Below are 65057 nucleotides of genomic sequence, written 5' to 3' on the forward strand. Positions count from 1 at the left end.
TACGGTAATACCAAGTCTAGCTGCTACCTTACTGCCCTTTCTGAACCTTCTACCCTTCATGTGCTGCCTTTAATGTGCTAGCTATTTTATCATCAACATTCACTCAGAATGCCAACATACATTCAAACCATGGTTTAAAATCCTGGTCAGTAAGAAAAAAAGGAAGCTGCAGCTGGCTTATGACAGATGTAACAGGAAGTGTTGTTAAAGCTAGCACAGGTTGACATGGAAAGTGAGCACATGAAGGAAGGAGGGGAGGGTACAAGGCAGAACAAAGTGTGTGGCTCCAGTGCTTGGCCAAACTATGGCATGTTGGGAAAAGTGAGTCCAAGCCAGGCCGCCAACAGCTTTTACACTCTGTTTTGACTGGGCACTCTTGTATCTGTACTCTGGCAGATGCTCTTTATTTGCTTTGGGTCCACAGTTCAGGGACCACAGCTCAGGAAGTGGCAGGGGCCAGGTGCAATCCCTAGTGGCTCTTGTATGACAAAGGATTGGGCAACAGGGTTTGGAAACTCAAAAAGAGCCTTTCCTATGTGCTGTAGTTCAGAAATGGCAAACCTTGGTTTGTCCAGCTGTTTTGCAGTAAAATTTCCAGAATTCCTTACCATTGGCAAAGGCTTCTGGGACTTAACGTTTTTTTAAAAAATCCTGAACACAGCTTATTCCAGTTATATTATCTGTAACATTTTGTTTTTTGACATAGTGAGGGGATCATGGTAATATGTGTGTGTGTGTGTGTGTGTGTGTGTGTGTGTGTGTGTGCGTGCGTGTGCGTGTGCGTGTGCGCGTGTGCGTGTGCGTGTACGCTCAATGGGCACAAATTAGAGTCTTAAACCTATTTGGATCCCCCCATGGATGTATTTAAAGTGCATTTCAATAACGATAATAATGAAAGAGGAACTAAAAGAGAATAGATCACCAACAATCTTTAAATAAGGACCTTAACTAATTACCTGTATTTTAAAAAAAGATCTAATGAGTAGCCAATTTGTTTAAAAAATATGGAGAGGCAATGTTTTCCTCCTCCTAGCCCAGACAATACTGAGCTGGACTGATAAATAGTGGTATAATCCTGCTTCCTTTGATATCAGGCACAAACTGATCCTTATTGTTCTCTCACTTATTACCACCTAGCACCCTTTCCTTTTTAAATTTATTACTTATATTTATATCTCATCTTTCCTCCAAAGAAAGGAGCTCAAAGTGGTACAGTATACATTTCCTCCACTTTCTCTTCACAATGACTCCGTGAGGCAAGATATGACAATGTCACTTAGTCACCCAGTGAGTCAGGTGGCACGAGAACCTGGATCTCCTAAGTCCATCTCTAACCACTACACTAGAATGGATCTCTTCATAGCGCCCTCAAACCAAAATATATATTCAGGAATCCATCACCCAGGCCCAATCCTTGAAATGGTCAGCAACAATGGAGAGACATAAAACATGCTTCTAGTGAGAGAGCCCAGGTTATTGCCCCTTGACTTGGCTACCAAGTCAATGAGAGAGAGAGAGAGAGAGAGAGAGAGAGCGCACAGTTCTCAACCTTGGGTCCCCAAATGTTCTTGGACTAAAACTCCCAGAAACCTTCACCAATGATTGTGCTGTCCAGGATTTCTGGGAGTTGTAGTCCAAGAACATCTGGGGACCCAAGTTTGAGAAACACTGTAGCAAAAAGGCAGAGAGAGTGGCTGAGTACATAGTTAGCCATGGTGGCAGAAATAACTTGGCATGATCAATGAATGATATGATACAGGCAAGCACAGCACTAGACTAGGATATGTTTGGTTTTAGACTAAAACAAAGTGAATTAAAAAATCACTCCCCAATAAATGATTCCCATCTTTGGAAGCAAAGCAGTTATTACTGCATTAAGTTTCAGTTGCAGATGTTTAAAAAGTAGCATTTTTTAGGTTTGGGGCATTTGTTGCAGGGTTAAGGACAGCAAGTGCAACCATGCATAAGCAGCAGAAGCTGCAGACCCTGTGCCTTGTCAACCTGCGTTGCTAACCCCCTGGCTGCTCAACTGAACTGGTCAGGGCTTCAGAACTGCAGATCCAAAACCACAACTGGCCTGATCAGACACTAGACTCAACAAACTCATGATCGATGCAAGGCCCTTTTCTGCATACCTGCATAATAGGGTCTGCTAGAAGAGGCTGCGTTTTGTTCCCTTGCATTACCAGATTAAATTCACAATTTGTCAACTTTCATGGTACAGGCATTAATTTGGAATTATTTGCTGGGGAATCTGGATGCTTCACATCTGACCTGTATGTTTATCTTTCAGTATTGATCAGATTCTGCGTATTTTATTGCTTGTCGCCATGAGGTTGAGACAGATACAGAGGGAGAACACCTTGTGTTTTTCTCATTGGGTTTCCTAGGGAAATGGGCCCTTGCGTAGGTCTCCTCCCATGAAAAAGACCACTTGTTCTTCCTACCTGCCGATGTTTTCCAGTTTTCGGAGTGCATTTTTCCAACCCTTGCTGGCAAAGCAGTTCCAATGAAGATGGAAGAAGCAGACAGATAGCCTGCTATAAGGTTACATATATAGATGATGATGTCATGTTGGCAGCCCAGAAAGAAGTGCCACAGAAATGTTTCAGGCTGGGTGTGTAAAGCATGTAAGAACTGGAAAGTGTTAAAAATAACTTAAACGGTTATTGCATGATGAACCTGGAGAAATCACCCATTTGGTAAGAAGTAATATTTATTTCCTACACACAGACACAGACACAGACACAGACACACACACAATGGAATTCCCTCTTGTGGAGGTATGTGCTTTTCATTTGAGTAATAGGTATCTCATGGGTCCAGCTAGTTCCCAGTTTTAATTTCTTTTGTGCGGGTCTGTGACCTGGGGAGCACAACGACACAGCAAGGGTGGGCCTGAAGACCAACATCCTGTCCCAGACCATGCAAAACGTCCAAGCTGCCCCGTGAAACCGAAGCGGCCCCAAAGAGCACTTCCACTTGGGGGTTATTGAACGGTGCAGGAAGCTTCCTATAAGGGATTTAAGAAGTGAACTGCGAACAGCAATTCATTTGTTTTGATGGAAAAAACATGAGGTCAGAGGAGAGCTGGAGGGCAGGAAAGCTACGTTGGCGGGAAGCACTTCGCCTCCCCCCCCCCCCGTCCTACACAGCAGACTCTCCATTTTCTTGCATTGCCTCTTCTGATCCAGTATTTTTATTTATATTTTGTGGAGGGTCGCAACCATACCTCTACTGGGCGGCTGTTCAAAAGCGATGTTCATCTGGCTTATCTTCACAGATCCACACTAGATAATTTTACTACTACTGGGTCCAAGAAAACGCTGATTTTGTAATAGATAGGTTTTAGGTTTATCCGGCGGCTTTATCAATGGTCTTATCTCCGTAGGCAGCTGGACGGTCCTAGCAACACTGTTTTTTATGGTGGGGGGTTGGGGAGGGAGCGGAGACCTTGCCTACAGTCCTCAAAGCCCAAGCTTCGGATTGCTTGGCTCTATACTTTCTTCCGGCGGCGGCGGCGGCGGCGGCGCTGCCTTTCGGGAGAAAAGCAGCCGCCCTGCGAGTCCGCCAGGCAGCCCCCGAAGAGGCGTGGCCGCCCCTGCCCTTCTTTTCCCTCCGGCGGCTGGAATGTTTGTTAGGTAAACACCGCATAGTAGAGTTTTTAGCCACGCCCCACCCTCGTCGCCGGGCCAATCGCGGAGCCGGAGCGGTTTCAAGGCTGCTCGCGGTGTGGAGGGAGAGCGAGCGAGCGAGCGAGCCGCCGGACTGCTCGCGGGGAATAAGGCAGGCGATCGAACGTTGCAACAGTCCCGGGGGCTCCCTCCCCCCCTCGCGCCCCCCCTCCCCGGGGTGCCCCCTTCTGCCGCAGCGCCCGTTTTATATCCGATCCGTGGAAGCTGTCAAAGCGGAGCTGGCGAGGAGGCTCAGAACGGATCTGTGACCGCTTGTTTATCCGGAGGAAGGAAGAGGAGGAGGAGGAGGAGGAGGCGGGGAGACTGGAAACTGCCCGTGTCCCATTTCCTCTCGAGTGTATGTGTATGTGTGTGTGCGTGTGTATCTGTGAGTGTGGGTTTTTTTTCCCTCCCCCCTCTCTGCTCCAGCCCTGGATTCTCCATGTTGGACCCGATCTGAAGAGCAACTACGTTGCTGATCCCTTTGCATGCTGTTTACTTAAGGGTTTTGCAACTGAAGGAGGGCTGGACCGTATCCTTCTCCGTTGCACTCCCCCCCCGCCCCGCTCCTCTTCCTCCTCCTCCTCCCTGGACATTTCCCTCCCCCCTCCTCCCAACCAAAGGATCCCCAGGGGCTGTGGGATTGTTAGATGGAAAGCCGGTCTATCATCACCCAAGTGCAGAGGGACGAAGCCTTGGTGCTTTCAAAACAAGGTAAGGGGACGGCAGAAGTTAGAAACTTTGTATTGTTGTTGTCTCTTCGTGTTCCCCCCTTTTTTTATTTTTCCTTTTTGCGGTAGGGCACAAACAGCGAGCAAGCAGGTTGGCACGCGTACGAGCGCTTCCCGGCGTTACACCCGATCTGTGGGGCGGGGGGGGGGGCGAGGAATATTTGAGTCCCTTGAACCCTGGCGCATGGCGGGGGATGGGAGAGAAGAGAAGCGGGGCAAGAGTGGTTTAAATCACTTTCCTCCCAATTTTTTGGGGGGGAAGTCTCCCTAAAACCACCGTCCCCCCTCTTTCCCCGTAACCGGTCCATCGATTTTCGCTCGTTGTCAGCCTTTCCTTTAATATACATAGGAAAATGTATTTTTCCGTCTCGTGGAAAGGCCGATTTTCTATTTTAAGTCCGTTTCCTTTAGCCCTTCCAAACCATATTGGGTCTCAAATCAAGTGGGCCATGGAGGTGGGGGGGCGAGAGGGGGGATTTCTTCTGGCACCCCCTTTTTTCCTCCATCGAGTGGGTGGGCGGATTTGTTTCTGTAGCTCGCTATCGTGCCCCCCCCCCGGCGCTTTTCGCACCCACTCGCCTGCCCCGTGCTGGAGAGCCTCGGATCGAGGAGAAATTTTCGTCAACACCCCTGTTCGGATCAGGGGAGGGGGGGCAGCGGGGCTTGTTTTTCACGCGACGCCCGCCAGTCGCTTTTGCGCGGACGCGGGGTTGTTGCTCGTAGACCGAGCCGAGCCAGAAGCGCCTTTATCCCGCTCCGCCGCCGCCCTCCGAGCCAGAAACTTTAAATGTCACGTTTAGATAACGCTTGGCTATCTGCCGCGTGTCTGTGTCCCCCCCCCCCCACGCGTGAAAAGCACCACAACGTTTGAATATATTAGGGACGATCGAGGAGGTCGATCGTTGCCTTGCGTCTTCCTAGGCTTGATCGAGGCCCCCCTCCCCCGTTCCCGGTCCTCCCATCTTCACGTTCAGGACATTCCCGGCAAGGCGAGCCATAGTACGATCAGGGCGTTTGAGGTTGACAGTCCCGGGTTTACTGTGTCAAGGGAACTGGGCGGCCTCTGGCAGGCTTTTGCCTGGAGTGCTTGGACGCCACCTTGTATAAATCGCTCTTGCTGGGGCGTTTTCCCCCTCCCCAACCCCTCAAGGATGAGATGCGCCTTCTTTGAGGCATGAAGGCAGCCCTCCCTTTTTTTTTTGCCTTGGGTTTGGCTGTCATTATGGCAAGCGTTTTCCTCCCCAGGGGTGCAAGAGAGGGCTGGAGTGGGATCGCTGGCGCTTTCCCTTTCATGTCGCTCCCCTCCCCCCTCCTGCTTTTATTTGTCCCTCTGTTTATTCAGCTGATGTTTGGTAACCAGCCTTTCTCTCGTCGCTATTGGCCAGCATCTCCCCCCTCCCTCCCCTCATATTCTCGACGGAAAGGGTCCCTTAAAACCCTAAGCATCGAGGGATGAAGGAAAGCCACAAGCCAACCTCTTGTCCTTTACCGGGCATCTCTGTGGGCTGTGTTGTTGATGTTGGGTGATCCGATCTTTTGTGCCAATAACGGGGAGTTCTGTGGAGCTTACTCCCAAGTAAATCCATGTGGGATCATGGTGAGCTTCGGCTGGGGTAAAATTCTCGAGACCATCAGATTGCAAATGGAGGAAAGTTATTGCAATGCTCCCCGGAACTGGATAAGCTCTACAGTACCTGCCAAAACATAAAATAAAATGGAAGTAGGGCTCTATTGAGTATTTTTACTTCTGGGCAGGATCTCCAGTAAACAGCTGCTGCTGGAGATTCCCCCCCCCTCCTTCTCCCCTCCCTGTGAGTCTTGCAAATGGACAGTCACACATGCACACAGGCTTTTCTGAAAGAGGGTTTGGAATGCCATTGCCAAAATTGGCATCCTTCCCTCCCTCTCCTCCCCCCCCTCAAAAAAAATTCTTGGACCCATAGCAGAGAATGCTTGGCTCCTGAATCTTTGTTGTTTGATTTTTATCGTATCAGTCACTTGTGTGTAAGGAGGACTCTATATTAATTGCTATATTGAGTAATAATAAGACTCTCTTTTATGCTACTGGTCTCTTCTTATTTATTTATTTAATTCATTTATTTATTCCAGTCCTATGACGCAGAAAGGGGTTTGCAAGAATTACCATTTTAATAGCGTTGAAGAGGTTGCTGTGTATGTGTTTTATAACGTGTTTTGGGGTCAAGGAGCTCTCAAAGCAGGGCCACCCGTTAAGGTTCTAAGAAGTGTGCTAATATGAAATGAGGGGTGTTTGTGTAGTCAGTCAATCAGCTTCTTTTATGGCCTCTTCTTGATGACCTGATAACTGAAAATTCAGCTTGAGTGAAGTGACTCTGGCCATCACCTGTTCTGAGAAGTGAACATGGTTAGTTTTGATGACTTGGATTGCAATAATCCTGACATATACAGTATACTGGGGAGGAAAATTCATTGAACTGATAAAAATTCTGATTAAATGTGTGCAGGATTAGGCTGGAAAATACAGGTTAAAGTAGCTGGTATTAAGGATATAAATTGGAATCAATGTACTGTACCTAATATTGGTTTGTTTTTGGCTTTCTTTGAAGTTTTTCAATGGGAGGAATCAGAAGTCACTAAAAGTCTTTCTTGGCTTTTCTTTTCTTGCCACCCTAGTTTCTTTCTCTTTCATGTTCTCTCCCCCCATCCACACCCCCATCCCCACCCACCCCAATCTAGGATGTTTGCCTGTATTTCGTTGAAGGGATTCAGCACCTCTTGCCCTATTTCTACAGTGATCCCCTTTCTGGGCAATTTGGCTCATTCCCTTTTCAGGAAAACGGAGGGGTTGACCCTTTCAACCAATACCGAAGGACTTGGATATAGAATCTCCTTGCAGGCAAAGAAGATGCTAAACGATTTGAGGCCTACCAGAGTCTATATACAGGCATGATTTAAAACCATCTCTAGCTGTGGTTGGTTTCTGCTGCCTTTCAGATTTGGATAAAGGCTGTTTTGAGAACCTGTTTGATATGCGTGAAATGGCGGCACAAGGCCTGGTGGTGGGTGGCAGTAGTGGGGTGGGAGAAGGAAGTTTACTGGCCTGATCAGCAAACAGGCAAGGATTTTGAGTGGTTCACTGTCCTCTCCTGTCTTCTGAACACGGCCCAGTGGAGATTGGGCTCCTTTTGGCCGCTACTGGAGGAATGAATAACTGCTCTTTAAACCACCAACCCACCCACCCCCGCCTCACACGGTTGTCTTGAAGATTCACATTGTCATAAAAACACGAGGCGAGTAAAATAGGGAATCCCCAGATGGGAAGGGACTTGGTAGGGATGTGAATGATGTTCTACTGACCGGTGTGAATGGCCTCTCTGTGGAGGCAATGGGGGATAATCTAGCAGCTATCCCAGAACTGAGGGACACGTTAACTGAAGTGGGAAGAATGCTAAAAATAACAGAAATGCTGATAGTCTTCACCTATTTAAATGCCATGTCTAACAGGATAAAGGAGACCCGGTTCATCTCTTAGGCTCAACAGCTGCCTTTCATTGGGAGAATTTGTACAGAGCCGAATGTGTGAGCATGTTCTGTTTTTGAACACTGCTGGACTACCAGTTACTATGTCAGCCTGTGCCCAGCAAGCCTAGGGCAAATTCGTCAGCATAGAAAATGAGGGGGGAGAGTGGCAGGTCCACAGGGGAGGGCTATACTCCCCCCCCCCCCGTACTGTTTAATGGCCTGGCAAAGACCAGTTCAGGAAGCTACCATTGTCTGGTCCGGATTTTATTTTATATGGTGGGGTTCAGGAACAAACAGTTCCATAAGTACCTTTACAAAAAAAATAATCTTTAAATAGATTTCTAGCATATATGTCAACTTTCATGAGCTTGCAGTAACAAATAAGATCTGATGTACGTGAAAAGTACAAGGAAAAATGTAGGTAAGTGTGCAACATAAGCCAGTGTGTTTCATATGGTGGTCAGAGGACCACCCCCACCCCCAAATAGGACCTTAGCCCTTTTTCAGACAAGCCTTAATGCTGCAGCTCACCCAGGATGTCTCCTGCATGACTGCTCTGCCACCACAGGCATATGCAGTAGGAGAGAGCAGGAGAGCGTGAAAGGGCCAGGCTGCAGGCAGGTTACCTCTTTCTCTGGTGGGGGGGGGGGGAAGAATAGACTTAAAGGGAACTTAGAACAGAGGGTAGTAAATTAGTATTTTTTAAGAACAATGGCTTTAATAATTTTCAAAACAGGTTATAAAGAGAAAAAGGGGTGTGAGGGGGAAGGTGTTAGAGGAAGGGGAGAAACTGACAATTGTCAGGGAGAAAGTACGACTTAAAAAGTGTTGAAAAGAAGAGGAGGGGAAATATGATAGGAAATGGATGGAGAGACTTTGAGAGGCAGATGTAGGATTAGGAGGCAGGAATAGTACATGAAAAGAATGTTTTGTGCTTGGAGCCTCTGGATTAGCAAATTCTGCCTGAAGTGAGAAGGCTAATTTGTGAGAATTCCAGAGTCAATGTGTGTGTGTTTTAACTTTAAGAAATGTGAACTGTGGAACTCCTTGCTGTAAGGAAACACTGTGCCAAATAATTTAGCTACGTATTTCTAAAAAAAAGGGATTAATATGAGAAAATCAGTAACTGCCAGGTGGTTATGGCGAACCCCTCTGCCGTCTGCTGCCATTTTGTGACTAGTGCTGGTGGGGAAGGAAAAAACTATAAATTTGGGCACCAATGCTTTTCACGCCCTGAAACCATTATAGTATTTATATTTCTAGTTCTGACTAATCACTCAGAGGAATCAGTCCAGGACAACGTCTCTTTTATATTTTTGCGTTAATTATATTCTTAGCTATGTTTCCCAGTGTGTGTGTGGTCGCCAGCCAAGTGCTGGACTGGACTGGAAACAAATGAGAAGTCAGCCTCGTTCTGATGATCCGTTGTTACACTCTGGCATTTTATTTTAATGCTCAAGTAAAAGGAGTGGCAGAGTATGTGCAGAGGGCCGGCGTGGCATGGCCGGAGTCCTCGATTGAAATCTCTGCTCAGCCACAGAAACTCATGGGGGGTAGTAGCAGTGGCAAGCCACTTTTTGAACATCTCACGTGCCTTTCAAATCCTGTTAGGGTCACTGTAAGTCAGAAGCGACTTGATGGCACATGAACAACAACAGTAGTACATGCTGGAGTTCTGCAGTAGAATGAGCTACGTGGGGAAATCGCCACCTTTCACAGCTTGCTTACATTGGAGCATGGTAGATGGGAGACAAGTAGATGACGTCATGCAAGAGCATTGATTTAGTTGTTTACTTCCTCTGCTGAACCTGTGCTGCATGGTCGAATGCACAGGTCTTACATTTTCTCCCCGGTTCTCAACACCGGCCAAGATGGAGAAGAATCTTCGGAGCCTCCAAACACTCCCCCCCCCCCCCCCCGTGGCTAATAATCAGTCTTGTTGGAATAAAACACAGTGTATTAGCTTTTGCATCTTGCTTTCAGTGGCAGGATGAATTCTCTTTTGTGAATTGGAGAGTTTCTTTCAGTAAATGTGCTTTAGTATGTGGGCATAGCACAACATTCTTTTTAAAAAGCTGCAAGGATGGAAGTCTGCCACTGGGACCTTTTCAGTGTGTTACTGAATGTTAATCTTTGAGTGTGTATAGCTTAGTATGCTATCTTGTTTGCTGTTATATGCCGTCAAATCAAAACCGACTTATAGTGGCCCTCATAGGGCTTTCAAGGAAAATTAGGCATTTAAGAAGTGGTTTTTACCAGTTCCACACTCTCGGTGAGCTTCCATGGCTGAACAGGGATTTGAACCCATTTCTCCCGAATCCTAATCCATCACTCCATCCACTACACCACACTGTGTATCATTCTCCCTTGTTTAGGGGGGAAAAGCAATTTCAATCTAATGTTGCAGCCAAAGTTCTCTCTAAGGTGTGTGGCGACATGAGTGTGCATGACTCCGTCGTCCTCCATGCAGGGCGACTCCACCTCTGCCCACCCACAGCAATGGTTTCTAACCCCTTGGTTCCAGTTGCGATGGAACCCCACGCGGGGTGGTGGTGGAGCTGTATGCATGAGGGGCAGAACCCTGCCCAGGAACACTGAACGTTAGAGGGAATGTTGGCTATAGCGTGGCTTTTTCATATGCAGTTTTTACAGGGATCACCATACTAGAGTCCTTAACTCTGTTATGAGAGATTTCCCACGTAGGTCTTTAGATTGGTATCTAAAATATTTTTTGGCTGATACCAATAAGTCTAATACAGAAGTAGTGGGCATGGTCCTTGTTTCTGTACAAAGAATATGTAAGACCATCCTTGCCAGTATTTTATAATATTGTTTTTCAGTTATGTCCATGCTATTTTAAATTGTTTTTAATGTATTTTATCAGGTCTGTGACTCATCATAGGCATCCTTCAGTCTCAAGAGACCATGGTAACATGCTCTGAATTGAGGAATGCCCTCTCCAGGGCATGAAGCCTATATAATAAAGTTTATTATTATTTTAATCTCGTGATTTTGCAAACTGGAATATACCGTATACTTAGGGATGTATGCACAGGATATTTTGAAATTATATGAGGAACTAAGCAGCTTGATAACCTGCAGATCTTTCGAGCTGAAATTTCCACAAGTTCTTCCCATTGGTCATGCTGGGTGAGGTTAATGGGAATTGTAGTAGAGAAAAAACACAACCCTGTAGGAGAACAGATTGTGGCTTTTTCCCCCTCTTGAGACTGAAGGATGGAGGTTTCCAGTCAGACAGTTTGTTACATTAACCACTGAAGGTGGAGAGATGGAGAATGGAAGGAAACCTATGACCATAGTACTTTAGTCCTCTTCCCCTACCTACAGTACTTAAGTATTTTTGGAAGGGGAGGTCAAGCCATTTTGCAGAGTAAGGCTCCAGTGAGTGCCCCAGTATGCAGACTGAGAATCCTCATAGCACGAGGCAGCAAGAGATGGCTCTGGGTAGGCCAAAGCAGGGGAGGTAGACTGAAAAGACAGAGTGAATTTGGGGAGAACAAGATCCAAATGTTTGAGAGACATTGGTTTAATTTGTGTAGGAATGTTTGGAATGAAATTCCTTTCTGTTTAAGTCATGCCTTACACCAGGGGTCTATAACTTGTGGAATTCCAGATGTTCCTAGAGTGTTAGGCTTAGCCAGCACAACTAATGATCAAACATTATGAGAGTGCAGTCTGGCCACATCTGGAGGGTCAGAGGTTGTCTCCCCATTTTATACATTTTTTTAAAAAAATGCATATTGTGAAACTTGGAAATTCTATATCTGTGTTCCATAGAGATCATATCCTGGAATATATGTTGTGGAGCTTTGCTTGAATTCAGTGAGTTCTGCCGTTGCAGAAACTGAAGTCCTAGTTCTCAGTGTACTTATATGTTTTCCCGATCTTGTTTCTTAAAGAGTAGCTTGCCATGCAACAAACAAAACAGCTCATGCATTTTGCTAGTATGGACTTAAAGGGCAGGAGAAAAATGTTTTCTTGATAAATTTCTGCATTAAGCTGCTTTTAAAATCCAGGCTGGTAATCCTAGGACGTAACTACACTGGTGAATTAAATCCACAGCTGATTCGGCTTTTTAAGAAACGGATATGTCTCATGGTTTTATGTTGGTGCGTGAGTCCTCGTGGAAGCTGGCTTTCTCCAACCATCAGGAACTCTCTGCAGATGAGGGGGAGGGCGCAGTTCCATGTTCTGGAGAGGGGGAGATTCCAGGACATGACGTCAACCTAGGTAGGAGAGCAGAGCAGATTCCCTGCAAGACTCAAAGCCACCTGTGCTCTGTGCTCCAGGGCTCCCTTTACTGGTGTGCCAGAGGAGGTGGGGGGGGGAGTAAGAATCGTGAGTTTTAGCACAGCTGCAGGGGCGATAGCAGCAGCCGCCTGTCTGCAGTCTCTGCACATGTTTTGATATTTAGTTTTTTAAATATAGGTTTTTAACTGGCATAGCGCTAGATTGATGCAGGGTATCTTGCAGACCAAAACCTCTTGTACTTGGCATCCATTTCAGGAAACTCCGCAGACCCCCAAAGACACTATTGACTCAGACACAGGCGTTCACACATGCCAAAACAAGGAGGAAAAAAATGTGGCCAGAATTGATTTAAAACAAACAACCTCCTTGTCGTTGTTTAACAAAACTTATTTTCTGCCCCCGAAATGTGTCCTTAGCGGTATATTATGTACTTGGGTATGTTTAAATTGATTTCAAGCATGGTAAATCCAGTGCTAAAGCAGGTGTACAGTTGGACCCCCGTATCTGTTGGGATCAGTTCCACAATCTACTGTGCATGCCTGAAACCATGGATACAAGAGAACTCTGTATACAACATGCAAGGTGGTGGGGCAGAGGCTGCAAGGGGGCACCCTGGCGTGGTGTCTATAGGCCTGTGTCAAACCATGGATAAGTGAAACCGGAGATGTCCAATCCTTCAGATATATGGGTCCTACTGTATTATGATGTGTATTTAAGACCATAGTTACAGATTCGTATTCTGAATGTTTCCTCATTAGATGACAGGAGCACAATCTCAGCACAGTAGATAGGTAGATTTCTTTGACAATCCTCCATAGGTCTTGAAAATACAGAACAAATATTCTATATAGAAAATACAGAATTCTCAGAACTGTCATAGACATTAAAGATACTATTGCTGCATTTTCTTCCAGACATTGTGTTCCTATAGTTTCTTCACTACTAATGCCTAGCTTATGTAAACAAAATTTGGGGCCAGTAGCTGCGTAAGGAAGGCTCCTCCCCACTCTTAGAAGGATTTGGAAGCTTTAGCAACAGGATGGAGAGCTGCAGTCTTCGGAGCTGGGAGAAAATGGGATAAATATTGGAGGAGAATCTTCAAAAAGAAAGGGTACGCATTCATTCCTCTTAACTTTTTATAGTTTGTTGCAATAAAGTGACAACATGCTGTAGACTATACACCCGACCTCACAATCAGATGCATTTTGTGTTTTGAAGACTCAAAAGATACATGAGGGGGGGTGTGGAAAAATATATTTGATGTCATGGGCCGTATCCAACAGGTATTCTTGATGCCTTCATGAAAAAAGTCAGACATGTACTCCAGTCTTGCTCTAAGAATGTGAACATGGTGAGACCAGCAATTTGCTAAGAAGGACAGTTTACACATTCCTCGCAACATATTTGCAACCCAGAGGAAAGATGCTTGCACCCTTCCATCTGAAGTGTGTGCTCTATTGAAAACTAGGTGTTCTTTAGAAAAGGCTATGGGAAAATATATTCATGTTTTAGAAGCCACTGTTAAATAAATGCTTTAGGAACCTTGCCTATTCAGATTTTGAGGAAATACTCAGAATTTTAGGTATCAGTGTATAGTTGTTTGGAATCTAGACAGAAACGAACCTAAGATTTATCAAGCTGCAGACTTGCTATTGGTGGGTGGGAAAAAGGGTATGCCTATGTATAAAGTGTAAGACTGAATTAAAACAGAATGTCTCCAATACACTTCTGCTCAATTAAAGTGTTTAGTTCATGAATCTATTTCTTAATGTGGAAATTAAGCACATGTCCTCTCCGAGGTGTTTGTCTCTTTCTGTGAGCCGCCCCTAATGGAGCAAGATTTCTGGATGATGCATAGGGACTGGAAAGATGTCTTGGGTCCAGCATGGGACCTTGTGGCTAAGAAGACATGGGTGGAGACTGTAAGATGAATTATTCAGCATTATTATAATGAAATGTCATCATGCTCTGTGTCATGGTTTTACTAAGGGTTACTCTCTTTTCAAACAGGCCATGAAGATTTAACTCAGTGTGCTTATAGCATCTTTCGATCTTTTTGGTAGTGGTGGGGTGCAGTCTGGTATACACTAACAATGATGAGAAAGTACTTCCTCCCCAGAGGGCATTATGTAATAAAAGCAGGTCTGCTGGACTAGCAGTACAGGTTAGCAATGTTTGTATTAAGGCATGAATGGGGCTAGAAATTTAAATGTGAATTCTAGCCTCACTGAAATTGTGTGTCAGTCAATAAATTCTGCTTCCAGAACTTTCACTCCCAGTTTTTTGATGCAAGAAGACATGAGAAAGGCACATATATCCTATCTAGCCTGTGGTTGCCAACACAGATTCCCTCCAGATGTTTTCGACCTGAACACCCAGCTAGCCCCAACCTGCATGGCTAATGGTCAAACATGATGGGAACTGTAGTAAAAAATATATATATATGGGCGATCCAGGGTGGAGATCGTTGATATGTAGTAAGTGGCTGAATCAGGTGTCTAAGACTTCAGGCAAATCTTTCTGAAGATGCTTGGGGTTGAATCTCTGACCTTCTGTATGCAAGACGTGTGCCTCAGTGCTGAACAGCCATTGTTGGAACAAAATTAGATTTTCGTTATTGTGAGAGTAGATTCTGTGAAATCAGCTATTAAGTGACAACATAGCTGGTTCCTCCGGAAGGTAGATTGGAGGCAGCATTTCTTATTCGATGGCTGGAGAAAGATAGCCTAGCATGAGAAAGCAAGGGCTAAATTGTCTGTTATTGCTGTTTCCAACAGTTGTTCACCAGATGTTTCTTTCCAGGAAGCAGAATAGCAACATGTGCAGGATTCTGGGAATTCTAGACCATGGCTTACATGATCATGGGAAAGACAGTCATGCCATTGTTTCTTCTGTTCTAGGAAACTCCCCTTTGTGTGGCTTGTCACACACTGGCTGCAGCTAGAGTTGGCCCATTGGATCAGTGTCATTTTTGGAGGAGTTGGCTCTCCACATCCCCACTAATTCAATGGACCTGCTTTGGTTGCAACGTACGTACTCCTGTAGCCCACGGTGTAAGAAAAAAAATATATTATTAGATTGATCTTCAAAACTCTGATTTTTAAGAATAGACCTTCCCTTCTTCCTCCATGAACTTCCTAGTCTTTTGCCTAGGTTAGCTGCCATTTTCAAACATCTGCACATAGTTGTTGGTATGTGCTGTCAGATCTGACTAATGGTAACACGATGAATTAATGACCTCCAGAAGGTCCTGTCATTGACATCCTTGCTATGGTGTTGCAAATGAAAGGCCATGGCTTCCTTTATTAAATCAGTCCGTCTCATGCTAGGTTTTCCTGGGTGCCTGTTGTGTTCTACTTTTCTAATCATTCCTGTCTTTTCCAATATATCTTGTCTTTTTGTGATATGTCCAAAGTACAAGGGACTCAGTTTAGTAATTTTAGCTTCTAATGAGAATTCAGGTTTGATGTGTTATGGAACTTCTTTAGTTGTCTTCTGTGGTCTTTATTATCCTTAAACAAATTGACATTTTAATAGCAGCCACCACACTGCATGATCTTTCAATTTTTGCACTTCCATATAGCATGATTGAGAGGACCTTTTCCAAAACCCTGATTTCCTTATTCTTGTGGTAAAAATGTCATATGTTTGATTTTTAGTTCCCCCGCTTATCCTGTCGCTTAATTTGAGGGCTTGTAATAGAGTGTATGTATGAGAAAGAGAGACTGAAAATGTTCAACAGAAATAGCCAAATATCCATTCCCTGCGACTAAAAGCATGCTTAACATTTTTTAAAAAAAGAAAAATCCAGTGTTGCTTCTGGAATATGCCTAGGCTCTGACTTTGGCAGACCTCCAAGTTCTCTTCCTAGGAAACGACTAATTGGTGATAGGCTGAGAAGAGTGGAGGAAAGTACTGACTGACTGCCAGGTTTGGGAGAAGGATGCATATGGTCCAAGTATAATAATTTGCACCTTTTAAAAGATCACTGGGGTCCACCTGACAGCCTTTGTTGTTAACCTGCTGTTAGAAAGCCGATCACACCAATCATCTCCTGTCACCGAGAAGAACGACGATGCCATGTATAGAGCGTTGACACTGGAACTGGGATAAGGTCACCCAGTGTAGCAGCAGTACAATGACAACAGTCCTTTGAAAGGCTGCTTGTTTGAAAGTGCAGCTGTCTGTTACTTAAGTACAGCTGGGTGCTTGTGAGATTCTGTAGAATGTCCCCTTGATGGATGGGTTGAACGTCCAAACCAGAGTTCTCTGGACAGGGTTTGAGACATGGAAAACATAACATTTAGAAAAATAATCCGTGATAAAAACAGTACATAAGATAAACCAGAAATTTTAAAGGAGCAAACAAAGCTGTCACAGCATATAAAACTAGGAATACAATCGTAGCAAAACTGGCAGCAGATGAAACCTGAATGAAACGTTACTGAGATCTCAACGCAATACAGACGAAGCATCACAATTCTGGGGTGATGAAATCACAGAATGCAGGTTATGATGTGCCTGCTTTCTGCAAAACCCATACTAAAGACTTTGGCCTTTCTTGCGAATGCAGAATGGACCTAATCTGCCATCTTTAGTGGTTTAAATACAGGGCGTCATGCACAGGCAATGAAAGATGAACAGAAGCAAAACAGTAAATATATGCCTGAGTACTGTCCGTCCTGGTTTCTTTATTTGGCCACTGGTGTATGCCATTGAGGAACTTTGCAGTACCTGAGGAAAAGGAAGGAAGATGTTCTTTGTGTACACAACCCTTCTAGTTCCTATCTTTGTGGCATGCCTGAATGTAGTGTAATCAGTCAGTCTGTCCCTACTTGGAAAACACGTTTATCAACTTTGAAAGATGTCAGAATCCTAAATCAGACCCCAAAAATGTTTTAAGATCCTGGTTTATTCTAGAGTTGCTGTTACTTCTTTTTGGGATGCTTATTTTGAAACCAAGATTTGAGGTGGCTTATAGCTAGAATGTGCTATAATTTAAAATAATCAATATATAACACAACATGATATTCTGCCTCCCCTCAAAAAAATCAGTGTGAATAAGGCCAGTATTTACAAATCGGTCAATCGTGATCCACAAAATGGCTAAGCCGAGACCTAATTTGTGGACCTCAAGATTCCTTTGCATGTAATGCCGTCTACAGTAGTTGCAACACAGTTTGCTTTACCCTTCCAGCTGGGTAGCGCACCCAAGCCTTATAAGAGAAGGTGAGGAACTTATAGCCCATAGCAATTATTAAGAGATTAGGATGATGGAAGTTGCAGTCCAGCAACATATGAAGGGTGAAATAATACTCCACCCCACTCTACAGAATCAAAGGTCGGGAGTTTCCACTTCTGCCCTGCCGTTGTATAAATCTGGCTGCCCATAAAATGGCTTTCCAGTTAGAAGTGAGAGAAGCATGCTATTTTATGTGTTTATCTGCCATCATAAGATACCAGACCAATCCAGTCTCTTCTCACTTAGCTGTTCTCTTGAAAGGTAATCCATCATGCATCCCAGAGGATATCCCATGAAATGCAGTCCTCAGTGCTACGTTTTCAGAGAGCCAAGGAAGGCACGCAACACATCTTTAAGACTGTATTTCTTTGGACCTAGTGAGGATGAGGAAATAGGTATCCACCAGTTCATTCAAATTTAATAGGGGGGAACTAAGCTTTGAAATGGCTGTGTTGCCAGGGATCTTATTTAATTTGTGGCCTTATTGCTGATGTTGTGGATCATATTTGTTTGTTTCTTGTTGGAATTCAGAATAAGGATCTGTTCCGTGTGCTGATGCCCATTACCAATAGCACCCTTCTTAATTTTCATCAGTGTCTCTGGGCACATGCAAGTTACTTCTGATATATTTTTGCTGTTCTACGCATGTTTTATTTGTTTGCTGATTTGGAACCTTTTATTCTGCCTTCCCACATTCTCCTTCAGAGACTGTGTGACCATGTGGGGTATACAGTGGTGCCTCGCTTGACGAGGATAATCCATTCCACCAAAATCGCTGTAGAACGAAATCCTCGTCAAGTGAAATGAAAAAGCCCATTGAAATGCATTGAAAAACGGTTCAATGCGTTCCAATGGGCGAAATACCTCCGCGTCCAGCGAAGATCCTCTAGAGGGCGGCCATTTTCCGGTGCCTGTCTTGCGAAAAAGCCTTCCTAAACACAGTGGGGAGCCATTTTAAACAGCGGGCAGCCATTTTGAAACCCAACGATCAACTGTTTTCTGATCGTCGTAAAGCGAAAAATTGGTTCCCGAAGCAGGGAACCAATCATTGTAAAGCGAATTTTCCCTATCTAAACATCATTTTGCGATCACAAAAGCGATTGCAAAAACACATAGTTAAGCAATTTCCTCGTCTAATGAGGTAATCGTCAAGCGGGGCACCACTGCATTTCAGGTACTTTCTTAATGCAACAAAGAAGGAGGCTAGTAAGCTTTATATGGTGCAGCACTATCCGTTAGCTATTCAGGCTGAGGCTTATGGTAATGGAAGCGCAAAATATATGGGACTACTATGATGCCCACCTCCGGAGGAGTCTATAAAGTAGAGGTGCGAGACATGGGGCCCCCCAGATGTTAGACTGAGCTTCCACCAAATCAGCATGTTGGCCATACTGGCTGCAGCTGATGGATCTCGGCGTCGGGAGGACCAATAGCTTGCTTTCCATTTCTTGATTTCTTGTACAAGGGAATTATAAAGACAGAGAGACAAGTTTATGACAGCAAAAGCAGACCCAATTCATGCAATCTCAAAGGCAGATAAGCCCAAGGAGGGATTTGGTACATTGTTAAGGCTGCATTTCAGAGATGAATACTGTAGTGGTGTAGGTGTATTTGTTGCAATAATAATGAAAAAAAGCATATTGTGGCACTTTATAGCAAGTTTGTTGTGGCAAGCCGCCCACCTGCATCTTATTGGTGATAGGAATGTAGGAGACTATCTCTGTTTCTTCTTAGCCTCTCTGTGTAGCTTCTTTGAGGAACTATGAGTTGAGAACATAAGGAGCAATTAAATACTGGATCATACTAATGCTTTTGCATTGGGTGTTGGGAACACTCAGAACAAGTTTTACTTGCTAAGCAATAAGGATAGAATCACGCCTGTATAGTTTCGTTCATAATTTTTTCAAGTACAAACTCGAGAGACTTGGGCTGAAACAATTAATTTTTGTAAATGCCATATTTTGTTAAAGGTTTGCCATTTTTTAAAAATCCAGAACATCTAATGTGTAAACACAAGAATGATGTACATAGAGAGAGAGAAACTCTTGAATGATTTGTTTGTTCGCTTATTGGGCTAAAGATACACGGTTCTGAAAAAAAAATATTTTCCCTCACGTCCACTGTGGTGGGGATTGTGGTCCAACACAATGGCTGAAATCCAGTAGCAAGTCACAACTAGAGTAGACCCATAAAATCTGTGGGGATTTGTTGAGTCAATTCTTCTGTAAGTTCCATTGATTCAGTGGACCTATTCTAGCTGTGACTTGCTGCTGGATTCTCACCATCTAGATAGGTAACAGGTTATGGAAAGGCTACCCCTCATAGTACTGAGTGTGCGAATGTATGCATATCTTGTTAAAGAAGCAATTGGTTCAGGATGCTGATGCTGGATTTGAAAGAATGTATGTATAGACCGTGAATGGTCATGGCTGAAGCTCAGTGGTAATGGGTTATCATTGCATCTTTGTACAGTATACTAGAGTCAATACATTTCTTCTCCAATTACATTGGTTTTGGTTTTATTGTGCAAAGATGACTTGAGCAAGTTTATTGAAGGCCTACAAGCTGATTTTAAGACCAAACCAGAGTAGAAAGGCTGGCTTTGTGTTAAAGTACAATGCTTTTCTATCAGAAATATCCAAACTTGCTTAGAACAAAATGCCATTCAGTTGGAAAATAATAAAAACATGAAAAGAAAAATCACCATTACAGTGGTGCCTCGCTTAACAATTACCTTGTTAAATGATGACTCTGCTTGATGATGAAGTTTTTGCAATCGCTTTTGCGATCGCAAAACGATGTTTTAATGGGCAAAATTCGCTTCCCGATTATCGGTTCCCTGCTTTGGGAACTGATTCTTCACATTACGACGATCAAAACAGCTGATCGTCAGGTTTCAAAATGGCCACCCGCTGTGGTAAAATGGCTCCCTGCTGTGCTTTAGGATGGATTTTTCGCTGCACAGGCATCAGAAAATGGCTGCCCTATGGAGGATCTTTGCTGGACGGTGAGGTATTTAGCCCATTGGAATGCATTGAGTGGTTTTCAATGCGTTTCAATCGGCTTTTTTATTTCGCTTGACGAGGATTTCGCTCTACAGTGATTTCGCTGGAATGGATTATCCTCGTCAAGCGAGGCACCACTGTAATTGTAGAGCTGTGTGGGTGGCAGTGTCAAAGCAATCTCTAGGCATTTCACATACGTCAGAGATCCTGTCAGGGCTCTGTAAGTGGGATGGGACTTTCTAGCACATAAAGACAGCAACGTGCCCTGTCAAAGAAGCAGCAGTCTGTCCATTAACTCCGGAGATTGTTCCCTGAGTGGCACACCATTAAGAGAAAAGGACCTGCTCCCCTGCCACCACTGACTTTCTGGGCAGGCCAATTATCCCCAAAATAGCCTGAAACATGCCTTTGTGCGGTGAAAGAAATTAGTAGAGAATGTAATTAGAATTTTATTTTAATCCCTAAACAAATTGCATTTTTTCTGAGAGTCAGCTGTTCTGGCACACCCCTGCCCTCAGTGTGATTGCATGCATGCATGCAGTAGAGTTTCCTGCCCTCGAGGAGATTCCTTGTTGCATTTCCCCATAAAGTTACTGTTCTGATTTTGCCTTGGTTCTGAGCTCAGAACAGCAGTCCAGGCAGGGACCACAAGGCAGCCAGTTTGTACTCACCTCTTCAGTTGTAGACTTCTCCAAACAGAAGGGAGTTGGATTGCCCAGAAGGAAGTTGTATGGGATGTTTCCAACCATGTGCCCCTTTCGTACAGGCTTGCTCTTGAATGCAGGGATGGAGCACATGCAGCTGTCCAGATGTTGGGCTGCAGTTCTCTTCAGCCTGGCCAACGTAGCCACTATTGAGGGATGGTGGGAGCTCCAGTCATCCGTTACCTGGAGGGCATCCTACCCCTGTCCCTCATCTACTGTGCTGCATTTCTATGGAGAGAGGGAGCAGCATCTCATAGCAGCAAGCAAAAGCATTCCTCCCCCCCCCCTCCAAAAGGTAGCATTTCTCCAGTGGTCTGGCGGATCCAGTTGTAGCACATTTCTCTAGCACGGCACAATGTTATTGGTCTAGTGCATATTTTGTAAGAAAATGGTTGCATAATTAGGTACAGTTCTAAATAATAGATCACACACGATGTGTAGAACCATTGCAGAGGATTCTGTAGTCACTGTAATCTCCTCCTTTCCCTTCAGCAGAAGATTATTTAAAAGTATGAAAAAACACTCAGCATCCTGCTCAATCTAAGCCCATAATTAGAGGCAAAGCTCTGTGCCTTTAGTAGTTTCACCATGGAGAGGGATTGGGTGCAGCATCCGGATGTTATTTTTAAAGACACCCCCCCCTCGCTCCCTTCAAAAAACCACCTCAAGTTGGTAGCCCTTAGGATTGTAAAGCTATGTCTGACAGCATGGTGGGCAAGCCAACCCCAGAAGTCATAGCAGGGATTTGGAAGGGTTTTTAGAGCAAGATGGTAATAATAGCCCAGTAGGTTCTGGAAGGCAAAAGGAAGTCAGGTGGTTTAGTTTTTTAATAGGTGCATCTACAGGCTCAGGGGCTGTGATGGTTGGCTGCAGCCTTCCCTAACCTGGTTGTACACTCATGCTGTCTGGGGACGATGGAGGTTGTAGTCCAGCTTATTTTTTTTGGGGGGGGAAACACCAGGTTGGGGAAGTTTGGGTGGGCGGGCTGTAAGTTATCCAGGCCTGATCTGGGAAGTACTTTTATGCGGGGAGCAAAGAACACCCAGCAAAGAACAGCTAGTGAACATGTGTGTTTGCAACCTGCAATAATAACTCTGATATCAGGTAGCTGTGGTGCAGTGTACCCAATGCACATCCGTAGTAAAACAGGCATTCCTGATCCGCCAGCAGTTTTCCCTAACAGGTTTTAGATACTTGAAGAGGAATATTCCTGCAAAATCATATTTTAATGTGCCCCATCCAGAGCTTGTGAATGCTGTTTCTTGGGATGACTGCAGCCCCCCCACAGTTGTGATGGCAGTGGACGCTGCTGGCTGGGGGATTCTGGGAATTCTCTTCCAAAAGGCGCAGGAGCTGCCTATTGGCTTTTTATTGGGCCATGGTGGCTTTGTGTGTGTGTGTTTTAAACAATTTTACGGTTTGCTCAACTCTTAGAAAATGTGTCTTACATTATTGCCTAGTAAAGATCTTTAGATCCTTAAAGGAAAGGTGGGATAGAAGTGTAATAAATAAGTTAATACGATAACATAAGTACATTGGGAATCAGTTTAAATGCTGATTGTCCAGGAACGTGTTCTTAGTAGCTATCCGTATGTTAATCCTTTTATCAGGAGCACAGACTGTCCCAGGTAAAATCTCTTGCTATATGTGCTGGGCCGTCATCCTTTCTATCTCTTTAGCATGCCTGTGGCCTGCCAGCGGAGGCCAAAGATTCCTTGCATGGGCAATTCAAGGGCTACATGGGACGCTTCAGCCGGGCAAGCGGCTTTCCTGGGGCCACTGCCCCACATGTACTCGAGATGCTGCCTGGCTTCTGGACAGTCTTTGTAAACCAGCAAAGAATATCCTGATCATAATGTGAGATGGCCTCATAATGTGAGATTGTTCTCAGCTGTATTCCAGCTTGCTCTATGACTGTCAGGATTCATGAAGGAACATTGAGATAGCCAGCCCCTATTAGAGGCACTCATGCTTGTATGATGCGGCTTCTGAGTGTGTATACCCTACATGCATCATGCCACTTTTGTAGGTTAGAACTCTAAATTTCTGAAAAAAACACTTTCCTACTCCTCGTGGTCACATTTGTGCAGCCTTCTAAAATCTGGAGGAAACAGAAGATTGAGGGATCTAGTTGTTTGACTGTCTGCAGAAGGAGCAAACGTTTGGAATTTCTGCCTGCCTTGCTATGGCTCCTTTCCCTCTACAATCCAGCTGTGTGTAGATTGCATTGGATGTACTGTATGTTCAGCTAATCCATGTGTGGGGAGATCCTGTGTTGGTATGCATGTAGTCTAGGTTCATTCCTCTGCAAGGGAGCTGTCTGCCCACGTCTGCTGTCTGTCACAATTTGGGGGCATAACCATTTCAAGAGAGAGGGTTGTTGGTCGGTTGATATTTGTTTGCCATGTGAACTGTGTTCATGGTTAATTCTACAACTGTTTGTTGGGACTTCAGATTTAAAAGTTTGTTTTATCTGAAAAGACTCTGGTTCTGCATACCTATTTTTAAATTAATTAGTAAGTGGTGAGTAAACCAGTGTTCTGTGGTTGAAGAATAATAGAAAAAAGAATTAACAAACTGCTGATTCAACAATAAATTATAATAAAATGAAATGACAATAGAATAAAATGCAGTGCAAGGAAACAATTCCAAACTAACATCCTTTTGAAAGGCCTGGAAAAAATAAAAAGGTCTTTGGAAAGAAAACATATTTGTTGCTTCCTTTAATACTCACAAATGTCAATTTCACTGTAGATCTTTAGATCTATATTGTGTGGGTCACCAGGTGTACTGCTGCTCTGTCAGGAAAATGGCCAAGTCTTTGGATCCAACAACTGTTGTTAATCCCTTTCAGAATCATGAGGAATTACTGTTTTTGTTTCACTTGCCCGTTCCCTCAAATTTCACTATTCATTTTGAGCTTCATGGCAGTTCTCATAGAAGCCAGTGTTTAGATGGGGGTGGAATATATTGGTGTGAACTATCCTTGTTGCAAACTCTGGTATAGCTCACTGGATTAGAGCAACTGAGCCAGGAGTTTGAATCCCCTTTTTTGTGCCTTCCTGGAAAGGGATAGCCAAGGCTTACCTAGAGTGCATAGGGCTAATGGGGTCACATGCCCTGCCAGTTGGGCAGCCTTAAACATGCTACGTGGTTCCAGAGCAATTCTGGGATCGTTATGCCTAAAAAAATCCTGGGAAAGTTGCCATAATTGGGAATCGACTTGACCTTGCATAATTATTAATTATCTTTGTAGTAATGAAAAAATATTTTAAAGTAACTTGATGTTGAATGAGCAAGTGAGACCCATTAAGCCTTACAAAAGACCAGCTTCTGCTGGAGATGAAAGCTGCTAAGACTGGTTTATTGGTATGATCAACAGCTACCAGCATTTGGGTGGTCTGCTTAGTGGTGTAATTATGGTGCATAAAAAACATCCGCATGTTAACATTTGCTGCAGTACTACTGTAGAAGAACTAGATTAGGAAAGAGCGGAAGTTAGATGAAGGCGACAAAGCTCTTGCAGTGAAGGAAAAGACCATTGATTATCCATTCAAACCAACAAAAGTCCAAAACGGTGGATCCTGGCCTTACGTATGCTTCTGTTCCATTGTGTTCAAGGTGGCCAGCGTTGCATGATGCATAAATAGCTTTTTGCTGCAAAAGCAACTCTTCTTCATGACAAACCTCCAGAAATAAATCCTTTGATAGATTCAAGAATGTGGAATTAGTAAGGCTGTATTCATAGTGTTCTCTTTCTCACTCACTGCCTCCCAGGGAAGTTACATGTGCATGCAAGCACATAGCATATCCATATATGTAAACCCACACTCTCTTGTCTTGCCTGATCGGGAAATGAGAGGAATTCAGAGTTTCTTCTGGAGAGCGAGCGAGAAATATACATAGCTGTGAAAAAGGCTGCTAGCAATGAATCAAATTTGGCTCTCTGTAGCTCTGGATCCAGCTTGGCAGGTCCATGAAGAAAACTTATCAGATGTATATATGATAAGGACTGGAGGTGAGGGTTCACAAATGGTGCCTTGGCTTAATAACCAGCCATTATCTTTTAGAAGAGGTAGCCATGTTAATCTATGCTAGCCTATCAGGCAAAAAACAAAATAAAAATAAGAAATAAGACAAAAACATTGTGGCATCTGCTATATTTTAATGTGAGCTTTCGTGGACAAGTTCACTTCCTCAGGCATAAGAGAAGTCAACTTATATCCACAAAAGCTCACATTAACACATAGAAATTAGTTTTTAAGTGCCACAGCGCAAATGGGCTCCCTTCGTACAGAATGTTGACCCTTCTCCCCACCCGCCAGAAACATAATAGATATATATAGGTTTCAGAATAACTACAGTGGGGAGGGAAGTCTTGAGCACGTGAGCCTTTAAGACAGGTAGTTGATTAGAGTTCTTTAGGAACAGGTATTTTATTCTGTGTTCCATGTTCTGCATAAAAACATCCACTGTCAGCATGTCATCATTATGCCTCAAAGTGACAGAAATTGCAAGAGATGCAAAGTTTTTCCCTCCCACCAAGACAAGAGTCTGCATCAAAGCTCCGGTTTTGCAGGGCAATCAGCTGAGGTACAAAACTGTGCCATTAAAACCAAGGCTGGCATGAGATGAAGACCCAGCATGAGCACCTCTTAGAAATCACAACCATGCTGATCTCTCCTTGGCAGCTTGTTTACTAAACTAATCCAGGTTCTGTGTCAGGATGTGACATCTAACAAATGACAATCGGTGGCTGCATTCCAGTGATCACATCTATGATCCTTCAAATCATGATGTCAAGAACTAGAGAGAAGTCCTGACCAGTCTCTGTAGCTCCTGTCCAGTTGTGCTGAGGGCTTAGTAAATTACATCCTGGTTTGTTCAGCTGTGGTTAGCTGTTACATTCAAATAGGCTACAAACTGTTAGCAAGTTAATAATAGGCAGAGCTAGAAGGGACCCTATGGCTCTTTTGAGTCCAGCCCTTGTCAAGGAGGCACAGTGGGGAATTGAACTCCCAACATCTGGCTTTGCAGTCAGATGCCTAAACCACTGAGTTATCTAGCAGTTGCTTAAAATGTTTTGAGTCTATGAGACTCACTCAGCCCATGGTTTGATGGTCTGAATATAAGAACAAATTATATTCACTTTGATACAATGACAGCAATGCATTAAGGCTTGGGCACAGGAAGTGCAAACAGAACAAGGAGCATCCAAACGCTGGACACATTCCTGGTTCTCCAATCTAGCTCAGTTTGTCACCTTGCAGAAGTAGTTGATGTGCAGATAACTGTTTCTACAAAAATTATCAGCCATCCAGTTGAATAAAGAGCAAGACTGGGGAGCTTTCAGCCATTCAGCTATAGCTGTCAGTTGCCCAGGCAACATAGCTAATACGGGAGAATGCTTGAAGCTACAATGCATCAGCCTCTGGAGGGCTACAAATTGCCTGCTCCTGCCCCAAGCCATGGGAGAATCCAGAATATGGTACCTAAAAGTAGCTAGGGAACAGTTTATTTACTACATTTGTAGCTTTTCCTGCAGAAGAGCTCTAAGAGAGTCAAGAATGATCCACTGGAACAGAAGGTGCCATAAGGATGATATGAGTAGTGCAGGACTGGGCAACCTTTGGTCCTCCAGATCAGTGGTCCCCAACCCTGGGCCTCCAGATGTTCTTGGACTTCAACTCCCAGAAATCCTGGCCAGCAGAGGTGGTGGTGAAGGCTTCTGGGAGTTATAGTCCAAGAACATCTGGAGGCCCATGGTTGGGGACCACTGCTCCAGATGATTTGCCTTTCAAATCTTGGAAGCCCAAATCCAACATGGCTAACAGTAAGGTTATGGGAGTCATAGTCCGAAATATCTGGTAGGCCAGAGATCCCCCTTCCTAGTATATGGTCTTATCTTGGTGCCTACCGTGCCAATTGTGAGCTGTTGCTTGCATTCTGACTCAGAAGACAGGGGAAGGAAAACACCACAGATGTACTATACGTACTTCTAGGGATAGAAGACTGTGGGCGAGAGTACTTTGGATTCTGAATGTTGACCCATTTGTCCAGAAGGATCGGCTGCCACTGCCCATACAGTACATGAGGGGATGCTTGATTACTTGTCCCTTGATTCAGCTCATAGCTGAATTTGTCTGAATCACTGGAAGGGCACAGATGTCATTTTGCAGAGGTAAATGTTTGGCTTTTGACAGCTGTGCCAGATTTGGAGACATCTGAGTCTGTCTGTGGAATTGAAAGATGAAAGAAATTATATGATATAATATTTATTTTATTAGCTTTTTACCTGGCCCTGCCACTTTCCTATACATTAAGAGGAAGAAATAGCACTATATTAGTTTTTAAAAACAATGCATTTGTAATTTTTAAAAGATACAAATAGTGCAATAAAATAATATATGGTACTCACGGTAATTAAATTGTACCAAAGAAATTCTGCATAGATATGGAATATCATTTAACATCCAAGGATAAGAGCTCATGTCCTTGACACTTGTTCCCTACATGCAAAATTCTCTAGAGAATGGGGTTCGGGGTTCAGTCAAGGGAAAAAGAGAGAAAATGTTTGTAAGTGTATGTCTATGTGGACAGCAGATTGTTTGGACTTATTCAGACATTTTATTTATTATTTTTACCCCAACTTTCTGTTTAAAAAGGGCCCAAGGGAGCTTATATCATTAAGAGATAGTATTAAAAGCCGAAAACAGCAAGTATACAAATATATATAAAAAATCAAATACCACTCTAAAAATGGTAAATGGAATCAACATTAAAAACAGATTCAAAGCAACAAGGCACTACACTGCATTTAACACACACACATGATAGTCACTAACTAAGGGAAAGAGATACAAGTTCATAACCTGACTAATTTATGACTAGAACAGTTGAATGAGCTATCAGAAGTCATAGATAGAGCATCCCCATCACTTCTCATTCCTTCAGACGCAATATTTTTCAGTAGTATTGATTCACACAATAAACTGCAATAAATCAGGTGGTGATGGGAGGTGCTGGTGGATGAGTCTTCCTTTTCAAAAACTCCACCCTTTGTAGTTACATGAATGTGTCCGATAAAGGAACAACTCTTCAAAAAGCTTCTGATGATCAGACAGCTGGAGTTTCTGCACCCTGCATAATCTGTTTTCCCCTACATTCATAGTCAGCTAGCAAACCTTTCTTTATCCATATCTTGCCTTCCCTTTACCAGCTTTTTCCCCCTTCCAAACTCCTGCCCATCTTTTCCATCCAAATTCTGTCTTTACTTATGTATGTCCTAAGAGTAATGTGTTCAAACTGAGCATAGCTATATGAAAGAAGTTAATTAGCATATGTTTACATTTGCATAAGTTAATTTGAGTATGAAGAGACAGTGTGGTGCAGTGGTTATAGGGTCTGACTGGAACTTGAACCACAGACAGACAGAGACAGACAGACAGACAGACAGACAGACAGACAGATAGATAGATAGATAGATAGATAGATAGATAGATAGATAGATAGATAGATAGATAGATAGATAGATAGATAGATAGATAGATAGATAGATAGATAAGGATTCGTTTGAAAGAGGCTTGCCAAAGACCTTCTGTCCTTTTCCATGTTATTTCCTGTATTCTCTGTTTGAAAACTGAGTTGCCATGAAGAACATCTGGATATTTTTGGAACTTCCCAAGTCTTTTCCTGTATCTGTCAGATCTTGGCTCTGTGTGTGTTTGTCTGAATTCTGGCAGTTGCTAAACTTTCCTGCTCGGTGGAGCTTGGGCGGCAGAAAGGCCTGCAGCCATGAGAGAGGCCTTTTCGTAGGTAGGAGCCATTTTGCAATGAACTCCTGAGCAGCCTCTGGCTCTGCCGTTGCTCTTGTGAGGCGTAATGGCCGTTGTGTCGGGAGAAGACTTCACTCTCCCAGCCTTGAGGGGGGGGAAAGGGAGGTTGCAGGGATAAAAGACGGGCCCTTGTTTTCTTGCCCACATAGTTTTCTGTCTCTCCGGTGAGCTTGTGGTGGAGGCCTGAACATGGGTCTGTTGGGGCCAAAAACAAAATTCATATAAATATGAGTTGGAGAAGAATCAGATGCTGAGGTTGCTCTGCGGCCTCTGTTTTAAATGGCTGTTCTGTCATAGAGCCGAGAGTGAGCAGCGGGGAGCTCCTGCCTGTCCATGTGGGCAAAACCATGGCTGGTTGAACCCAGTCTTCTGACTCAGTATAAACCCCTGGGCTCCTGTCTGAGCTTGCAAGGAACTAGCTGCGGATGACTAGTTTGTTGTTGTTTTGTGCCATCAGGCTCAAACCAACCTATAGCATCCCTAATAGGGCTTTCAAGGTAAGTGGTTGTAAGGAGTGGCTTTATCCGTTCCACTCTCTCAGTGGGTTTCCATGGCTGAGTGGGGATTTGAACCCAGGTCTTCTGAATCCTAATCCATTACTTTATACACTGCACCACACTGGGTATCCTAATGACTTAGTTTTTGCCTGTCGTGAATTCAGTTTTAAAAAAATAATTAAAGTGTACCTGCATTTTATAGCGATTGTAACTTAGTAGTAATTAGTTACATGTCATTAAGTCAGAACCAATTTATAGCAACCCTAATAGGGGCTTTCAAGGTAAGTGAGATATTCAAAGAGTGGTTTTACCAGTTCCACACCCTCAGTGAGTTTCTGTGGCCGATTGGGCATTTGCACCCAGGTCCTAGTTCATCACTTTATCCACTAGTACAGCACTCTGAGAATTCCAAGTACAGCTTCTCAGTTAGCCTTGGTTTACAGGGGTGTAGCTTCACTACATGATAGATGAGGAAGGACCGCAGCTGGCTTAGGGTGTGTTGTAGGAGCTGAGCTGAGGACAAAATGGATGGGAAGAGAGTGGTCTTTGTATTACAGGGCTGTGCCTTTTCATATTCACATTTGTTTTTAAAAGTAACTAAAAAAACAAGGTAGTTAACATGGGAAATAATTCCTTTTTTTTAAAAAAAAAATCAGAATTACAGTGAACGTCTTTGAGGGACCTAGGAACAAGCGTTTGCAATAACTGCTGTATAACTTCCCAGCCCTGATCCCTTGCAAACTCAGGTTGGGAAGAAAATGGCCACTCAGAGAAGAGCCTAGAAAGAGGGCCATGTGCCTCCCATTCAGGAAATCTGGCCACCTACCAAGTTCATTAAATTGATATGTTAATTACAAGGAAGCAAAACTGTATTTCCAAGCTGGCTACTGATATTGAACAGATTGCTCATCCTACAACAAAAATGTAAACACAATTTATGATTCCCCTTCCATCTTTTCATACTGTAATTGCTGTCACTTCTTGAGGTGGGTTGCTAATGATGCGGGGCATTTCCCATCCCTGCTGCCTTAAGTTAATGCTTTCATCTTGCTCAGCTTCCTAATGGTGCAAATTCAGGAGACACTCAGGATAGATTTTAGATGCTCTTCCAGTCAGCCTTCCTCAACTTGGTGCTCTCCAGATGCCATAGACTGCAAAATCCGACATCCCTGGTAGCATGGCAGGATGCTTACGTTGGCCATGGGGTGAAAGGAGTTGTTGTGAACCACACGGAGGATGGCAAAGGGTAGTGATAAAGATTGCTTTGAGGTAGCTTAGGTGGCGAAAACAGTAAGAAACTATTTGTTAAAGCCATTTTTTAAAAAAAAATGCTAATGTTGATTTAGCTGGGATAAATAATTTCCATTGAGAGCTTATTTTAAATCTTGCCCTGCTTTTGTTTCGTTCCTATTATGCTATTTCTATCATTGCTAATTACTGAGATAATAAAATAAAGCAAGTACTGTAATAATAATAGTTGTATGTGTATTTTGCCTTGTAAATCCAGGGATGATCAGGGTAGCTAAAAGAATCAAGAGTGCCACTAAGTAAAAGAAAAAAAATGTTTTTCTTGTTGTTTCTTAATTTAGGCAGCCTTTTGCTTTTGCCAACTCTCATTGAGCTACCTCTCAGGACATAAAGCCAATCAATCAATTAATCAAGAATGATGGTCCTGCCTGGGTAGTGTTGGCAACAGCACAGGCATTGATGACTGGTGGTGTGAATGAAGAATAAAAATATGTGGGCAGTATGACAGCTCAGAAACAGAACTTCCGTTGTTAAGAGAGGGAATTGGGGGGGGGGGGGGCTGCAATTCAAAATAAGCAGACCAATTTGACTATAGATATGGTTGGCTGGATAGCTCAGTAGTTTAAGTATCTGGCTGAGGATCCAGAGGTTGGAAGTTCGATTCCCCCCTGTGCCGCCTGTGAGAAGATCCAGCTGGTGTGGCCTTGGGCAAGTTGCACAGTTCCAGCGCCCCCACCCCAGAAGAAGGAATGGTAACCCACTTCTGAGTATCTCTACTGGGAAAACCCTGGGAAAGGGTTACCATAGGTCAGAATTGACTTGATTGCACATGATTATTATTATATTATGACTCATACTATATGGAGAATTTACCCTTTTGTTTTGTTTGCAGTGAGTAGTAGAACTTGTGTTGTTTTAATGTTGAATCTCCACCTTCTTTGACCCGCGGACACACCGTTTTGCTGCCGAGTGTCTCCTGCATAATGTGAACGAATCCTTTAGGGCCATCTCTGAGAGGTGTGGTGGCTGGAATTACACCGTGGGCTCAAACCCACTTGATACACGAGATCTCTAGAGCCAGTCCCAGTCTCCAAGACAGTCCTCCTTCACTGTGTGGTTGTGACAAGGAAGGAAAGAAGAAAGAAAAGTGCCTTGAGCTCCCTAGAAAAGACATAAATACAACAAAACAAAATTTGCTAATTACTTTGAAGAACCTGCTGGGGTTGAGGAGGAGCAGAATAATATTTTAATTAGAACATCGTCCGAGGAGGAAGGAAACAAGTGTTTTAAAAATCCTTCCCCATGCTGTTTCTAGCAGCTGAATTGCTCCTAAAGCTGCTGTCTGTCTCCTGTAATGGGGGTACGGGGGTGGATGTGTGGCAAGTGCTTGCCCACCGCCAAATAGGGGCTTTGATGGTGAATGGGGAGTTGTTTTAAATCAGGAGAACAATAGAGGGAGAATCAGTGAAATGTCTGCTCCCCAGATTGTGGGTGGTGTTTGGAAAGAAACCTGGGCTGAAGGAGTAGATCAACGGACACAAGACAGTGATGGGGAAGCAAGAAAGATGGCAAACCAGCACCATCCCTTGGGTGTGTGTGTGTCCCAGTATTAACCTTAGACAGGTGGAACAAGCATGTAATGTTTCCCAGTTCAGTTGAATGCTTGTCCAGGTTGCAGAATTGGTTGCACTTTGCCCAGGCAGTCCAGAGCCCCAGTTACCAGACTGAGGAGGTCTAGTAGAGCACATGGGTTCTAGTCTGAGCTGGGTTCCAGGCTACTAATGAACTATATAGCCTGTTGCTATAAATCCTCTCGCTGAGTGCTAAGGAGATGAGATGCCAGCAGCCTTTGGGTTCGCCCTCTTCCTGCTTCCGCCCCACTCTGAATCTAGCAGGGCTGGTGTCTCAAGTCAGGCTGGGAGGGGAGGAGGGCCCAGAGCTCAGAATGGGGCCGGGAAGTCTGTCCGTGTCTAGCCTTCGGTTTGAACTTGGCTGAGAGATTCCTGCTCTCTCTGCCAGTTCTGATCTCCTCAGCAGATGTCACTCAGCTGTTCTTGACAGCTGGGGAGGAGAGGCAAGGGCGTGGGGCAGGAGCAGAGGCCCAGGGAACTGGGAATGGAGGGAGGCAAGGGAAGGGAAGGTATACAGTACTTTCTCCCAACTCCAGCTCGGCACCAGAGTTTGCAGAATCAACCATCGTAGCTTTTCCTTTTTAAAATCTAGGTTTATGGGGAGATCGCCATAAATGTTGAATGAAAACATGTCGCTGGTGGGAATGAGAGGCAAAAATACATGGTTGAGCACAATCATCATCCAACCTGCAGCTTTCCAGAGGGCTTGAATCAACTGCTCAACATTAGGTCCATTAGGTAAGCTGGCTGGGGATAATGGGAGCTGTAGTAGAACATGCCTGGAGAGTTTTGGATTTCAGCAAAAGATTGTTTTATGTCACTGGTATTATAAAAGGAAATAATTGCATGGAGTCCTGATCCAGAAAGGGTGGTGGGTGGATCTGTAAGCATATCCTTATCTGAAAGGGGGGCAGGTCTTTTCAGTTACTCTTGAGATCACAGGGCTGGATGCCTTCACTCCTTTCTATATTAGGATGGGAGATATCCTTGCCGTGGTCATTCTGGGTGGGTTTTAAAACTTGCACAGATCCCGATTCTGTCACTACCACCATCATCAGGGTGTTTTAAATTTACACAGCAAGAGTGCTAGTCAAGTCAATTTGCAATTGGGGACTACCTCATTTCTCTTATGTTCATAGGGCATATCTAGTCTTACTTAAGAACAAACTCAGAGCATGGCATGAGCAGAGCAGGGATGTCCATGCCTTGCCTCTCTCATCCTTGCATGGGAGGAGGAGCTGCAAAATTACTGTCCTTGCTTACAAGAGGGCAAGGGCTTTTGTGGAGCTCCTAACAAGAGAGGAGCATAAGAGAAGCCCCAACAGAGGATTGTGTCTGGGGTTGTTTGTTTTTAACAGTGATCCCGTCTTTTTGTCCTTGCTGGGTCTGTATGTTTTGCTTCGCCGAGGAAAAGGAGTTTTGCACAAAGATAATTGCACCCCTTGTCTCACTCTTGTCTGGAGGTGACAAAATCTTGTTGGACTTGACCTCCTTGTGGAAATTGAGACACTTTAAATGAATGAGAATTTTAACAAAAAATTAGCAAGTATTTGTTAACATCTCTTGGCTGTGTTCTTTGCAAGAAGGGTGGGCAACCTAGCACGCTCCAGATTTTTACAACACCTTTCGGCCCTGAGCCATCAGAAACTGGCTGAGGGTCTACAGTACCTGCCATTTCTGGTTTCCTTCTTCATAACACTCTTCCTCCCCCCACCCTCAACTACACCATGCAAAAACTTTTGATTCCCAGCAAAGCAAACTGAAAGTTTATCATTAATGGCACCTAGGATCAGGAGAGGAATCCCTTTGCCCTCCAACGAGTAGCGTGTGTTCCTCCTCCTGCTGCTCCTCCTTCTCCTCCTCCCATGTTTGTGTTTGCCTGGTTTGTGTGTTTCGGAATGTTCTGCGATGGCCTTGGGCAGCTGGGGCGTGACCCTCTGGACAAGTTGTTCTGGTTTTGAGCACAAGTGCAGGGCTGGGGTGGAGGATGTGTAAGAGCAAGATGATTTGGAAGGAGGGCTTTTCTCTCTGCGGTATGGAACCTTGCTGTCAATCCCTCATTTCTCGTTAACAAACAGAGAGCTTGCACCTCTTGCCTGTAGTGCTTTTCCATTTGTGGGGAGTTGGTAATGCAGGAGAGCGTTCAACACAGTGACCAACGTCTGCCTCTGGTCAGTGACAGCAGGCTGGAGGACAGGGCTGAAGGTGGAGGGCAGGGCTGAAGGCCCAGAGCATCTGAGGGTGAGCGGAGCCAAAGAAGAGAACCAGCTGCTTCTCCCTTCCCCCTCCCTCTCCCCACTGAGGAAGGCTCTCAGGCTGGAGGGGAATGCAAATAGGCCTTGATCCTCCACACACTGATAAGAAGCAGAGGAGAGTGATCTGGCTAGCCAAAGCCTCTGGTTGCAGTGGATCTGCACCCTGTTTGCCTTAATGGACCAGACACACCGCTGCCTGCAGCCTTAAACAGTTGGATGCATTCTGACATGTATATAAATCTATGGCAGGGGGCATGGCTTAAAATCTGGATTTGCTGGTCCACAAGCTTGTTTTCCTCCATGGATGCTCCACATGGAGAAAGAAGCACAAGTGCATGTTCATCTATACTAGTTCTACCACGAACTTGCTCTGACAATCCCGCTACAACCTGACCTGATCTGCACCGCCCAGGTTGCTGTGTGGATCAGAACTTACGTTATGTACCCTTTGCTCTTATCCAAATTTGGGGATGCAGTGCACAAATAGATTTCTTGTAATTACAAGTAAATGTTTCAAGGTGTAGGGAGGACTAGAAATACATGTTTTGTGTAAGAATAGATTCAGAAACATATTTGAATGTGATTTTTATCTGCAGATTTTAATGAAAGGATACAGAATTATTAAGCAAATCAGTTGCAGATGAACAGCGGAAAAAAGGCATGCTAAAGTGGCGTATCTCAGGCATAAACTAATCCTCCCACCTCTAATAATGAGACTGGGTCATCCCCACAACCAAACACAAAAGAGAGCCCCCAATGTGTTGTGCCTGGGTAGGCCTAAGGTGCAGAACTGTCTTCTGTCTAGTTTACACAGATGATTTATTCTGACAAAATCTGTCTATGAGGGTGATGCAAGAGGATCATTCCAGAGCTCTTTAGACAGAAGCAAAAGATTTAAGTCAAGGGCTATCCCCTGGAAACCCAGAAACCAAAGATACAAATGCAATGTGCAGCCTTCAGAGTCTTGGTGAGATTCTTTCTGCATCATAGTTTATTTTCTTATCCATTGCATATATCTCCCACTTTTTCTTTTATGGGCTCAAGACAGGTGCACTGGCTTTCCTCTTCTTCATCCTTGCGATAACCTGGTGAAGAACACCAAGCAGAAAATAGTAATCAGCCTATGGTCACCTATGTCCAGACCAACCCTAAACCATGAACACCACACAGACTCCTGTTGTTCCTTGTTTTCTCACAACTCTAAATTCCTGAGTGATGGATGATTGAATGAAAAAAATAATCTCAGTTCTGTAAATCCAGCCTGAAGGCGGGGAAGAGAGAAGTATAACCAGTGTTAATTACTTGATTTTAAAAAATAATTGCAAACTGACATTATTTTACTCTAGCTGTAGACATCTAATTGTGGATGTCATAGAATAAGATTGATTGATTGATTGATTGATTGATTGATTGATTGATTGATTGATTGATTGATTGATTGATTTCTATACCTCCCATCTGGCAACCCAGGCCACTCTGGACGATTGACACAGTACAATAAAACAAAAATATAAAGGCCAAATAATACAATATAGTGGTGCCTCGCAAGACTAGTGCTTCGTTTTATGACGAAATCACATAACGCTGGACGGTGAGTTTCAAGCCCATAGGAACGCATTAATCGGGTTTTAATGCATTTCTATGGGCTTTTTAAAATCGCTTTACGATGTTTTCGTTCTACAGCGATTTCGCTGGAACGAATTAATATTGTAATGCGAGGCACCACTGTATCAGGACAATAATATAAAATAGTTAATACAATATAGACAAATGAAAACAATATCAATAAGAGATTAAAATAAAATAATGAAAGAATGCAGGGGAATTGAAGATTAGCCTATATCTGGTTAAGTGCTATTGTATCAGAGCATAATAGAGTCTTGGAAGGCCTGTCTAAATAACAGTGTTTTTAGTAATCGCTTAAAAATTTCCAGTGCATATTTCGGGTGGGAAACCATTCCACAATTGTGGGGCAACTCCTGAGTAGGCCTGGTTTCTGGTCACTGTTTTCCAAGCCTCTCTCTGGGTCAAAACTCTCAACTGCCCAGCCTGGGAAGATCTTACACACCAGGCAGATCTGCTCAGAAGGAGGCGTTCTGGCACAGATAATGAGGTCCCAAACAGTTTAGGGCTTTGTATGTTAACACCATTACCTTGAAGCTGGTATGGAAATGAACAGGTAGCCAGTGCAGGCTAGCCAGGGTGGGGGAGATATGTTGATGTCTTCTCACCCCACTCAGTAATCTGGTGGCCGAATTCTGGACCTGCTGAAGTCTCCGTGATGACAGCAAGTGCAGCCCCATGTAGAGAGCGTTACAGTAGTCTAATCTCAAGACTACCAGCGCATGAACCAGCATGGTGAGGGACCCAGTGTCAAGGTAGGGACGCAGCTGAGCGATCCGCCTTAGATGGAAACAGGCAGAGTGGACCACAAATGCTATCTGCGATTCATTGGGTCCAAGAGTATGCCTAAGCTGCGCACCTCATCCTTCGCGGAAGGAGTGACTCCACATCCCCAGAATAGACTGGGGAAGGCAGAACTAGAGAAACATACAGGTGAAGTACAATGCCTATGTAGCTCTGTGAATTGGGTACCAGGCTGCAGTGACAGAGATTGGGAGTTTGATTCCCTACTGTGCTCCCCAGGTCAAGAGCCAGTGCATCTAGCCTAGGCCAAGCTGCATAGTCCCAGAGCCCCCCCCCCAGAAGAAGGCATTGGAAAACCACTTCTGAGTACTGTACTCTGTATCTATAAAACCCTGAAAAAGAGTAGTTTATTGGTGCCAATGGGAGCACTTCTGATTATTAAATCTGTAGTCCGTGTGGCTGCTTAATTTGCTTCCAGATAGAGTTGTGGGCAGTATTAGTTTCAGTGGCAGCCCTGGGACATATGCACTGGGTTGTGACAGCAGAGAAACTCTTCTATTTTCCTTTCCCCACAATTAAAAATATATATTTTATTAAGTGACACAACACTATTTCAGATATAAGAGAGTATTAATACTAGGTTGCTGTAGCGCTATGCCACTTTACTAAACTAAATAGAAGAGAGGGAAGTTGCTGCAGCCTGCAGAATGACAGCCACAGCAAAGGCTGGGGAATGGGCAGGGGTGTCAGTAATTAAAAGGAGTAGAAATTGAAGCGATCTGAAGTGTTCCCTGAATCCTTCTCACAGGAGTAGAAATGTCTTCTGTGTGAATGGAAGGATTGCTCAAATGTGAGATAAACTAGATTACTCTGAAAATAAGAGCCTTTTAAACGTGACCCAGATCACTCCAAACTCCCTGTCTAGTTGCGTCCTCTCAGTCATTGAACGAGAGCAGCGCCGAGGTGACTCTTACATCATAAATTACATTGCTGCAATGAAAAAGCATGGGATAAACAGCAATATGTTTTTGCCTAGCAGGAATCGGATACTCAAAACAAATGCTGGGGCTCAGACATCTTTAATTTTACCTGTATGTCTCCTGCACCAGGTTCCTGTTGAAGGATCCTCACGTTCTTTAAAACAAACAAACCACTAAGTACATCCTGCAAGCCTGAAGTCTGTTCGTCCTTGATGTACTTGGGAATGTTGGGGCATTCCTGTCATGACCCTCAGGCCATCTAGCACAGTATTGTTGATGTTGATGGGCAGTGGCTATAGAGGGTTTAACTCAGGATTCTTGGCCAGCCCTGCCAAGAAATTATGCCAAGGATTGAATCTCAGATGTTCTACATGCAAAACCTGTGCTCTTCCACTGAGCTACTACTGCCTTATACTGGCTGCATGTTGCAATCTAAACAAGAAGCGAAATAGAAGCCAAAATCCGTGCTTTCAAGATCTTGATATGACAAAACAGAGCAATGAGGTTTGTCAAGAACATTTTAAGCAACTATTATATGTTCATTATGCAAGAACCATATATTTTGTAATGCCTTCACTTGGCTGAAATACAAAATTAAGGCAAAATCCATGGTGTTTTTCACATTTTAAAAATTTCTGTGATGGGTGGATGGATCCCTAATAAGGGATCTCTTGCCGCCCAGAGTTGACCATTGGTCTAGATGGGCGGGGTACAAATATAAATAAATAAATAAATAAATAAATAAATAAATAAATCTGTTCGACTTTTTTTTTTTTTTAGCAGGGGTTATCAGTAACTGGACTTTTCTATACTAGATACATAAGATGCAGCCTTTTGTATCTTATGTCTCACTAATCTGTCAAAGAACCTGGAGAAAAAAAAGCACTTTTATGTGTTTCCAAGAAATATTCTTGCGATATTTTTTTCATTTCTGGTGGGTTGGGGAAGAGAGGATTAGAAGAAAAATGGAGTGTCCAGAAAATGGTCCATTTTCTTTACATGATTGAGGAGGTCTCCCTCATTTCCCCTCTTCCCCCAAAGATGTGCCGTTGGTTGAAAACATCTGCTCTGGAGCATATGATATTGAGGGGATCTTGGGACTCATCTCATTCGTTATTGATATTACACTTGGCACATTGTCCTCAAAGCCCTGCTGATGTTCAGATCATGGCAAATGGGACAGATGCTGGTGGAATGAATGGGTGAAGTCTGCAACAACACATTGCAGCATGAAATGCTGCAGAATTGAGATTCCAGCCAGCATATTCCCTTTCCTTTCCCGCCACATTCCGGATTCCATTTTCAGTGAATATGCTTCGTCTTCAAAGGCCTCTGTGTGTGAGGGAGAGGGAAAGAGAGATCCAGGAAAAAAAATATCCCCCCCCCCCTAAAGATTTTTGTATTTCTGCAACTTTGGAGATCAGCTCTCCCCAGCCTGCTGATAACCTTTGCTGCGGTTTCGGAGTGCCATCATGGCTACATATATAACAGTGCTCTCTGCCTGACCATCCTAATGATTAAAAAAAGAGAGGCCGAACACCTGATAAATACTACTGGGCCTTTGTTGAAGATACTACAAGGCCTTTGTTGGGCCTTGTGCTTAAAAAAACTCTAGCTTGCCATTGCTACATTATTATTTGTATCCTCAATTGGGTTTGTTGCTCTTTTGTTGTCTTGTTCCTGGGTTGTATTGCTGTGTCCGTGTTTGACTGTGCTTAAGTGCCCTGGCTTAGGGACTCCCAAGTGGAACAGTGTGGAGAGTCCTGTTCCTGCCTCCCATGGCTCAGTTCTGTCCCTTGTACCTTGCTAAATTTCTCTCCTCTACTTGAGCCCAACAGTTTGCATTTCACAGTAGCTGAGACTACTTGGTCCTAAGTTGTTTTCAGGGATTTCCTTCCAGCTTCTCCCCTCCCCCCCCAAAAAAACCCTCTTTCGTTTAATACTTGTGTCAGTTTGCAGACTCCCCCAGATTAACTGATGCCTCCCATTGGTGAAGTTGTTTAAGTTATGAAAGCAATGCCACTTGACTAGAGGGAACAAATCTCCATGGATGGTAAGTGCTTCTGTCTAGTTTTCAGGCTACCTTTGGTTTGTTGGCCAAAGGTCTCCCACGTGCCCACCCTATGTCTTCTGTGGGTTGCAGAGGTTTGAGGCAGGTTGTCTAGGACACACCCAGTTGGTGCAGGGTGCTTCCAGGCCTGTTTGAGCTTCATAACCCTGTGGGTAGACCAGGATCTGTTGGTAGACATCGAGAGGATTTGTAGCAGATTCCAATTGTTTGTCAAAAGCAAACAAGTGGACTCACACCCCTGCAAATTTTATTGCTGAAGTGAAAAAAGAGTTGGGGTAGCCAGGAGTGGATCATGGTATAGAAGGACTATAACTTTATTCAGTTGTATTATTCAAAACAAAGTGCCAGAATGTGAAAATCTAACTGTAATAGGTAGCGTATAGAGATGGCCACGAATCAATTTGGCCTACTTTGTCGAAATTCATGTATGTGGCACCACAGGTGCCACGCGTTCCGTCCCCCCACCCCCAGCTGACTGCCTCACCAGCAATCCAGCATGCACCTCCTGGGTCCTCCTCCTTGGGTGGCTGTCCTGTCCTGACAGGAGCTTGGGCTTCCTTTCCCCGCCTTCTCCAGCAGCCAACCACTCAGACCAGAAGGCAGGGCAAAGATTCTTGCTGAGCAGCTGTTGAGTGGTCAGCTGCTAGAGGAGGCAGAAAAGGCAAGCCCGAGCTTCTGCCCAGACTGGACAGTCACCCGAGGAGGACGCGGGCAGCATGTGCTGGATTGTGAGTGGGGCAGCTGGCTGGGCGGTGGGGGGGCATCTGTATTACTGCATGTACAAATTACAACAAAGTGGACCAAATTAATGTGTGCCCATCTCTAGTAGATGGCGAACGTAAAATTATTCATTTGTGACACCGTCCTTTTTAATTGTTTTTTAATCACTTAAAAATACAAAGATTCAACAACTCCCCTTCCCCCTCATAATACTTTGGGAGTACAGTGGACCCTCTACTTACGGTATTAATCCGTATTGTAACGGTGGCTGCAGGTTGAAAAGTCTGTAGGTCAAGTTTCCATTGACCTACAATGCATTGAAAACCGATTACCGTATTTTTCGCATCATAAGACACACTTTTTCCCCACAAAACAGCGGTGGAAAGTCTGTGCGTGTTATGGAGCGAAGAAAACAGATTATATTTTCCTGTTTTCTTCTCCTAAAAAATTGGTGCGTCTTATGGAAAGGTGCATCTTATGGAGCGAAAAATACAGTAACCCCGTAACTGGCCGTTTTTGTTCCGTTTTTGCTCCATTTTTTTTTCCCCTGGTCTTTAGGTCGATTCTCTGGCTGTAAGTTGAACCTAAATTTTGCAGCCAGAGAAGTCTGTAACTCGAAAAGTCTGTAAGTCGAGCCATCTGTAAGTCGAGGGTCCACTGTATTTGAACACTTGTGTTTTGTTGTGTACTGTCAAGTTGGAACCAACATATAGCAACTCCAGTAGGACTTTCAATGCAAGTAAGATATTTAAGGAATGGTTTTATCAGTTCCACCCACTCCCACAAACTTCTGTGTGGTTGAGCTGGAATTCAAACCTTGGATTCTTGAATCTTAGTCCGTCAATCTACTCACTACAATACTCTGGGTATCAAGCATTGCTACTTATTCCAAAGTATTAGTAAATATCATGGTGTTAGCTTTTCCTTACCTCTCCCTCTCTCCCCCATCCTCCTTTCTTTCCGCATTTTATAATTACTATGGTTACTGGCGACTTTCATTCCCAGCTTTGCCAACTCCTTGACAAGGACTCCTTCATTTGAAGAGTGTGCACCTTTTGCCCTAAGGTTCTCCCACAGGTCTAGTTTGCTCACCATTGCAGGGCGACACATTCTCCCGTCAGATATGGTTGGTTACAATCCCTCCCCAGTTATCACATCTAGGAGCTGCTGATCAGCCAGGGTTCCCTGTTCCTTTACTGTGCCCGAGGGTAATTTGGTGGACAGATGGCAAAAAGCCTTCCAAGTGAATGCTGCGGAAAATATGCCATGTGCCAACCCCTGCTGTGAAGGTTGGGAGGTTCTCTGGTGCCTTGTATAACTCCCCAGCTTCCTTTCATCAGAGGCCTTCTGGTTTCGTGCCTCATCATCTTTGCTGTTTATCCTCTCCGAGTGTTCAGTCCACAGTGAAATCGAATAGGCTGCAGTGGCCTCTGCCAAAGGCATGTCAAATCGGTGTCTCTCCCCCCCTTCTGGGCCCCCTCTTCCTCCGCAGTGGCAGATCCCTGCGGGGTGAGTGTGTCTTTGTATTTAACCCAATTCTAACCTTCTCTTCCTGGCGGTGGCAGAAAAACATGACATTCACTGACCTGCATTGCCTCCTGCTGGTCATTTGGTAGTACTACAACACATGGGCAGGAGAGTTTCCTCGCCCTGGCTTTGCTGTTGATTTCATGCTCTCCGAAAGAGGCTGCTTTCTCTGCAGTTTGAGTGGAATGCGATGTAATAATAGAGGGAGGGAAATGGTTTGGCCGTCTTCATGGGCGATGGATCTAGGAAAGGAAGGAGGGCGTGGCTTCATTTTCAGAATGTTGTAACCGCCCAGCTGTTCATCTCACACAGAGTCTAGGGGGGGAAAAAGAGTTTTGTGGATATTGAAGCTGTCCTTTTTCAAAACAGTCGCTAGCCCACAAGATGGTGGGATTTTTTGTATGTGTCTGTTTTTAGTGCGCTAGCTTGAGCCTGCTCAAAGCCTCTGACAAAAGCAGGACTTTAGCGGATTGACCACTCAGTCACTGGATGACTGTGTAGTGTACCTTGTCATCTGAGATAGGGAAGGGCACCTTTTGCCAAAATATGGGAGCAAGGTGTCTCCCCCATCCAGACCAAAGGCTGCTTTTGTGCCTTAGTCCACACAGCCACCCCTTTTACTACATCAGTGCTTCCCAACCTTGAATAACCCAGATGTTCTTGAACTGCAACTCCCAGAAATCTTGGCCAGCAATATTGTATCTGGTGGTGGAAATTTCTGGGTGTTTTCGTCCAAGAACACTTGGGCTATCCACGGTTGGGAGCCACTGATCTACATGATTCTGAATGTCTTCCCACCTGATATCTGCAGTTTTGGGTTCAGGCTATATTGTTGGAAGCAAACAGAAAGAAGCAGTCCCAAGACAGAACATGGAAAAGTTGCTTTTTGAACTTCCTTCCTTCCCTCCCTCCCACTCCTGCCTTTTCTCACTTTTGTTTCACCTCCCCCGCTGTCTTCCCTAGATTGTCCTTCAACCTGACCCCTTCCTCAGTGGGTTTTCCCACCTCTGCCAGTGGGCTTGTCCGATGTTTCTCTATTGCTCTTCTAGTTCCGCCTCACCTCTTTATCCCATAGGGGTGGTCCCTTTCCACTTGATCTGGGGCTTTCCCTTCTGAGCATCTAAGGGTCTCTCCTGTTTCTCTGTAGGGGAGGATGGCACTCCAGCCGGCATGGTATCGGACCGGCTATTCTCCTCACAACAGCTCATACCTTGGAAGACAGAAACAAAATTCAAAAAGATCTTGATAGGCTTAAATACTGGGCTGAAAGCAAAAGAAAGAAATTTAACAGGAATACTGTACGTACAAAGTTCTACAAAAAATAACTCACATGCACATTTACAAGATGAGGGATACTTGGCTCAGTAATATCAGTTCTGAGAAGGATCTTGGAATTGTTGTAGCTCACAAGTTGAATCTAGGCCAATAGTACAATGTTGCTGTATAAAAGGGAAATGCTATTTTAGGCCACATTAAAAGAAATATAGTTTCCAAATCACAAGCAGTACTAGTTCCCCTCTACATTTTGGCACTGGTTAGGCCTCACCTTGAGTATTGTGTCCAGTTCTGGACACCACGCTTCAAGAAGGATGCCAACAAATTGGAACAAGTTCAGAGAAGGGCAACAAGGATGATCAGGGGGCTGGAAACCAAGCCTTTAAGAGGAAAGATTGAAAGAACTGGGCTTGTTTAGCCTTGGGAAAAGAAGACTGAGGGGAGAGATGATAGCCCTTTTCAAATACTTGAAGGGTAGTCAGATAGAGAAGGGGCAGAATCTGTTCTCCATCATCCCAGAGTGCAGGACACACAACAGTGGGCTCAAGTTAAAGGAAGCCAGATTTACAGTGAACGGATAAGTTTATAATCAAGAAATACACAAGAAACATACTTAGTATCCAAGTAATAAAAATAAAATACCCATTTAGTGCCCCATAAACTTGAACAAAATGTTATGTATTATAATTGCCATTATCATTAGATGCAAGTAAAGAGAGGAAATCCAGAGCTGTGGATGCCACCCTGGCTCTGAAGGTGGGGGCACCTAGAAGAAGGTCTCAGCAAACAGGATTTCAGATGGACTGCTATTTGGCATTAAACCAGAAATGACCTCTTCTGGATAAAAGCTAACAGCCATTGAAACTATCAGCTGAGTATGTTTCTTCCGCACAAACTTATTCTTTCACTGTAATAGATTGTATTATGTATTATTAGGTCCAGTGTGACAGCCTTAGAGATCTAGATTTGATGAAACTATCAGCTTTATACAATGAGTACTACCAGTCAGGGCAGGGAGAGAAGCAAAGCTCACAAGAGTGTTTAAAACTGTTCCCTTTCAGTCTGTTATGAATCTCACACTCGGCCCCATCTGACAACAAATAACATCATCAACAACAATAAATACCCCTTTTTGATGCTGCAAAGCACTTTCTGAAACTGTGCCTCCTCTGTGGTAGGTCTTGGTACTGAAACTAATCTCCTCAAGGATAGCAGGCAGCCCAGTCTTAGAGGAAGATACATGTTAGTGGCCATTGGTAACCTTATTCTCTCAGGACTAGCATTGCCTGCAAAATGCTGATCAGGCAAGCATGATCTTTCTATACAGACTGAGTTCAGGCATCGCAACAAGCCATGATATGCTCGGTCTAGATCTGGTTTGTTCTGTTCAAACATACTGCTGATAATGGGCCCTAGTTTGTTTCTTTGCCACAGAGCTCAGTCTTGTTGGTTTATAAACTTTGTCTTGTTGCTTTAGAACATGACTTACTGTGGTGTCTGTACCTAAAATTGTAGTTTGTTTCCCCAGCCACCCGGGTAAAATTAGAGTTGACAAAAGAGTTGAGTGAGGAAGACGTCAGAAATGTGGAGGGCCATCCCTGGTTTATTTGGTTGTCTGCCAAGCAATTTGTGGCTTAAGCCAAAAAAACAAAACAAACCCACCATGAATAAAAAGTATAAAAAGGCACACTGTAGCACATGAATACACCTATAATGTATTTACATTTCTTTATATTATTTATATGCCACCTTTCTCCCCATAGGGGACCTGGCAGTTTACAACAGGTAAAACAAATTTAAAAGGGCTATATAAAAACATAGTTAAAAAACAAACAAATGGTAATATTTTAAAAATCAAGCTTAAAAGCAATTTTTTAAAATTTACAAATCTGTAAGTTAAGAACCAGCATTCCTGAGACACCTTACTGCTTAAACGTCTGCCTGAAGAGGAAGGGGTTCGCCTGAGGATGGAAGGACCAGAGGGAGAGGACCAACTAAAGCCTCGGGAGCAGCCACTGAGAAGGTCCTCTCTCATGTCCTCACCAAACAAGCTAGGGAAGGTGGTGGGACCGAGAGAAGGGCCTTCCTGGAAGATCTTAGAAGACTAATGGAGTCATATGGGGAGATACAATCCTTCAGATAACCCCCAAGATGAGGCTGGTTGGTTATGCTGGCCCGCTCAAAGGACCTATTGCCAGCTGCTCGACCTAGAGCAGAGGAGAAGGTGGCAGCACCAGAAGTGCAGTGGGCAGAATATACTGCTTGGCTTTCATTAAGAAATAGCAGGTTAAAATCTCTCATCTAGATTTCAGAAGCTTGCCTAATAATATTGCTCCCTGCCAGTTCCTGAGGAACATGCACCCTAGGGTAGGGGATCATTCTGGAGAATGCCAGCAATGAACAAAAGCCTATGGTGGCAGCCATTTTCAGTTCGGCAAATGTAGTGGCAGATAGCTTTCTGTTCTGTACCATCACTTTACAAAGTTTGCTGTAGTAAATTGTGCAAATATTGCACACAGAGTTCTGGAGAGCTTACTTTGGTAAATTGTAACCACAGTCCAAGAGGCTCCTGGTTTAATGACCAGAAAGGTCTATGAAAGGAAAGATGTTTGCCTGAGAGTTGCTGATAATGCTGGACCCTGGGTGTTATACATGGTATAAGATAGCCCCTTGTCCGGATGGGGCAATAGTAGAGGGGGGCATGTCAACATATGTGTTCATAAACACATTTGCCTTAAACCCCCCCCCCAAAAAAAGTTTATTCCATAACAAATGTGATAACTAGAAGTAAAAATACCACAAGGTCAAGTTTCAACTGACTCCCCCAGTAATTTAGCAGCCTTGCTTAGCTCTCATCTACCCACTGCTGGTGTTTTTTTTAAAAAATGGAATATGCACGTCCCTATATGCCTATGGTTTGGAAAGGGTGAATTTGTGTGCAACTTCCTGATCAGCCAACATTTGCTCCAGAAAGGATCTGTGAAGGTGTTTGTTTGTTTCTTTGTTTTTTATTTTATTGTATTAGATTTATACCCCGCCCATCTAGACAGATAGTCTACTCTGGGCGGCATAACAAAATTTAAAAACAATAAATTGTTTTGTTTACATTTCTTAAATTTATATACTGCCCTATTTGTGCCGTGCACTATTCCGGGTGATTTACAGAAGTGAAAGCATGTAATAATCAAATATTAAATGAGCAAAACTCCAGGGGCATAAATTGTAAAAAAATACCCCAACTTGTGCCCTAAGCAGCTACCTGCAGCGCCTCAGAAAAGATTGCTGTAGCCCAGTTGCCTTAGATTCCACTTACTGTGTGGTACATAAAATCTCACTCCAGGCTTCCCCCCTTCCTTTGTGTGAGTACTGTATAACAAATTCTTAATAAATTTTCCTTCCTGTGTTTTTGTTGCTTTTTCAGTCTTCGTGTCCAAATCCTCCCCAAAGAAGCCTCGTGGCCGGAATATCTTCAAGGCTCTTTTCTGTTGCCTTCGTGCGCAGGATGTCCGGCAACCAGCCTTGGGTGGAGAGCATGGTCCTCATAAGGAAGAGACCAGCACCATTGCCAAGGTAAACAACTGCTGATGTCCAGAGAATTATCACCAGGGAGACCTGGAACAGTCGGAGTGTCTGGTCTGCAGATCCTTTCTCCGTTCGATCAGCCTGTACTTGTAACCCATAAGATATAAATTCTGAGGCCTCCAGCCACTAAATTGTCTGTTACCGTGTGCATCAAGTGTTCCCTCTTGCTTGTGATGTTTCTCTCACTTGCATCTAACCCCCTTAACATTAAACAACCAATCCCCTTGTGGATCTGATTGTTTCTAATAACCTCCATCAGTCCCTTTTTTAAAACCACTTAATTGGCCCTCTCTCAATCAATTAAAAATGGTCCAGCAAACTGATAGTGCTTTAAATTAGGAATATAACTTCTAGAGCTGTTTCACACATTATTGTTTTTTGTCAGGACAGGAGGAAGCAGTAGAAAACTCATGTTTAGAGCATAAAGATATGTATATTGTATATTTCACTGTTTGTATTTGAACTGGGTGGCTGTGATCAATCTGCATATTTATTTATTTTATTTATTTAACTTATATGCTGCCCACACTACCCGAAGGTCTCTTTTGTATTTAGAATACAATAAAAGGGCAAAATAAAAGGGCATTGTAGAACCTATCTTTTTTTCTATGTGAATATGTTAGTAGAAGAAAATATTTTGCATCTATTGTTGGGATTTATACATCAAACTTTTAAACACATCTATTTAGCCAAGCACTTTCCCTCAAAAAGTATACCCCTTAATCTTTTAAGACATGACCAGGGGAGAGGAGGTTGAAAATAGACCTAACATTGTATAATAAAGAAAAGTGGCCACATACAGAGCACCCTTCCCTGCAGTGCCAAAGTAGGTAGGCACAGAGCTCCTATGCAGAGCTGCACCAGGGAACCTCTCTAACGTTATGTACCATCCCCACTTCTCTCCATTGCATCCCAAACCCAGTGCAGCCTCTATGTACCTGAACATGGTCATTTGCACTCGCCATTCTTTGTACACAGTAGTACTCTTTGGACAGAAAATGTGTAATGTGTGAAACAGCCCCTAGAATTCTGTTCCTCAAAATTTGGTGGGTACATCCAGAGATTCACTGAGTTCCCTGATTGGCAGTATTACAGTATCATCTTTTTCATAATGTCTACATCTTTGCTTTCCTCTTTTTTCCCCCTTTTAGTCTGATCTGTTGCAGTGTCTTCAATACCAGTTTTATCAGGTATGTTTTTCCTCTGAAACTGAGGAAGATCTGTGTCTTCATATTTAGCCGGGTCTGTGTTTACCTTCTGTCTGCATGTTTGTGCATATACCATTCTCCACTGAGGCCAACTTACATTTGTATCCTTCCACCAGAACAAGCAGAATCATATGTGCTCATTATTTGATTATTTTGTCTATATTACATGATATTGTCATGGTCTTTTGTTGCCATGAAAAATAGACAAGGATTTCTGCAAGTAGATCCCCACCCTGGTTGTGGAGGATGTTTGCACAAATAATTCAATCTTTGCAAATACATTATCTTGAACTCAGAGCACTACCCCACTTCCTTTAATCTCTCTTTTATGACTAGTGACCACCAGACGTCAGCTACATGATAGCCCATGTCAACATCCATGTCTGTTGGATGTCCATACTGGAAAATGTTCATATACAGTAAGGCATCTTGCCTTCTACATATTTTTATCTGTGGTACCCACCAATTTCCCTTCTGTATCAGAAATGTCTGTTCAGCTGACGTTGATCTTCAGTGTTTGTACAGGAGCAATCTCTGGCCTATATCTAACGCTTAGTCCCAGTGGAAGTAGACCGTCTGAATCAATAGAAGGTAGGTTAATTTCTGTTGATTTAGTGGGCCTACATGAGTTGAGACTAACGGTTGAAATTAGGCATGTGGAAGGAAGACTTACAGGGAGAAATGGAGGCAGTAAAGGCTCAGCATTGAAGACAGGAGGGCCTGGCGTGCTCTGGTCCATGGGACCACGAAGACTCGGACACGACTAAACGACTAAACAACAACAAAGGCTCAGCATTAGGGTTTTTACTATGTACAAATGGAAAGAGAGTTTGTACTGAGGAATTTGTTAAGCATAGCAGTGTGATATGGGAATCCCAGAACAATGTTTGCTATCCCCTGTTTTTTTATCTTTCCATCTGTTAAAGTTCTGACATGCATTACCATCAAATGGTGCAAGAGACAATTGATAATAATAGCACAACTCCAATAAAATCTAGTATGCAATAAAGTACAGTGAAATGCAGTATGTCAGCAGTACAATTCAAAGTTGAAAAAGCGTTAAAGGAAGGCAGGTGCCCACCTTGATCTTAGAATGTCCTGCCACAAGACTTTGTGATGGATGCTAGCACAGACGCCTTTTAAATGGTTAGCGTTGGATAGCTCAGTGAATTAGGTTTCTACTGCAGAGCCAAATGTTGGGAGTTCAATTCCCCACTGTGCATCCCAGAAGAGCCAGCCTGTGTAGCTGTGGGCAAGTTGTACAGTCCCAGGGTGCCCCTGGAATAAGGGAATGACAAACCATTTCTGAGTCCTCTCTACCTAGAAAGCCCTGAGAAGGATTGCCATAAGTCAGATGGAACTCGACAACACACAAATACTGTTATTAGCAGGTGCTACAATACTGGAATCAAGTCAGGTTTAAAATAACATTTCCATATAGTTGCGGCCCTGCATTATAAACGATAAGCGATTACTATTTAAAATCAACCCCTCTAAATTACAGTTAAACCTTATTTGCCAGCCCAAAAACCCCACACCACAAGACCTGCACCAATCCTAGATTTATAATGAACATTTTTTCCCATGGAAGTTGTACAACTTTTGTGCCATTTTCAAAGATACAGGAATCCTCCCAGGATCCAGCTCATTCATCTCCTATTGTGGAGGGAAAGATCCATAAGGACTGGATTCTTAGGCCTTGTGGATGGACATGTAGACAGGTTTTCTGTTCTTGGTCATTTTACCTGTGCTGTCCTTGTCTGCACACAATAGTTGACTTACTAAAAGTAAGCCCATTGTGAAGGATAGAGTGCTGTGTTTCCTTGGCACTTGAAGCTTATCTCATAAGGTTCTAGCAGTGCAGTTCATGGTGCATTGGTAGCTAAGTCTGCCTGTTGTCTTCTTCTAGATTCCTGGGACGTGCCTTCTCCCTGAGGTGACTCAGCAAGACCAGGGCCGAATCTGTGTGGTGATTGATCTGGATGAGACCTTAGTGCACAGCTCCTTCAAGGTGAAGCAAGAGGGGATGCTCTGTATTTTATTTGGTGACAGGGAGTGGAGGGGCAGGACACGTCAGCCATGGATGCACAGCATGCAGGCTGGTTGGGGGAAACGTGGCGATGCTGTGCCTTCCCTCAGAACTAGCTTTCTAAGGCATTAAATCCACATTCTGTGACAAGCCCTGGATCTTTAAGGAAATGAAGGATGATATCCAACTGGTGTTCTTCCATCGATGGAAAGCATCCATCAGTAGATCATGGAGATTTTTCTCTGACTTCCTTTTTCCCCTGGAGCAATCTTAGGCAACTCAAATTTGAAATGGATATTTTTCAGTGTTGGTATATACTCCAAGACAGATCTAAGGTTCTCTCACTCTCTCACTCTCCCCCCCCCCGGTGTAAGATGGGCTGCAGGGCAAAGAAGAAATAGTTAAAATTGTCCCACTTTGCTGATGGATGCCTTCCATCAGCAGGGATTCTTAACTGGATCCCACCTGGAGCTTTAAATGGTGACAGAGGTGTTGGATCAGATCTTGTGAAATGACAGAGTGAGACCAAGGGGAGGCATGGTCTGCCTGTTTATTTTGTCAAAGATACAAAGAGGGTGTGTTGTGTTTACTTTGGTGGCTGAATAAAGTGGCCTGTTTCTTTGTGGCTTTTTCCATTTCTGTTTTTACACGAAATCTTCTGTACTTGAAAGATGGTTCTGAGGCTTACTCAGCTCCATCCTGCTCACTTTGTACAGTTTCTGCCACTAGAAGAAATGGTGGGTGTAGTGTTTTTGTCTCACTGTATTTGAACAGCAAATGTCAAGAAAGAGTAAGCAATTTGAATAGGAAAGAGAAGCAAGAGCAGAGTTGGGAATTGTGACTTTTTGGTGGCCTACTGCTTTCAGAACCAGAGGCCGTGATAGCTGTGTGGTTTTGAAAGCTGTATCCCAGAGTATGAGTGACTAAATGTTTATTTCTCTACTCAGTGGCTCACAACCTCAGGTAAGCCAGGTGTTCCCAAAAGTCTTCACCACCCACTGTGCTGGCCAGGGTTTCTGGGAATTACAGTCTAAGAACACCTGGGTTGCTTAAATAAATCACTGTTTCACTGGTTAGATTTATTTGTTGTCATTTAAAAATTGGACCAAATATATGGTTCTGCTGTAGAAACAGTTCTTCATCAACTGTAGGCATCCTTCAGTCTCGAGAGACTATGGTAACATGCTCTGAATTGAGGTCTTGGAACAGCATCTAGTGTGGCTCAGAAGGCCACTTCAAGAGTGACAGTCCCTTCCACACTGAAGACAAATACAATTTGTCTCCTGTCCAGCTCCCTGACCTTGCTGGTTTCAGGACTACCTCTTGGCCTTGGCCTGCTGAACAAGGGTCTCTTCAAATTGGGAGAGGCCATGATGCACTGCCTGCCTCCAGGCTATAGAAAGAGAAGAAAACCCCAATATATGCATTAGTACATACAGGCACATAGATTCTGAAGAAACGTAGGGGGCAGATTTTGCAATTGCAGAAGTTAGCATTTGGGGGAAATAGATTAAAATGGCATAGAAAAATGCTTCTGAAATGTAACTGGTCAATTTTATAACTTTTTTCAGCCCATCAACAATGCTGACTTCATAGTGCCTGTTGAAATAGAGGGGACAACCCATCAGGTAAGCCTGTTGTTCTTACCGCAGGAGTTCTTATTTGCTGACTTGCAGGTTAGGAGGTCTCCTCGGCACCTATTGTGAAAATGGTTGATTTGGCCTTCTTTGTGTCCCAAGAGGACATCTTCTGTTGAGCTCTCTGCAAAGAAGGGAAAGAAGACCACTCTGTGAAGGCTTCGGCCTGGTTCAAGTAATCCAGGATAGGCTGTTACTAGTCAGCGCGGCCTATTCTTGATTACTTGTTTCAGGAGGTGGCCCCTTGTCATGGAGGGAACATGGAGCAATTGGACGGCCAGCAGGAGCCTCCGAAGACAGAAATGCAGCCCAAAGGAAGAAGATAGTGGAGATCTCCGAGGAATGTCGAAGTCCACTGAATTGTTTGGCTCGGCTGCCTTGTTTGTGGGATGCCTGTGGCTGCTCTGGATCTGCTGCCTTTAAAATGCTTTAGGATTCATTAAGCTGCTCTAAAGGGGAGCCGTTTCTTTCACTGTCACACAGGGCATTATTCTTCTATTGGGCCTTGTCATATTTCTCTTCACTCCGGCTAAAAAGAACCATGGCTGTGGTGAGAAAGCTGTGTAAAAGGCCAAACAACAGAAACATTTACTTTAATGTTCAAAATGCTGGTCCTGAAGGGGCTGCCATCTTAAATTCTCAGGAAGCAGCTATTTGGTACAGCTTTCTCCATCATAAAAACCCTACCCATGTGTCTAGTCCTCTGGAATGGATAGCTAACGGCAATGGAAAGTGGAATACTGAGGCCCCCCCGCCCCCCAAAAAAGGATTAAGTCCAATAGGACCCACAATCTGATTACTCAGCAACCTATCCCTCCTTTCTTCCCTTTTGAGTCTCCTTCACAAGTGATACAGAATAGATTCTGAAATCATTGCTTGGATTCCCCCACACATCCGAGTCTGGTGGTACCATATTTACTCGGTGTATAGAGTAGTATTTCTCCAAATGAATAAAATTCTGCCATTTATCCTGAGCTGTTAGCTGGGGTAACATGCTCCATTCACAAATATAGGCCTCCAGCTTCCTGTTGATGTCTTTGTACATCCTTCTATTTATAATATTCAGATGTCTCTTCCACTGAGGTGGAGAAACCACAGCCCTCCAGAGGGGGTGCGTAACTGAAACTCCAGTCAGATCTGACCGTTTTACTGTCCTCCTGGGAGATGATGGGAGTTGGAGTTCTCCAAAGCCATGGGTTGTCTCCTCAAAGCTGCTGTAATAATAATAATACCAATGCAGGCCAGAATTGCTGACCTCACACTCCAGCCCAATCGGAGGCACAAAGGAAGCCCTTACGGCTTGGTTAAGGGAAAGCAGCCTGGCCAGAGGGTTAATGGGAGAAAAACAATGGGCCAGGGGAAGCATCCCCTTTCCCTGTCCTGGCCGCTCCCTTGTCAGTGCCTGAGTCTAGTTGTTTGCTTGAGCAGCCAATTCAGCCCGACTATAAGTTGGGTTCTCAGTACGAGTCAAGCTTCTCTGCCGGATTCTTCCTCACCTCTGCTGCTCACCCCGCAGGTGTATGTGCTGAAGAGGCCGTTTGTAGATGAGTTCCTGAGGCGGATGGGGGAACTGTTTGAGTGTGTCCTCTTCACTGCCAGCCTGGCTAAGGTGAGAAGGAGAAGGTTGGCCATGGACTCAAGGGTGGGGAGGGAGGAGGTCTTCTGGTCACTCACAATGTCGGAGGCAAATAAAGGGTTGTTTCAGACTAACTTTAAGCTCTTAGGGATTGCTAGATCTTTTCAGTCTAGGTGCTCTTCATGCATGAAAAAGAAGGTAGCGTTCAACACCGAGAAATGCCAGATGTTGTTTGAGGATTAAATTAAGCAAAATATTTTTACTTAAATTTGCTGCTGTTGTACAGCTTATTTTGCTTTTCCCGGCCACGAAAAGGAGCGAAGGAACCATGCAGAAAACTAAAATTCCCATCACCTGTCTGCTAGGCGTTCTGCCCAAGCCTGGTTTGGTTCCTGAGAAAGTGAGATAGCAAAGTGCAACTTGGCAGCTATGTTTTATTTCCCTCTCCCCCGGTTGGATCCATGCAGTTCAGCAGCTTCTGCTGGAATCTGATGACATCCACCAAGCTTCCGATTGCCAATTGTGGTGGTTCACTAGGGTGAAGTAAAATGCAGAAGTATTGCTTGCTTTGCCCTGCTCCACCCAGATACACTTGGAGACTGCTGAGCGAAACATCTCTAGAAGGAGATGTATCCTTTCTAGAAGGAGAGGACAAAAACTGGGTTTTGTCCTGCTGCTGAATTTCAGAGATTTACTTTTGCTGGCTGTGGCAGCCATGTTATAGAGTGGTATTGACCTGTAAAAACAGCTAAGGGGTTACATGCAGACTTGTGAACCTGGCCATTGCCCACTTGACTGTAAGAAATCATTAGCCCCTTTTCAGCTTTCTTTCCATATCTATAAAATCTCCCAACTTTGTTTGAAGAGGATAGTAGTAGAGTCTACGGCAGATGTATACGTTGGTAGGATATAGCCATGGATGGCTATAATTCATAGACTTGGTTTTCTGATTTTCCTCATTAGATTGGGGGGGGGGGCTTGTATGCTGAAGCCTAATTTAATAGCCTTGCATAATACTATCATATGTCATTCGGTCCAGTATGCTGACCCAGTTACTGACCTGCTGGATAAGTGTGGTGTCTTCCGAGCCCGTCTCTTCCGGGAGTCATGTGTGTTCCACCAAGGCTGTTACGTTAAGGATCTCAGTCGCTTGGGTCGTGATTTGCGGAAAACCCTGATCCTGGACAATTCTCCTGCCTCCTACATCTTCCATCCGGAGAATGCGGTGAGCATTACTTTGGGGCTCTACAAGTGATTTGGGAGATGGATTTATCTGTTGATGTACCTAACAGTTGAGCTGTATTTATGTCTGTATTTAGGCCTTGCTGTGTTGCTGGAAAGAATCACAGAATGCTTTATATATTAGTGAAGAAGACAAGACAGTCCCTGCCCTCTGGCTTATAATCTTAAAAAGAAGCAACCTCAAAGGAGAGGGGAGGGGAGCCTTTTTTTAAAAAATCATAAAGATTTTAACCTTTGGAAGATAGAAAAGCCTTTTTCACCTAGCTTTAGTGAGAGATTGGGAACAACAACAGGTGACTGGCACTTTCTTGAAAGCATGTGCCAGGTAGTCACCTTAGAAAAAGAAATGTTTTCTCCTTGTGCCAACAGACCATGGGTCTTCTAATAAGTGATAGGCTCCTAGGAAGAATGTGCTACATGGGTGGTAAACGTGGGACTCTCCAGCTGTTGCTGAACTGGCAGATGCTGTGATTTCTTCCCATTAGCTGGCTAGGGCTGCATTGCACTCCCAGCATCTGGAGAACCACGTGCATTTCCACCTCGGCTGTACCTTCTCTTCTTCTCACAACTTCAGGCCCATATAGTTCTCAGTCCTCTCAAGCTCCTTCTTTAGTTTCGAAAGACTTCTCTAATCTTTCCAGGTAGAGTGTATCTCTTCGGGGTTGGGGTGACTAAAGCTATACTTATAAAATAGTGATGGGACTTAGTGGTGGCAATTGAAATAATAAGTACTTAACAAACTGAATCTTTGCTAATACACTCTACAATTTAGATGTTGCACATTGGGTTTGAAAATGAAATCTGGTATTCGGACTCTCTTTTGGCTATATTCCTGGAAACATTCATTTCCCAACAGCTCCTTTAGACACCCAGGTTGCTTTCTAGTGGATGTATGAGGGCCAATCTGTCTCGTATTACAGTATTTTTAAGGTGTGTGTTGGGGGGGTGGTACATCACAAAGTCAAGACATTTGTACAACTAGGGCTAGTACTGTTCTTAACCTCAGACATAACATTGTGAGCATGAAATTGCTTGTTATTTGTTAAGGAGGTAATTTTACTGCAAGGAAGCAGAACAGACACGTTTTTCCCGGCTCAGGTGTCAAAGTAACTTGATTAGTCTATGGTACTAAGTCCTTTGAATCGTGGGAAGGGGCCATGATTTGCTCATGCGCCTCAGGCAGAGAAATGCCCTGGGCCAGCTCTGACTGCAGTGGTTTTCAATTCACACGCAAGTCCCTAGCTTAAAGTGTTCCGTCCTCGTTTCGCATCTGCATGCCTCCCCGGGGGCTTCTGATTGACTTCCTTTTGTCCTTCTATCCTCCCTGCAGGTACCTGTCCAATCTTGGTTTGACGACATGGCAGATACCGAGCTGCTGAACCTGATTCCGATCTTTGAGGAGCTGAGCGAAGCAGAGGATGTTTATACCAGCCTTGGTCAGCTGAGGGCGCCCTAAAGGGTCCTCCTAGCACTATGCCTACACGGGAACTTTTTCACTCAGTGCCTTCAGTATTGGCCAAGAGGAAGGGAGAGGAACAGTTCAGTTGTTCCTTCCAACCTTACTCCTAGGCAGATGCAAGCACTTTGGAGGCAATAACCTGCCTGGCCCCCCACCCGCTGCCCCGCCACTGGGCAGTGCCAGAGCAGTTTACAAGCAGGGTATGTGGCTGGATGCCAGATCCTCTGGCTTTTCTGCCAAATGCAGGGACATCCAAGAACAGACACCCCATCCCCAATAGCGCTCGTACCTATGCACTACAGGGACCCAGGTGGCATGAAGAGGGCAGCACCATTTCCCCACAGGCCTGTTTCCTCCAGCCGCTTCCATTTGCTGCAGGGAAATTAGCCCTCTGGGTCCTGTCTTGGCAGTTCACGCTGCCTCCCTCCTTTTTGCAACCTAAAGCAATGCCAAATGATTTGGCGGAATTCAGAAGAAGTTGAATGAGGGGGAAAAAACAATCATCACCACGACATATGCTTCCCATTCCCACCCCCCTTTTTTTTTGGATGGCCATGGGACCTAGCAGGTTTGGGCTGGGTTCTGAAGGGAGGACAGGGATTCACTCAAAAGTACCTCCGCTTGGCTCATGTGTTCCTACGTGTCTTTTCACAAGTGTCTTGAAGTGAGACCCTGTCCTTAAACTGTTCAAAAGACCAGGGACTTTTTTTTTGGTAGAAGAGGCTCTTCTTTGCCTTTGACACAGAACGATAACAACACCTGGCTAGAAAGAGATAAAAGCACTCCATTTTGTGAGGCCTCCTGTGTTCTCCTGCCTTTAGCATTTCCCCATTAGAGCAATCCAGCCTATGCTTTCAAAGGTCTTTCATGCTTGTTTTTCCTGTTGGCTTTTGGGAAGCCGTTAACATCCTTTCATGCCCTGTCTTGTGACTAGAATGTGCCTGTAGGTGAACTATATGGCTCAAAGGGAAACATGCCCTAGCAGACCCGCACCCCCCCCCCGCACCTAATATATGTGACATACTGTAGGCAAGGACTAGGTCAGCCAGCCCATCCAAACTTCAAGACTCCATATTGGTTTAAGACCAGCATTGCAGATGTTTCTGTATTTCTCCACTCAGGCCTAATATTCTTTTTGGGGGGATGGGGAAGGAAAACTTTTGCTTTACTTTTTTAGCCAGTTGGGAAGCCACATTTATAGGGAAGCCTTAGGACTATTGATTTTTCCACCTTTTTTCAAAAGGATGTGACGGTTGCCCACCTCCCTGTCTTCACTGCCTTTGAGGGTATCCAGGCCACCCAAGACATAACTTGGTTTTCCACTCGGGGCTCATACTAGGCCCTCATAACGTCATAACTTGAAAGCCTGGCCCTGCAGGTGGCCTCAAGGTATGGTAGACTAACAGACTAGGAGGAGAAAGAGGGTGCTCCACACATGCACACATGGCCTGCTCCTTGTCCATTGACTTGTGTTCTTGTGTAACAAAGGGGTCTCCTTAGTCCTGCCTTCACTCTTCTGTACCCTGCCAGCTGCTTATGACCACCAGGGACTGTGCGCCCACCCTCGGTGCAGTCTCTGGGCCAGCCTACATCCATCATCATATCAGGTGGCTTCAGCCAGCTCTGAGAAACCAAAACTTAGACCGAGGGTTTTGTTGCTTTTTCTATTTCATGGAGCTGTAACAGCCATTGTTTTTTCCCTCCCCCTCCTCCTCGGCCACTTCCTTTCCCCCTCCTGAGCAGTCTGGTACGCTGGCCTTCCTCGTTGTGTCTGAACATGCTGTGAACAAGTGCTCACCCAGCCCCCGTTGGGGCACAATCAAAGGGAATTAACGAAGCCACCTTTCTTTTCTCCCTTTCCTTCCCCTAACCAGTGAAGTGACTTCATGTTTTTTTTCTGTTAGAGTTGGGAGGGATAGAGAGACTCTTCAAAATGCTCTTTTGGCATTTTTATTTCTGGTGCTACTGCCGTGACCCTGGATTCAGGGTGTGAGTTTTCGGTCATCTCATCATCTCAGGTGTGGGAAGCCCCCAAAGGACCAAAGTTTCCAAGCCTTGCTGTTGGTTGGGTGAATGGGCAGCTCTGAACCAGACTGAAGTGTGGGTTGAAATGCCGCCATTCTTTGAAGTGTGTCGGAGAGGTAATAGTTGACCCGAGTGAATCATTGTCTTGTGTGTCTTTGTGGACTAGGCTTCAACCAGATACTCCAGAGGTATCTGCTTCTCTCCTCATTGCCCTCCCTTCCCATAGGAGCCCTCTTTGCCTCAGCTGCTGAGGGTCTACACCTCTGTAGTGGCAGAGAGCAGATCTTCAGCTTTGTAGAGAGGAGAGTTGGGATGTTTTTTCCATACAGCTGTTGTTTCTCTCCAGCACAAAAAGCAACCAGAGCCTTAAATGTTGCAAAGTTAATGGAGGCTAGAAAAAAAACCAAAACCTCTTTGTTTCTCCTTCCTGGAAGGAAGACCGCTTTGTCTTTGGCTTTTATCCACTGAGAAATCACCCACCACCCACCCTCACAGATTATGCCAGCAGCTTTCTAGGTCCTTTCTTCAAAATGAAACTAGCTCCATTTTTTTACATTGATTTGTTACATTTATATCCCACTTTTTTTCCAACACGCTGAAGACTGTGTAGAGAGCACTTTTCTCCATGTTGTGTCATCCCAACAGCCTTGTGAAGTTGGTCAGTCTCAGTATAATTGCTCCTAGTTACTCAGCTGTTCTCCATTTCAGAATCCTCCACCTAATGGGAAAACATTTTTTAAAGTAACAATGACACTCCTTTTTTCTACACTTTCTCGAGGCTGGCAAAAAATGTGCTCTACACACAGTTATTCCAGAATTTCTCTTTAGCTCAAAAGTTGGGACTAAGGGAAGAGTCAGAGATCAATCTCATTTCGCTTGAAGGAGCCCAGCACATATGCTCCCCGGTTTTAACACACCATGGAAATTTGTTCAAAGTAATGTGGAACTGGACTCCGTTGAATGAGATAATTCCATTCTGGTGAGGGATAGTAAGGAAATTGGTTAGGTGAACTCCCTTTCATAGAATATCTGCTATATTGCCCAGGAATGCACACTCCACTCTGAGGTCAGACTTAGCTAATTCTTGTTTACTAGCCATAAATGATACCTGGGTCCCTTTGCCAATGTTGGGATTGTGCCTTGATCAAACCCAACTGACGGTGAGTTTAAAATGCCAGCCAAGAGGCAATCCTTGCTCTTAACCAGGTTATGCCTTTTTGGGGTGCCCTACATACCTCTTACATTAAAATCATTATCCAGAGAGACTTTTTTGTGCCTCTTGCATTAAGTTCCGTTCTGCTTCCCTTTCATGTAGGGAGTGGTGGCTCATATTTTTCAAGTAATGAGAGCCTTGTTTTCCCCCTTTCTCTCATCCCCCCTCCCCATGAATTGTAAAACATTGGTTGCCTTTGTCACATGTCTGCACGTGCTGGGTTTTTCTGTCTTTGTTTCAATTTTGTTTTAATAGGAAAAAAAAAAACAAATCCCAAAACTTGAAGCCGGCATTGTTGCCGTTTCGATCTTGTTCTATTTTTGAAATCTTTGTATTAACTGCAATTAAAGGAATAAAAAAAGCGAGTGAACGGAATAGCTGTCTTTTGGCCTCATTAGATTTTTGGAGAGTGGACTGGGCTCTGAATGCAGGACAGAGACTTTTGTAACTGAGCAAAAGTCATTGTTGTCTATGCAATAAAATGTCTCCCCTTGCAGTGAAGAGACACACAGTTCACAACTCCTGCCTACTTGTTCGAACATGATCGACATCAGGGTCAACCAAGACTTGTGTATGGAAATACAGTGGTGCCTCGCAAGATGATTGCCTCACGGGACGATTAATCTGCAAGACAATTGGTTTTTGCGATCGCTGTGGCGCTTCGCGAGACGATGTTTTCTATGGATGATTTTCGCAAGATGACAATTTTTCCCCATTGGAACGCATTAAATAGATTTCAATGCATTCCAATGGGGAACCGCGTTTCACAAGACAATGTTTTCTATGGAAGATTTTCTCAAGACGATTTTTTCCCCATTGGAACGCATTAAATAGATTTCAATGCATTCCAGTGGGGAACCGCATTTCACAAGATGATGTTTTCACAAGACGACGTTTTTCACCGAACGAATTAACATCATCTTGCGAGGCACCACTGTAAGTTATTTTAGAGGGAGCTTGGGATGTCACTGAGGAGAACTGCAGACATGAATATCTTCTTGGCTTGATTTGGTCATTAATCCGTCAGTTTTTATGATTGGTAAGCAAGTGCTTGATCAAGTGAAACCCTGTCACTAGAAGAAAAATTAATCAATGGAGCCTATCCTACTATGCACATATAATAGAAATACAGAAGTGACCAAAATAAACTATATTGCCAGGACAAGTGGGGCAGACTATTTGTTGACAACGCCAATCACAGCTGTCAGGATGGTCTAAAATGGAAGTAGTTTCCAAACATGTTCAACTCATGGTTCCCTTGATTTACTGGCAACTGGCTGTAGGTCCCCAATAGGATACTTCGGGTAAAGAGGAGAGAAGGGGGGGGTGAAGCCTGAGTAGTACATTTTTAATCCCTGAAAATAATTTAGAATTAAAGGATGCAATAAATAACATTAAGAGCCTTGAAGGCACATTAGCACTGGAATTGGTTAATTACACGCAGGTAATTGTGTATTACACAGACATTATGCACTTTACTCCCCAGCAAGGAGCTGTAATCAATAGATGGGAGAGAGAAGAACGCTAAAGGAATCCAAGAAAGGAAAAAGAATCTTAAGACCAAACAAGTCTCTTAGCAGATTTAGGATTCCCATGATTAAACTTTAGACTATTTGAGTTGGCCAACGGGGAGGAGAAGGATGGAGGGGAAATGGGGAAGACAATATTACTGAAGTCCCCGATCCAGACATTTTTCTTTCCCCTTGCATCAACTCCAATCCCCGACTCCCAAGGAGCTGGAAAAGAAAGGCACCTACCAACAGTCTGATCATCTATGAAGTCACACTGCAAGGCAAACAGAACCAGAAAGGAAACCGGCTACCTGGGAGAGATGTACACTTCACATAGCAATTCCCCTGCCCTCTATTCCTCTTCTATCACATATTATCTTTTCCTCCAGCTACTGGTTCTCCTCACCCTTCAAGGTAACTGGGGTCTTGCTAATAAAGAGATGAACCTATATATTTAAGCCCTTTGCTTGCTGGTTACTAACATCCTACCATACACATCCTAAGCCGCCTCTGGACCCTCAGAAAGTTTGCACCCCAGACCTATTGCAAGGCACCCACCAGGACTGCTGCAGCAGTGGCAGCTGTAATTCCTCCTGGATAGCAACGGCAATGATTTATTCTTTCCATCTGAATGTGTGTAAGCGATTGCTGCGGGATGGCTCTGAGGTCACTAAGCAGGCATCCACACTGGATTGGCTGGTGCAAGAATGGAGAAGCAGAGATAGAAGGAGCTGGCGAGTGATGTCATGCCAGACTCTCTCCTGGAGTGAAAAATGGGAGGACCTTCATGTACTCTTGGCAGGTAGAGGTGGAAAGAAAAGTCCGTATATGCCCTTAACTAAAGAAGGCCTATGGAGTATGAGAGGATTTCGCGGTGCCCCTGGCTGAGTCTGGCAGTACTCCAGGATGTCACAGCACACAGTTTGGGAACCACCAGGATACCCTCTTCTGCTCACTACCATTCATATTTGTTGAAAAACAGCCCTGAATATTGTGTTATGTTTGGGTAGGAAGTGGTTAAGTGATGAAAAAGAGAGTCAGCTTCTGAGATTTTTCTCTTGTATGGTGTCGCTTTGTGAACTGTAATGAGCAGAATATTCAGAATAGTCAACATTCAGGCTGCCCTTTACTGTGTAAAGCTTGGCATTCATTTTCCTGCTGGCAATGTGTGCATGATATTGTGCAGCAATACTGGGCCATTTCTTGGCTTTTTGAACCATGGACACAGAAGCACCATATCCCACATTCAAAAACTGGAGGTTTTTGGAGAAGTTAATAAATCTTATAGTGCTCTGAGAACTTGGTGTGTCATACACTTAACCTTGACAAATTAATTTCATTGAGAGCATTAAGATTTCAGCTGCTAATTAAATTCTTGTGTTGATCCATCTACCTCAAACATTTAGATGCCACACAGTTGCTCTGGAATTACCCAGCCCACATGAACAACACATGCCCCACACATCTGGAAAGCACCAGGTAGGGGAGGGCTGCCATAAGCAATTTTGGGCAGAAAAGGTGGAGATGCAAGAAAACTTCGATTACACTGCTTGACGACGAATTCAGTTCATGACGATGTTTTTGCGATTGCTATTGCGATGGCAAAGCAATGTTTTAATGGGCAAAATCCACTTTGCAACGATCAGTTCCCTGCTTTGGGAACCGATTCTTTGCATTATGACGATCAAAACAGCTGATCATCGGGTTTTCACAATGGCCACCGGCTGTTCAAAATGGCTCCCCGCTGTGTTCAGGATGGATTTTTCACTGCACAGGCATCGGAAAATGCCTGCCCTATGGAGGATCTTTGCTGGACGCTGAGGTATTTCGCCCATTGGAACACATTGAACCGGTTTTCAATGCATTTCAATGGGCTTTATTATTTTGCTTGATGAGGATTTTGCTCTACCGCGATTTCGCTGGAACAGATTATCCTTGTCAAGCGAGGCACCACTGTATTTGGAATTGAGGTGATGGTGGTAGGATTCAGTGATGTGATATTGAACTGTGAAAGACAGATAAAAGATGTTGTTTACAAATTATGTCTGTGCAGGTACAAAGTAGCCAAGTCAGCAACTGCATAAATTAAATGTAACAAGATTTGCTTCATTTAGTTGTGTTTGTATTTGTTTGCTTATTTCGGTTGCAGTGGTGAACTAAACCAGAACAGCCACCTTAGAAGAAGCAGGCCATACAAACTATGCGTTCTCACCTACTTGCAGTTTCTCGGGTGCACTATTTAGTGCTATAATGGTGGAGTGCGGTCAGCCTTTTTCATTCTGGAGACCCCAGCAAATGCCTGACTTCAGAAGTCAGCCCTGGTGTCGTGGGGTGGGGGGTGGGGATTTCTCAGCCAGAGTCCAAACTTCCTCAATGAAAACTGCTTCTTCAGCGTGGTCTCTGTGAATCACACATTTGGGTTAAATCAGCACTTGCGCTGGAACTTCGGAACCTTCTAGAGCTTTTCTGAAAAAGATACAAAGTTTAGATTGCCCCTAGCACACATGCTCCATTCCCTCTCTACCTCCAGTTCCTTTTTTTCCGCCATTGTGCTAGGAACGTTTTCGAACAGAGCTCTCTTTTTTGATCAATTTGGCTTGATTTTGGACTGTATTTTTGACTATTCTTGCTTCTATTGCCCCTTAATCTTGGGCTGCTACAACTATTCTTTTGCCTGACGGCCTTTGGCTCTTGTTTGACCGTTTTTCCCCACGCTTTGTGGATTGCCTGATTGCCTGATTGCCAGGCTGATTGCCTCAGTGGGAAGCACCATTATCACCTCAGCGGGAGGCTCCATTATCCACTTATCTCCTGATTACCATGAGAACTCCGGCTCTGTGTACTGTTTTATATCCCCGTCAGGCCCTTTTAGTAAATGTAAGGCGTGCTCCAGGAAGATACCCTTTTATGATAAGCATAGTCTTTGTTTATTTTGCCTGGGGAACGCGCACAATACATCTACTTGCCGCCATTGTAAAGAATTTACTAAGGTTGCTTTGAAAGCACGCCAGCAGAGACTTAAGCTCTATCTCTGAGAAAAGACTCTGTTTGCAACCCATCCCTCAGAGATGCAGACTTCCTCCAATCCTTCAGGGACCCCTCGTTCTGAGGCAACTGTGTCTCTCCCCTCTACATCTACTTCCAAGTCATCTAAGCCTTCTAAGAAAGCCACCTCAGGTTCCTCCAAGAAGGCTCCCTCTACATCTAAGGTGCCTGTTCCCAAGGACTTTGCAAAGGCTAAAAAACAGGCGGGACAGCCTAAGAAGTCCAAGGTTAAAGAGATCACCTCTCTTCCACCTGTTACACCTTCACTGCCTTCACTATTTTTGGAGGATTTGTCAAGGGACCAGGAATCCCTATCTGAAGTGGCTCCATCTTTGCCACTCTCCCAGCAACCTGAGGCACTGCTTGAGCCTGGACATTCACCCAGTCCAGACAAAGTTGAGGAGGCTGTATTATCCAGCCCTCATTCTGCCCATCTTGGCCCTGCATCTGCCAGCCGGGCAACTGAGACTCCGTATTCCCCCTCTTGCTCCCCAAGGAGAGATCTCCCTCCTCGCAAAAAGGGGTGGAAAAGGCGGCATTCTTCCTCTGATCGACGTTATGATTCTGACGTGGAGACTTCCCGATGTGGGAAGGGACACAGGCATAAACGATCTGGAAGCAGTCATTCAGGATGAAGAAGAGCAAAACATCGACGTCGACATTATGATACCGATTTGACGTCGTCCTCTTCCTCTTCTAGTTACTGTAGGCACAGACGGAGCCACTATTTTTCCTCTTCGACCTCGAGTTTTTCACCTTCTCCACGTTGACGTCAACAGGCTCATAATACTCTCCCTTCTATGGATATGAAGGCTTCTAAAAAGACTTCTACCTCGACGTCGAGGGCTAAAAGTACCCAACAAAATGCTCAGTTAGCCTTAGCTGAGACTGTTGTGCATAGAGTTCCATCTGAGGAAGATGACCAGCTTTGTGAGGTGTCTTCTAATCAAGATGAAGAGGTTTTCTCTCCTTTGCAAGTTCAGTCACCAGTGAAG

The 65057-nt window shown here is 44.2% G+C and overlaps 1 protein-coding gene across 2 annotated transcripts; it reads left to right on the plus strand.

The window, feature by feature from the left end:
- Positions 1 to 3856: 3856 nt before the first annotated feature.
- On the plus strand, positions 3857 to 59881 carry CTDSP2 (CTD small phosphatase 2). 2 transcript variants are annotated; one of them, XM_020784523.3, is made up of 8 exons: positions 3857 to 4388; positions 46957 to 47105; positions 48269 to 48307; positions 50235 to 50336; positions 51926 to 51982; positions 53508 to 53600; positions 54607 to 54792; positions 56140 to 59881. In XM_020784523.3, exons 1-8 carry the CDS (start codon positions 4325 to 4327, stop codon positions 56263 to 56265), a joined length of 816 nt encoding a protein of 271 aa, XP_020640182.1. In that variant the 5' UTR covers positions 3857 to 4324; the 3' UTR covers positions 56266 to 59881. The 2 variants fall into 2 exon arrangements, with proteins under 2 accessions (XP_020640182.1, XP_020640183.1); XM_020784524.3 differs by lacking the exon at positions 48269 to 48307 and having other exon boundaries at positions 3997 to 4388.
- Positions 59882 to 65057: the final 5176 nt, after the last annotated feature.

The sequence above is a fragment of the Pogona vitticeps genome, chromosome 2 (assembly GCF_051106095.1).
Source record: "Pogona vitticeps strain Pit_001003342236 chromosome 2, PviZW2.1, whole genome shotgun sequence".
In the NCBI taxonomy this organism is placed as follows: domain Eukaryota; kingdom Metazoa; phylum Chordata; class Lepidosauria; order Squamata; family Agamidae; genus Pogona; species Pogona vitticeps.

What these genes read in the sequence shown, in the direction of transcription:
- CTDSP2 (XM_020784523.3), top strand. Translation starts at nt 4,325, where the DNA reads ATGGAAAGCCGGTCTATCATCACCCAAGTGCAGAGGGACGAAGCCTTG. An exon ending in AGACCAGCACCATTGCCAAG is followed by an intron (nt 47,106 to 48,268) that starts GTAAACAACTGC and finishes TCCCCCTTTTAG; the next exon opens with TCTGATCTGTTGCAGTGTCT. An exon ending in TAGTGCACAGCTCCTTCAAG is followed by an intron (nt 50,337 to 51,925) that starts GTGAAGCAAGAG and finishes AACTTTTTTCAG; the next exon opens with CCCATCAACAATGCTGACTT.